General features: G+C 40.3%; 2 protein-coding genes across 2 annotated transcripts; one reads left to right on the forward strand and one right to left on the reverse strand.

Moving 5' to 3' along the window:
- Window positions 1-17,123: 17,123 nt before the first annotated feature.
- On the forward strand, window positions 17,124-56,946 carry CCDC158 (coiled-coil domain containing 158). Its single transcript, XM_074904441.1, has 22 exons — window positions 17,124-17,226; window positions 22,432-22,676; window positions 23,077-23,186; window positions 23,448-23,775; window positions 24,116-24,191; window positions 24,837-24,939; window positions 26,737-26,851; window positions 30,209-30,328; window positions 31,832-32,029; window positions 33,230-33,712; window positions 34,473-34,662; window positions 35,975-36,127; window positions 36,567-36,679; window positions 37,462-37,620; window positions 39,352-39,444; window positions 40,074-40,199; window positions 42,205-42,368; window positions 43,447-43,506; window positions 45,772-45,839; window positions 47,401-47,613; window positions 50,045-50,146; window positions 51,330-56,946. The coding sequence occupies exons 1-22, from the start codon at window positions 17,124-17,126 to the stop codon at window positions 51,425-51,427; spliced, it is 3,420 nt and encodes a 1,139-aa protein (XP_074760542.1). The 3' UTR covers window positions 51,428-56,946.
- Window positions 56,947-57,072: 126 nt separating this feature from the next.
- STBD1 (starch binding domain 1) lies at window positions 57,073-58,857 on the reverse strand. The gene is made up of 2 exons (XM_074905294.1): window positions 58,500-58,857; window positions 57,073-58,356 (listed from the first exon to the last, which is right to left on the reverse strand). The coding sequence occupies exons 1-2, from the start codon at window positions 58,786-58,788 to the stop codon at window positions 57,545-57,547; spliced, it is 1,101 nt and encodes a 366-aa protein (XP_074761395.1). The 5' UTR covers window positions 58,789-58,857; the 3' UTR covers window positions 57,073-57,544.
- Between the last annotated feature and the right edge of the window lie 13,232 nt (window positions 58,858-72,089).

Genomic DNA, 72,089 nt, shown 5'->3' on the forward strand with positions numbered 1-72,089 from the left:
ACCTGCTGGCACGACCATGATAGATAAAATAAATACTGATTACAGGCTGAACAGAAAACTAAGAAAAGTACTTTGGTATGACTATAGTTAACAGTCTTTATCAGGAAGTCAGTTGTTCTCTACAGGTGTTAGGAAATTTTCTGAAACATGTAGTGGACTGTATGCTCTTTCAGTTCTTCTGAAATAAACATCTCTTGCCACAACATGTGTCTTCTTAGGGATCCCAGACATCCTTCTGGCCTCCTTCTGCCCAATGAAACTGGTTCCACTTTTTGAAATAAATGTTTGCCATTTCTCTGGCAAATATTTTTGTAATATTTTTACCTCCATTTTTATGTGAGTTAACATTTTACATTTATCCATGCCTTTAAAAGGAAAAAGTCATGAAAACTTTATAAGTAATGTCAAATGTGAGGATTTGGCATATTTTCAAAAACTTGCCTTCAATATAAAAAGGTGAAAAACCTCTAGCAGTGCTAACAAAAACTGATCCTGTTGACAATACAAACCAATTCCCTGAAGACTTTAGCATCACAAATTGTACCTCTATATGTCAAGTCATGTTCAGAAAATGACCCACTACTGATAATGGCTATTAAAACCCGGTATCTCTTCTTTGTTGGCTGGTGTTTAAAACATTTTAACTGCTGATATGGACAGGACAAAACTGCTTACAGCATCATTGCAGAATGTGTGACTGAATCCCAGTAGAACATGGAGCTATGACATTTGTCAGCCAAACTCGTCATTCATCCGTGCATCGGAAAATCCCCATTCTTGAGTGAGAATAGGGAATGGCTTTCAGACTGCCAGATTATCTGGAGAGGTCTGTGGGAACTGCAAAACACTGCACCTGCCTCAAAAATGGCACCAACTCAGCACAAGACGTTTCCAGAGGGGAAAGTTAATATATGGGAGGAATGCACATAAATCCTGTTATTTCTTAATGGGATTTGGGAGCTTATTTCTCACCCCGTGCTTTGAAATGTATCCCACAGCCTATTCTATTAATGAATTTAAGCACAGTGATTTTCTTATCAGCAGGAATCATTCTTCACTGGGGTTTGAATTTTTCTTTGGTAGGATTTTTTAATGCAAGTGTGAAAAATTAATATTATGCTTGAATACCAGTTAGGATGTTAACATGCTGTGTCCTGGATAAGCTGGCCTTGTCTATTCCTATTGTCCTTTTCCTAATTTCAGTTGACCAAGAAACCTGGAATAATTTTTTTGTTTGAGTTTGGCAAAGTAACAAGAGTTGTGGAAACAAGTTTAGGCAGTGTCTGGCTCAAAATGGGAAGACCAGAACTCTATTTCCAGCTCAGCCATGTGAAAGAAGCTACACAAGCCCTCTTTTACTTAAAACAAACTTAAAACATTCAGGAAGATGTTTTTTCACTTGGAATACTAAGTGTGATACACAGACACAGATTGTATTTCCGCAGGGGAAAAATGCTTCCTGGCATTTCACGACTTCTGACCTGAGTCTCTTTAAAGAGCTAGTGTTCTGGCAAGTCCATCTGAAGTATACAGGCCAGATCTCCCTCAGAAACAAGGATCTAGTAAGTGAGACAAAGCTGAGGGTTTTAAGCAGACCTAGAAAGACGGCAGGAACCCTTTGGGTGAGACACAAACACACATATGGCAGCCTATGTAAGATGTGATCATAAGGAAAAGGAGAAACATATTTAGTGCCTTTCCTACACTTCCTAAATTATATTCATCTGACACACAGCAATGACCAATATCCTGCTCCAGCCAAAGCAAGATTTCAGAGAACCTCCAAATACCTAGCATCCCTTGCTCCATCACTGGTGTGTGATAGTTGAGGCTACCCACAGGTCTGACTTCCACATCTGACGTGCATTAAGCAGGCTTGGTCCTGTTCAGCACCCATGCTGGCAGGCATTCATAATGCAGACCACCCTGTTGACTTCAGAGAAAGAAATCCAAGACATGAGGTTGATGTGGCTGGGCGCTAGGCAGCTAGAGGATGCCAAATCTTCCTGCAGACAAGCTAGTCCTGATGCTGAAGTGTATTTTTCTATTGTTAACTGGATATCCCCGGTTCTATGCCTAAGGGCAGGTTTGTGTCCCAGGCAGGATCAGAAACGCAGCCTGGAGACTACAGAACGATGGCAGAATGCCCATCAGTTTCTGCTGCTCATGCTCAAAGGCAAAGTCTACTGTCTCTTAAGTGGGGGAGAGATTTGACTCCTGGGATGATGGCTACCAACGCATTTCAGGGTTTTCTGACACTGGTCTTGGATGCTCTCTGCTGCCACCAGATGGTGATCCACTCAAGTCTTTGGAAATACACAAGTAAGTGACAAAGATTTTGTGGTTTAGCAGTCTATTTTCAAAGGCTTCTGGACATTTTTCCTTTGACTACCAATGTTTCTTGGCAAGCAAATTATAGTTAATCTAATTTTCACTTTCAAAGATACCTCCCAAACTCATTAGTATTTCATGCACAATAGGTCCATGCTGTATTCATGCTCCACAGTTTTAAGCTTCATCAAAAGATCCTGAAGGCAAACTGATGAAATTTGAGCCGAGATTAGCTCAGCTCCAGCTCTATTATCGATGACATTTTTCCTCCTATGCCTTGGGCTCCCAAGAAGTGTGGGAAAGGTTGAAGGTAGTAAGAGCCTTTCACAAGAAATCACCTATTCTGCACAAACACCGATTTAAAGAGTGCGTTCTCTGGTTCTCATTCTAGGATCAGTGTAAATCTTAACGCTGGTTATACCTGCTACAGCCAAGTGAACAAGGATACATGGCATTTTTTTGTCTAATCTCTTTCATGTAAACTAAAGCCAGGGCACGATTTATGAAGGCTCCCCTTATTGACCATAAGGATTACATGTTGTATTTAATCACACAAGATTCCTTTCTGTCCGAGAACCTGAGAAGAAAATATTTCTTCTATTACACCTTTTTGTGACTTTGAAGGATATTACATTGCATGTGGTCCTCTATAACTCGTGTGATTGCAACGCAGTGGTGGAGGCCTTATCTTTCAGACCAGCCATCTCTGTGGATTTGAACTAAAACTTTGAAGCTTGGGTTGATCTCTGCTAAGGAGGTAACTCTAAAGCATGACTGGTCAACAGGACAGAGTCACCTGTCAGTCATCATGCCCACCCCTTGTCAGCACAAAGGTATGACTTTTTTCAAGGTAATTTCCTTCTACATGCACGTTCATAAAAGTTCCACCACTGAGTTGTCTCTGCACCTTGGGATTCATCTGTGCTGATCTTTGGTAATAAGGACAACCAAGGTATTCCTGACAGATGGGTTCATCACGATGCATGACAGACCAACTGGCATTACCCCTTCAGACAGCCTAGCTGCAGTCTGAAAAGCAGTGCCCAGCAAGCCACTGCTCATGTCAAGTCAGTCAGTTTGTCTGCAATTGCTAATTCAGTGCTGTGGAAGTGAACAGAAGTCTTTTTGTGCTACAGAACGATCAGCAGCCTAACGATCAGCAGCCTAATGGCGGGGGCTGACAATAGAAGCCTTTTCATCAAGCAACTCCCTAGCTTTAAGAAAAGGTAGACATCCTGTCCCTCGTGCTGGCATCAGCAGTCTTTCATGAGGCCCTCATCTGAGCCCTGAGAAACAAGGAAGAGTGTTGAGGAACTGCCCCTCTGCTTGCTGGAACAATTACAGCATCAGTTCCCTTCTGCTTCTCTGAAAGCAAAGGTGTGCACCATCCAGACTTCCTTGCTGCCTGGGATCAGGCATCTGCCTGGTGTGTTGCCACAGTCTAGCAACAAGAGTCAGATGTGCAGGCAGATAATTCTGCACAATGAACCCCTTAGCTCAGCAGACAGAGCACACCTTTCTGCAGTGTCAAACCTAAAAGAAGTAGAGGGGCAGGGAGAGAGGAAACAGTAAGAAATAATTTCTGTTGACCCAGCTGGTTTGGTCCTTGATCTTGTTATTACAATCCAGACAGGAGGCCAGTCAGTGCAGGCCTGTACTTCCTTTTGCTCACAGGATCACCTTTTCACCTGCCTTTAGACTGAGACCAATCAGAAGCAATTACATTATGGTTTAGTCCTAGACGAATTACTGCCCACTTACTGTTCATTTACTGCTTTCCCCAGTGAATACAAGAGGTGAAGGAATAACGAACATGTCAACACTTCATGCCCTGTCAGCTGATGCAGTTAAATAGTAAGAGATCAGCACTCCCGCAATTCTTATATACCATTCTTCTTCTGTTCTTACACAAGAAAAAACACATCTCTAAGGACCTGCCACATTATATACAACATCCACATCTACGGCCCTAAATGCATAACCAGTGCAGAAAATGCTCTGCAAGAAGGCATGAGCCGACAGTGACTTTGAAATGGAAACCCTCATCAACCCATCTGCAGTATATTGGAGGATAAATAGTGAAAAGGGATATTTTTTTAAACATTAACAACACAGAGGCCCCAAGCTATTCTTCAGCAGTGAGGAGAAAAATAAAGTCCATATCTAACCAGACATGAACAAGTGTGGAAACTTTCAAAGAAAAAATAATTAAAAAAAAATAATCACAGTACAAGTCACCATGCCTCTGGCTCAGTTCCATGTTCTCATGCCCAGGTCAGTAAGTCTATCATGACTCTGCCAAACTCATGTTTCTCTCATGTGAGCATTGCCTGTCTTTTGTGCTTGCAGCCCTACAAAAAGGTTAACAGTTTCTAGGCTGCCATTTGTCACACACAGGGATATGGGGAATGGATGCACAGAAACTTTGCTTGTCAGTGCATAACATAATTTAACTTTGTTTATGGGGACTCTGGGCATTTGAGTGGAGAAAGCAATGGGCCCCTGAGACTGACCTAATGGGAGAACACTGACTCCAAGTGTTTTGATCAGAGGCAGAGACAGGGATAAGTGGCCAGCTGGTGTCCAGAATGGCCTTTTGGGTTTTGTTTTGTCAAGAATAGTGAAACGATTTTCATTATATGTCACTAACCGCTCTATGAGCTCATTCAGGTGAGGTGAACAAGGCATTGTAACCAAAGAAGTAGCACAGGCATGGGAGCCTCATGGAAGACACCCTGATGCAGCTCCCATAAGCACCGATTGCTAAAGGGCTATTCATTTCATCAGAAGTTGGATCAGGCTCCTAACGAGGTTTAAACACCTTACAAGAATTGAGGATTACTTCTCAAGCTATTCCTATTATTATTAAACTTTTATTGCTTCCTACATCCCTGCTGAGAGGTAAACCTCAGAGTTCATGTCATGCTTCTGGCATGAGGTCCCTCTAAATGGCCTACCCTTTTGAGCTAAGGGAACCAATGAACTACAGCACAGCATGTGGAAAGCGTTCCTCCATAGCCACCACCCGAGAAAGAACGCTTTAGATGCTTTAATTCCTAGGCAAGAGAAACAACTCTTTTGTTAGTATCATCAACATGGAACTCAAAATGAAAGGATGTTTCAGAGGTGTACGACAGCTAAAACTGTTCCAAAGGTTTGTGTGTAGCAATGAGAATCAGACTGCAGAAATAGATCGCTTGGCTCCAAAACGGTTGAAACCGATTAACAATAATTAACTCAAATTAAAAATTCTTGCAGGAATTTGAGAGGGAATGAACACTTCTGTTAGCAGTTTGCCTTTATGGCCTAGAACAGCCAGGACTTTCATTTTTACAATATTGACCTTACAGCTCAGGATGAGCCAAAAAAGTAATATGGAAATGGAAATCTGTGTTTGCTTCTAGGTATTATCTAATTCTAGATTTTGGGGCCAAAGGAAATCAGATTCCAATTAAACATCTGGTATCCCCTGCAATCACATTTGCATTTCTTATGAAATTTCTAGTTCCAGGTGAAGAAATCACTTGTTTAATGAGATTTCCACTGTGAGCAAATCTCCCCAAATCTGGGCCAAAATTACATGGTTCTAAATTATTAAACTTGAACTATATAAACCAAGATCTGAAAACAGAGGCATGGAGGTCACTACAGGGGATTTGATTTCTACTGTTTCTGAAGTATTAGTGACACATTTATGATACCAGCTTACCTTTTAAACACTAACAGACAGAAGAGGAAAATTGTGATGTTTAAAAAAGGAAAGTATTAAAAAGCCTGAAAACCTTCTTGCCAAAGGATTATTTCATAACCATGAACAGAGTATTTTCTGGAGATGTAGGCTGGATTCTCTGAGGTCTATAAACTTACAAAGTTCTCTCAGCTGGGAAGAAATTAGCATAACATGCTCATTCTGCAGAGGTGCCTTATTACTGCCCCCAACCTCTTTTTCCTCTCCACCTCCACAAGACATTTATTTATGTGATAACATGGGGAGGAACCGTGAATAGTTCCAAATAAAGAATTTGATTGACAGCTATTCTCTAAGCTCAAATAAATGAGAAATTCTTCCCCAGGAAGAATGTTAAGACTATAGCTCCCTTTCAAACTCTCACCTACACTCTTCAGTGACAACATGTTTAATACCACAGAATCAATACAAAAGGGAAAATACATTTTGTTAATATGCAGCCTATGATTCATCTTTTTGGACACCGTCCCTTTGCTAATCAGTGACATTATGGTGCTAATTTTGGTACTGATTTTTGGCCGTTCCCTTAAGGTGCAGCGGAAAAAGGAACGTGCAACTGCAATTTGCCCCTTCTTCCATTTCTGTCCTTCTAATACAACAAAAATTAATATTAGGAAGATTCCACAAAGCTTGTTTCTGAGGCTCCCTCACAAGCTTGTGCTTAGGTGGTAGACCTTGCATAATCCTGAAGCACTGTAGCCCACCAGGGAGCTCCAGAAGACAAAGAGAACTTCCTTATGTTCCCAAGATGGCTAATTGTTGCTCTACGACAATCAACATCCTGAGTTTCCATTTTGCTGACACACTATTAGCATTTCCAAATTTCTTTTATTTGAAAATCAGTATGTTCTTTTAAATGTCCTATACAGCCATAATCATAACATACTATGATTCTACAGCCTTCATCTAGTGAGTTGTATGTTGTCAGTCCAGAAACAAGACAGAAAAAAGTTGATTAGAGGGAATGTCAAACAAGCTTCCTATGTGGAGAGGGGAAAATGTGTGTCGGATGTAATAAATTTGTTTTTTATGCCCTCGCCTCCAGCAAAATACATTACGAAGGGACCTGTGTTGAGGACTTTGGATTAGCTGTCAGGAAACTGCTTCAGTATAGGTTTGTCTTTTCACAGGGAAAAAAAAAGAACAGCGTTAGCATAAAAAGGTCATCTGTTTTAACTACCTAAATTCATGTTAGCTGCACAACCAACATTTCTGACAAGTTGATTTAGACTTGGTTGCATGATGTGCTGAGCATCATGGCTGATTCAGCAAAGCGTTTACTAGTGTGTTTAACTGTAAGTTTGCCTATCTGTGCACTCAACCACACACACACACTGAGAAATCAGCCTGTCTTGTTGTACAAAAGCACAGTGTTACATCTATACGGCAAAGGGACTTTAACTGGAAGGCAGTAGATAACCTGTTCTTATTCTGAAGGCGATACTAAAGCCGTGGTAATCAGATCTCTAAAACAGCACCTTCTTTCTACCAGCTGAGAATATAGGTCTAGTCTTCGCAATTTACACTCCCAACTGTTACTCCCATTGCTTTTAGGTAATTTCTTGGCATATTATTGGTGGAAAAATCTGGCTTTCCAAAGAACCACACAGGGCTGCGTGAACCAGTTTTCATGCATCCAGGCCTTTCGTAAATTTGCTCATCTTGGTTCTTAACTTCTATCACAGCCTTTGGTCTGAAGCTGAGATGGGCCAATACTTGTGGGTCCCAAATGAGCATCCATTCCTGATGGCTAGAAAAAATTTGCATTCAAACAGACTCGCTATCTGACTAGTATTCTATAACAATACATCAATGTTACTTTGATTGGTTTAAGTCATGTTGCAAGCTTTCATGGGTACCAGCTTAAATATTTGCTGAAATCTACATTTTTATTTACACTAAGGCCATTTAACACCACTCTGTCAATGCAAACAGACAATTAAGTGGACATAATGTATTTGCCAAAACAGAATAGGGAGCCTAAACACAAATAAACCACCTACCTTAATTATGAATAATGAGAAATGAAAAACTGACATCCACATTTTCAGATATTTAGAGGTAATATTATCTAGAACTATTACTAGATCATTTCTAGTGCATACCTGCATGAGTACTGTGATCTTTAATGGTCCCTTCCAACCCATAACCATTCTGATTCTGTAAGTACTCTTGTGCAGGTGCAGAATTTAACATATAACATCATTCAATTTATCTTTTCTCCACAGTTCCTCATTACTTCACAGAATAATCAGAAGAATACTGAATTAGATAAATAGTTAAAATGCAATTAATTCTGAAGAGTACATACTGAATGCAAACACGAGAGGAACTTCTCAGCTGAAAAGGGAAACCAGGAAACAGCTAGGTGCTGCATGAATTCCAGAAAGCACAGCTTTCATATGCAAGCCATTGTCCAGCTCTGTATCACTGATGCGTGAGCAAAACAATGAAATACTAACATTGATAGCACAAACCAAGCAGTAGCTACAAGAAAAAACAAAAAAAAAACAAAAAAAAAACCAACCAAAAAACCCCCCCCACATTTTTGCAGTGCTGTTTCACAGAAGGTAGGCACAAGTCATACAGCTCCCAGTGGCACTATGCACACTCCAAGCATGTTTGACATTAAGGGGCCTGGTTGTTGTGGAAACCAAATCCCATAGATTAATTAATGTTCAGCAGCCAGAGCCATCTCTCTTCCTCTCTGCCTCCCTGCCCCCAATTAAAAAAAAAAAAAAAAAAAAAAAGGAAGGTGGCGCTTTTTACATCACAGAAGAATGTCAAAGCAAAAAGAAACTTTTTCCTCACAAATGCGGAACACTACCAACAAAAGTGAAAAACCTGCCCAAAGTGTTAGTCCTTCATGTTTATAAAATGAAAGAATATAACAACATTTCAGGGAGGCTAGTTTTGCTTTATGAGGCTATGCCAAACTATATCTAAGGTCCTGGGAGAAAGATGATTATGTGAAATTTCTAAAATCTCTTTATGATGAAAGAACTTTTATGGAAGTCCCCGTTTTTTACTTTCAACATGTAGATGTACTAACTACAAATCATTTTTTTCATGTGAACTATTCAAGTGACCGATAGTCTTCATGGGAGTGTGTTTGCACAGTGAGTTGCAGGACTTGAATACCATTGATTCTGAGTATCAGCATTTTCTTTTAGCTGACATTGGTCCTGATCTTTTGAATTCCCCACATATATCCCAGTTTACAGGAGGAGGTAAGATTAGATGTAAGTACATACATTGACCTACCAGCTCACTGTATAAATGCATACTGTATACAAGCAGAATGCACCAGACAGATGACACAGAAGTATAGTTAAGAGCCACTACAGGTAAAAATCAAATTACCTAAATCCTATTTTCAAAATAGTTTGGGGGCTATAGGTCAAATATATTTTAGATATTCACAGATTCAATTTGATGCTTTTGAAAACCTGTTGTCCTAAGTATCTGCATCTTGAGGTACCTGTGTACATTTAATAGCCCAGTTCAGACAAGAATGATGAATTCTTTCTCCCATTTTTTCCCCTCAAAATACGCTTGAGAGCTATGTTACTAGTTGCCTGTTGACAATAATCATGAATAATTAAAATAATAAAAATCTTGAAGGCGTACCGTACTTAATAGACAGTAGTAAATAGAGCATACGTAGGGTGAGAAAACTGCTAATGTAGCATAATATATACACATATCAAATAGGTACAAGTATTTATTATTCTGTTTCCACGTACACACTGCTAATTAGCCAACATCACATCATGTGATTTAAAGCACTTACTTTCTTTTCAGAAGAGGTGGTGATGGATTACTGAACATGCTCCGATATGCTATGACTTCATGACATAAGATCACCTCATGAGAGTCCCCTACTCACTCCCATTCACAATACTGAAATAAATAGAACCAATTTGTGCAAGCTGAGATACTTCCTGTGGGACAAAAACTGCACTTCGATAGTTAAACAATGCCAAGAGCTCTCATGTGTTTCTCAATATGTAGCTCCTGAGCAAACCTACTGACTTGAATAGGTGCTCAACCAAGTTTTCAAACCCAGGCCAAATACAGTGTCAAATACAACATTTCAGTGTTATTTTACAACTCTTGCCCTTTAAATCGGGCACTACTCCTAACTTGTTTACATTTCATTTAAAATAAGAAAAATACCTTTGAGATGATTAATGGCTCCCCGTGCTCCAGTCCGCCTTTCAGTGTGAATCCCCATGGAGCACCTCCTTGAAGCAGTGCCTCCAGGTAGATATATCTTCCTTTATGGGTAATGCTGGACTCTGAAGATGATATGCTGGTGTTAATATTATCTAACATCCTCATTTGTCCTATCACATACTCAGTCAAATACAAAACCCACTCTGGCAATCACTGAACAATGAAGTTGGATATTAAACTCCCCAGAAGCCCACCACAAGTCATCCCTGAATATATGAAACAAGAAGATCCTGCGACAGAATATTTTTCTTCAGAGCTGGAGTCCAAGGTGATGGGTTAAAAACGTTTCCCATCAACATTTCAGCATGCTGTTCTTCAGAATTGCAATGTTTTACTGGTGTTTCAGCCCTGTGATTTCCCCATTCTTGGGTATTCTGGGCACGATATCTTTGTAAAGATTGCTCTTCCTGTCTTCAGTATATCAAACCTGTGCTTTTAAAGATGTGGGCAAAAAAAGAAAAAAAGTTTACAGATTTAAAAGTCCCTGGCCAGCAAATTGCCAAAATCCAAACGAATGCTTCATTTGTGATTGATTATCAGTCTTTTCTTCCTTTCTGCATGCGATTTACCATTACAATGGCCTTTTTGCCTCAGCCCACTGCACTAAAAGAATGGAAGCGTCTTCTCCCTCTCGTGCTCTCAGTTACTCTGTCCGCTTACTTCACAATTTTCTGACTTGTCAAAAAACAAAAAAAGGCTGGAGGAGGAGGAGAGAGAAAGTCCATTCCCAAAACTATTTAGAGGGGTTTAAAATGTGAAATAACTCCATACTTATTGTATATAAAAGTGCAAAAAAGTCTATCAGAAAAACTGAAGAAGCAAGTGAAATTAATCCTTTGGGAAAAATGTTAAGATGATAACTGAGCTCTTTTCATTTTCTGTGCTCTCCCCAATGATCTGCCAAAGCTGCAGCAGCTACTGCTGCTGTGAGGGAGAGTGAGGAAGTGAGAGAGTGAGCGAGAGATGGATTAAGGCAAGTAAGGCAGCGCTGCCCAATTGTGCACATCAAGCATGCAATTATAAAACGCAGTGTGCAAAAGCTGGGGCTCACCCTTTTATTATGCCCCCGGAAACCAACATCTTTCTATTGTACTTGCCAAGGAATTGTAACAATCCAAACCGCCAGTTGCTGAAAATACAATGGACCTCTTCCAAATCAGCACAGTGGAGCACTGCTCATCATTTTACTCTCATAAAGTGCTCTTCCTCTGCATGGAGCCTAACAGCTTCCCTGGGCATATTTCTTTACACCATCCATATTGCCATAAAAGGTCAATGCTTTCTCAATATATGGAATAAGAAATAACACTAAGAACTTCAGATACTTTTATTAATGTAGTCAGTCACCAATGTCTATTGTAGAACTTAGTGATGTGGGTCCATCTGTTCCTGCATATATCCATGTAGGCTTAGGCATCTGACTCATCACTTAACAGGTACTGACAGCATATTCCACTGAAGGCTTTCAAAAAGTGTTCTGGTTTTTATCAGCCCTTTAACAGGATGATAGAGAGGGTAGCCCAGAGACGTCTCTCTTTCCTGCTGGCATAGCTAAGTAAACAAATAGTAGTGCCCGTGCCTCTAAGGTGCCCACACTTTTGATCTTACAGTGCCTGGGATGTGCATTGCTTCTCCTTTGGGCTTTGAAAGCTGAGAAGATCTCGTGTTAACAAACCCATAATGAACTGTGGGGGGGAAAGCTTTGGAGCTGTGACTCTAAAACCAGAAATCTTTGCATTTGTTCTTGCCCTTCATGCCACCTCATTCCCATCCCTTTTAGGAGGTTACAGTTTCCCCAGAGCCTACTATTTGCCCCATGTGTCCCAGCTCTCACTTCCAATAGCCATGAAGAGGAATGCAGAAGAGGCCCCTCCCTTTATTATTCATGGTAGATGATCCTCAATCCTTGCTTATATTGAGCTTTGTTCCCTCTGCTTCCCTCCCAGGGGCTGAGTTTTCATTAGCTTCACATCCTGGTCAGGCTCAGAGTTTGCTTTTATCCAGAACTCACCCTTTAGCCTGACACAAATCAGATTTCTGTAGTTTTACACTCCTAGTGTTTCAGTGTAAAAAACCTCATTCCAAGTCACCACAAAGAGCAATTCATTTCTGTCCCTCCGCAGCCCTTCTAGAGACAGGCTAAGGCTCCAGGAGCTGTCTCTTGGGGTCATACATCCTCCTATCCATAGCCATCAGGACTACTTAAGACGTGTAAGAGCATGCCAGCCTGTTAACAAGCCAAGGTACTTCTTTGGACTGTATCGATTTCCAACACAAAACGTTGGTTACTACACCTAACGTCTGCAGACACCAGAATTCCAATAAGCTCTGTATCTCACGGTGCCTATAGTAGGTGATGATTTTCCACATAATTTCTGAGGTACAGTTTTTCTTCTACTCCAGCACTGCAACTCATTTTAGGTGCTGAATCCAACATCATTTTTGCCAGTAACTCCATCAAATTTGTCACAATTGCAAGCACATAATTTTCTCCCCCTACTACCTCCAGATTTGTTAGTCCTTTATACAGTTAATCCAGCTCTAAAATGGTCACATACAGGTGCTTGCATATATCAGAGACTCATGACCAGCTAAGGAAAAAGGTTTAATCTCTCACCCAAAAAGGGCTGCCAGATACTCTGCTGCTTTCTCGTCAGGCTCATTAATCCATACAGGAGCTAGATATCTGTCAGGTTCTTGTACAACCCAGTTCACATATCTGTTACTCACATATATCTCATCAGGAAAACTGGCTGGGCCATCCTCACAGTGCTAACCTCTTGGCGATGCCCAAAGAAACCAAGGGATTTTTGGAACACTGGAGATAGCAGCAACTCCAGCACACACACATGGGATTTAACTTCCTGCCAGATGCAATGCAAACAAAAACAGTGCAAAATAACTTAATAACATACAGCAACTATTGATGAAGAAAGTGGGATTGACTACATGGAGTTGAGCATTGCTGTGCTTTAGCTGAAAACTAATTCTTCTTAGAAATAGATTTTGGTGCTGAATACAATTAAAGCAACATTCACCATTCACCTATATATAACACTTCAAAGTATTAAATTCAAACCTTTTTTTCTCATCTTGCCTCTGGCAAGAACCTCAAATAGCACAATTATCTTAGCACTGTTTGCTGCAAGAAAGGAATTTTTATGAGGATATTCTATGAGGAGTTCCTCTCAGGACTGAGCTGAGATACTTCCTGCTGGAGTGCAACAGAAGAGACCTGGGTTCAGAAAAGTGCTGTCCACACAGAATAATATATTTGGGTTAAAATTTTGCACAGTTTCAGTGTAAGAGAAAAAAAATTTAGTCATGTCAGAACCTTTTCCCTCAAATGTCAAGTACTACACCACTAAAGCAGGAGAAATTACCATTGATTTAGTTTTTCAGAGTCCACAATCAAGCCCTATGTTCATCATCAGTAAAGGCACTGCCTCCTTGCTGGCGGCTGCTCTGACTTTTCCTAAATTGCTTTAAATATTCCAAGTTTCTTTTGCAAATCAATTTCATCAGAGCAATACTGCCCCCACCTGCTGGCCGTATCGGTTGTCACAATCTAAGTTTACTTGATTTAAATGCAAACATTTCACAATTCAGTTAATAGGCATTTGCTATGCTTTTCCTTTTCAGAAAGGAAGCAGAATCTTTACTAAATATTCAGAGTGGTGTTTATTGATCTTACCTGAGTCCCTGAGGTGGCAAGTCATTGGGTCAGATTAAAGGTAAACCTAGAAATCAAAGAAAGGAAATTCAGCTCCTAAGTTTTGTACACATCTGTTACTGGGTTTTTAGCTGGGGAATTAAATACTATGCTTAGTATTATCTACCTGCTGTTTGGTTATATCCTATAAGTTCAAAGGAAGCAGATTCACAACTTACCTCTAAAGAGCAGCTTTACAAAATAAAGCAGCCCTCATCTCTACTGAAGGACTTCTGAGGAGTAACATACCAAAATGGCTCAGAGTTGGACATCAGAAGAGCAGAGTGTAACTGATTACCCGGTATGTTTTGTTTGTCAGAAAACTGTCATCACAATTAGGTCGACAAAAAGTTCAGGATGAGAAGAACACCGATCATCTCACATTTGCTCCTGCTTTCTCAGTCTTTTCTATTTCTAGTTGTGTGCAAACTGCTTCTGAGAGAGGACAAGGCTTGCAATAGCCCTGTTTGAAAGAATTTATATTTTAAACTGTCAAGGTGAACAAAAGGGGATAGAAATGTGGGTCTTCGTACCTTTCACAGATAGAGAGGGAATGGGTGACTTGCTCATGGTCATACATGAAGCATGAGAGGCTGAGAAATCAAAGTGGTGCTTCTTTTTCCTAGCTAATTGGTTTTATCACAGAGCAACTTCTCTTTTTCTTCCAGACAGGTCTCTATAAGCTGAAGAGCTTCAGGAATTTTAAATAATAGTCAGCCTTCAAGCACCAGTGGCCACAGCTTCTTCCTCCCCCCCCCAAGTCCTGAAGCTATTCACGTAAATCTGCAGTAGAACAGAACAAAATATGTGTCAAAAGACACAATGCTCCTGAATCAGCCCAGCATCCCTTAAGAAGTGAATTATTCCTTCTTGGGGTTACAATTTCCCTGAAGGTTTATTGTATATATAAAAAAGAAACAAGTAAATAGGAAATACAGCTTTTCTATACTTAGCTACAAACAGCTTGAGCTGACTGTAACATATCGATCCACTTGACTCAGTAAAATGTCAGTCTTGCATCTGAAAGAAGAAATTACAGAAAAGGACACATATGTATGGCCTCAAGGGGATTGCAATCAACTACCAATGTTCAAAATTTGTTTCTAGAGAGACATTCCTAGGGCTACACAGGGAAGCTCTGCTCAGATTCCAGGTTGGATTTGAGATCATCTTCCTTCCAGGACACAGAATAAGCCTGCTTTTCTGGACAGGCCTCAGGTAAAATATGAAAAATCAGATAGAGAAAGGGAAAGTCAGAGATCTGAGAATGAAAGGAAAGAACAAAGCTGAGAAACGTAAGTAAGCTGCAAACCCCATGAATCCTTTTTGTGTTGGAAAAGGCACTGGTCTTTGAAGTCTGAAAACAAAGAATTTTCTTTGGTGAACATAAAAAAGCCTTTCCATATAATATTGCCTCTGGCACAAAATAGGTCTGAGTCCCTCAGTTACTCAAAGCAAACTGAAAAGCAACACGCCAAGGTGAGGAATAGATCCATCCCTCTAAGGAAAGCACAAGTGCTGTCATAATTGAAGGAGGTGAATTCAGGGTATCTGAATTCAGAACTGCAGATTTTCTCTCTACATCTGAATTTTCACTTATCTGATGCTATGGACAGAGCATCACCCTGCTGAAACAATAGTTCGAATCAAAACAGAGTCATCACAGTCAAAACCTTACAACATGTAGGCTGTTGTTGTCATACAAGCATTATAACTGTAACAACACTGAGGCCACTTCAGCAGTACTAGTCTCTGATTTTCTATGTATTTCAGAGAAACAGGCCATTTTGCACTCTGAATGGACTAAATTAACAAGATGCACAAAAACAGGGACATCAAAGATAAGTCCTCATTCTAACACTAAATTAATAAAAGATTGCATGATTACATGGAATTATCAAGTATTACTATGCTAAAGGGGTTTCCTTGTTGAGACTCAGACACTTCAGAAAAAGAAGCACAAAATACCCAGGGCAGCTATCACCTCATTTAATTGAACAGCTGTGTAATATTTATCTTTATCTTAGTGCGCTGTATAGATGATTGGACAGCTTTTAGATATACCCATCTGCTGAGATCAGAGATTTCTGTGCCAAGATATTGCTTGCAATTGTTTCTTGCAAGATGGATTACAGCTAAAGTCACATGAGGCACCACGGCCAGGTGCTCTTATTGTTAAGCCAGACAACGCAGCAAGCTGTGATAACCAGCCCTGTGTCTGAGTTCATCTTGTAAAGAGCAGGCCAAATTCTGCAAACATTTATGTTTGATATGTGGCATATGAAGAAGCACAGGAGGTTCAGACAGATTAACTGGGATGGGGGAAGGGTGGGCTGGTGGGAGGTGTGTTTCTCCCCCAAAATAAGATTATTATTTAACAATTAAACCCATTATTAATGCATTTAACCAAGTCCGAAATGACTGGTGGGTGCGGCCCAGGTATTTTAGAATGCCTCTGCTGGCATAAATTACTCCATTACCTTCCTCTGAAGCTCTAGCTCCCCTGCACAGCTCATAGTCCTCTCTGTGGGAGTAATGGATTAAACACAAGAAGTTTATATTTGCATCTTGCTGGCAAACTCGTGGTGTTCTTAGATTTTTTTCTTCTCAGAGATACTCCACAAATAGGAGAAAAGTTATTCAGGAATTACATCCTAAAAGAGTTATTCTGTCCCCAGGTTATAACTGCTGTTTCAGGAGTGGTAGAGGGAAGCAGCTAAGAGGCTGGGGTGCTCAAGAGCCGGTCTCTAACGAAACACTAGACAAAAAAAGCACCTGCCGCCAGGAGAGGTAATGCTCTGCAGAAAGCACCCCGCCAGGGCCCCAATCAAGGGGAAAAGCTATCAAGTTTCCCGCTGAAGCCGGACTTTGAATGCCACTTTGCAGAGAAAACAAGCACTGGATGAGGCGTTTATTGGTTCCCCCTCTTGCACATGATCAGCTCCAGAGGAGGAGTTTGTTCCCAAGACTACCGAGTCGGGCAAAGGGGCTAGGGTAAGGGGCAAATGGCTCCCAACCGCTCCAGTGGTTCAGGAGGGGTTTGGGAGCTGGATGTACAGCCCGCAACACGGCAAAAGCCGGAGCAAATGCGAGATGATCAGTGCCCCCCTCTTTTCCAAGCCCCACAGCAAGGCGGAAAACCTCAGTGCACCGTCCAAAATAAAAGAGAACCAAACCTCACCGGTGTCTGTCAGAGGTAGGTGCGGGCCGCCTCCCGGATGAGTTTTCATGCTTTGTTAACACCTGTGACTGAGCATTGAAATCTGGCTTCAGGATGTTGTATAGCGTACTTAACCTATAAATTCCTTTGCTTCTTTTCTCCATGGATAGAAGAAAAACGTATCTTTTCAGTGCTGCCTCTTTTTCTGGGTTGTGCAATAGAAAATCCTTCTTGTTTCGAGTTGTTTTCCATCTTCTGCTTGCATTTTTTGCTGCTGGTGCACTCATAACTCTGGAGCGTGGTTGCAGCTAGGTGAGTGGAGACCAGAGGTCTGTTTTCAGCTGTCTAGTTCTTAACATTTCTTAGCTCAGTCTGAAGTAGTCCATGTAAAACCACATTTCTTCCTTTGTCTTTAGGTTTGTCTTTTAGCACTAGGTGACTGGCTTTCTTTTCTTGCAAATTAAAATGGTGTGTTCTCCGTTGAGGAATAGTTATGTGGTTTTAGTCAGGTATTTAAGTATATAAACATACATGTCTGTCTCCAAAGTTTGCTCCGACTTAAATTCTTCAGCTCTCTGATGATTTTGTTTTGGGCCCAGTTCACACACATGTTCCTGGAAACTTGTAATGTGGTGTGTCAGCCTGTTGACATCTGCATCGTCACTCCTGAAAGCAAGATAAAATGGGACAGTCAGCCACATAATTTTCACTGGTGAAGTGATCATCTCTTCATTCTGCACCCACTCTCACTGAGAATTGAAAATACCAGTCGGGCAATCACCTTTGGGAATTCGAAAACATTTCATCTCTGAAGAGTTTGGTGTAAAACTAAAAATATTTTAATTTTTATTTTCAAACTGGATTTCTGGGAAGATGCTTTTGGCCCTCTGGCCTTTTCTCCGGTGGGAAGGAGTCTCCTCACCCCAATTTCTGCTGTCAGTCATCCTCTGAAATGTGCTACCTTGCTAGCCAAATGCCATGAGGAAGATGACCCAGGCCCTCCCCTATGCCTGTATAAGAGGATTTTTATTGCCAGTCTTAAGTACGGCATAATTAAATCACCTGCCATCACAATCCAGCCACCATGAGGGCACCTTAACTCCTGTGCCTACAGCCTAAGGGGGACATACATGAGAAGCCATTTTGGGGCTGAGGGGCTGAGCGCTGTCGTGGGAAGGGAGTGGGGATGGTGCCTGGGTTTCATGGCCACTGGCTTCCACGTCACAGCTTCCCTGAGGCCATGCTGAGATGAAGCAGGCAACTCCCAAGAGGATCGGGTCACAGCCCGCAGCAGGGCCCCTTCCCAGGGAGGAGGCTGGAGAAAGGGGTGAGATAGCTCACCGTGAGGGAGCAGCCTCTCAGGGGAGCCAGTAACGGGTGCACACCCTGATGAGGTAAAAAGCCCCTTGGAGCAGAGGTATGGAGGGTTTAGAGAGGGTAGAGGGACTTTGGGACGGACCCACACAGGCGGGAGAGGCTGGTCAGGGCGCTCAGGGCCCTCCTCATTTCCCGCCATGGAAAGGCAGGTGGTCTCATGTGGCAGACATTCTGTCCCCGCTGGGCTGGACCTGCACCACTGTCACCACCAGGGAGATCCATCTGCTACAGCCCCTGCCGCCCTCGCCCTCCGCCACGAAGGAAACGCAGGCAGAGAGGGGGCAGTGGTAGGGTCTGTCCAGGTTTAGGAGAAATGGTCCTGTTGTCAAGGCGCAGTTGAACTTTCAGGGGCTGCTATGTGAGGGTTGGAGGCAGTGTTTTCATGTAAAGGAAGCACTTCTGGTATTTTGGATTGGGGGTTGGGATAAAGGGCTCCACTTTCCTCCATTATGTGTCCTTAGGAAGCACCCATGATGGTCTTTTTCAGTCAAATGGGTATGTTGAAGGTGTCAAATTATCCATGGTATGGAAACTGATACTGCAGCTACCTCTTGACTTATAGTGTAGTCCCATGTCTCCCAGAGGACCAGACACCCAGGAAAATCCAAATAATTCAAATAAAACTCCATCAAATACCACCTGGCTCAAGCTACCCCCAAGTAATAAATTTTTCTTAATTTTTTCCTTTTTTTTTTCCCCTCTTCCCCCTGAGGAAAAGGTTCACAGACTTGTCCCACAAGGGCAATATGTTAAAAGCAATCATGCTTTCAAAACTCAAAACATACAAGTCTAGACTTGCCCACATTGGGCTCGCTCCGGACTTCAGTTTTTCTTTTGGGCATACTTCAAAAAGCACTTTTGTGAGAAAAAAGTCCGTTTGGCTTTAATTAAGCAGATTGGAATAAGCAACGTTTGTAAATGAGATCAAGGCAGTTGTTTATAGAAGTCTCATCTTCAGTGTTTCTTGCAGAGAATATCTGGAAACAGCATAGCAAGTGGTAGTGTATATGGTTTGCCACTTAACTGTTGTTGCAAAACTTAACAGGTGATGCTAATGGGCACTTATAACGTTCATCCTGACAAAACAAAGCATAAGACTTTAAAACGGAGAGAAACTATCTCCATCAATATCCTTTCATTCTTCCTGCAAAAGATGTGCAATCAGATGTGCAAAATTCATTTTTATTACATAAAATTGATTGTTAATATATTAGAACATAAAGACACATGTTTTTCTTCACAGGTGCTGTTACAATGAGCAAGAATATCCAGGCATTAAGGTACTACACAGGTTTTGTTTCTTATTAGATAAATTCCTGTACCTGCTATCTGTCATTACAATAAACAGCAGACTCACTGAAAATGGAAGCTAACAGATTCCTAATGTGTAGTCTGTCATACTAAAGTGACAGGAAAGACGTGAACACAAAATTTCAGGTTATGGTGCCCAAGGCACTCTAATGTGAAGGCTGAATTACACTGATCATTGTAATTTGTGTACCAGGATAACTGTGGATAATTTTTATCCACAGTAGAATGAGTTCTTCCTGTTGGCAATAGGATTTCTGCACAAATAGCAGGATATAGTACTGCCTTTTGATAATGAATTTGCAGGGGTCCAGGCTTCTTCCTACTATTAGATTCAGAATCATTCAGCATTAGACAAGTGAAATTCAATTATTTTATTGGTTTGGGTAATTTTAATTTTTTTGTCCCCCTAGAAGATGGTGGTTGGATTTAGTGATTTTTAAATACTGTTGTGTATCTAATATTTGAAAGTTTCTCCCAAAGAAGGATCATTAATGAGTTTGAAAATTAATGGCCAGCTGAGAACAATGGTAGTGGTATTTTTCTTTCTAAAGCTTTGATATACTGCTTCATTCAGTCTCTGATGGATCAAACCGAAGTGTCATCTCACTACTGTGCTTAGTGCACCAGTGTGTAGTAGTTGATGCATAGAAAAAAGGGAAAAAATATGGTTTTGCTTAGTATATCTCAGTGTCCAGGGAATTAGAATGTAAAGACCTACTGAATCTGAATGTCTGTCGCAACTATCAAATTTATTAGTCCTGGGGATTTGTCTAGTCATTCTTTTAACCTGTTTATGTGTTTAGGTTATACCCCACAGTAACAGGGCAGTGTTGATAGAACTTCTGCCCTTGCCTGTAGCTGATGCCTCTTCTTTCCACCTTCAGGGTAACAGACTCCTCAGGATTTTTTCCCACCTGCTCTGCACCTCTGCTTGCATCTGTGTCCTCTAATATTTTTTATCAGTAATGTTATAGAATGAAAATTCAGGTTTATCAGGATGTGTTAATACAAATGCAGAGGTGGCATAGCAAGTGCAGTGCACAGACACAGGGACTTGTTGCATTGTGAAAAAAAAGTGCTGCGTGGGCAGAAATCAACTGTGCATGTTGTAATTGGGTCATTTGTGAATGTCACAGTCCTGCTATGTAGACACAACACTACTAACACTAAGAAACAAGGAGCTGCTCTCCTTGCTGATCTCATGTTCCTCCCTCACTTGTAGGCTTGCCACTTAAAATTTTTTCCATAATTTCAGATTCCTCTTTGGCCCTCAACAATTTTTTCTTTGTGTTTCCTCTTAGCTTTCTTCTATTTACAGCTTGTAGGTGAACTGCCAAAACTTACCTATTATTCTCACTTAGACTGGGTTTCTTTCTCTTTTGGTCAGAAAAATTCATTTTTCTCTCTTTTTTTTTTTTTTTTTTTAATCTTATCTGTCTACTTTCTTTGCAGACACTCATTCCTCCAGGAATGTAGCAAAAGATCTGTTGTCTGAACAATTCCAGTAACATAAGATGGTGTGAATCAGCACAGGTTTCCTTTCTTCTGTGCTTGAGGTTTTATATAACCAAACACTTCTTCTATTCTACAAGTTCTCCAAGATGTTTCTTATTATGCTTGCAGTGAAGTATTTCACAGATTTCTGTAGATTTGACTGACCAAACAGTAACAGTTTTGTGTCAGTAAGGTTGCATTTTATTGATCAGCTCGGAGAAAAAATGTGGAAATAAAAGGAATTCAGAAGATAAACCAGTTTAGATCTGTTTATTTGATGAAGTGTTATTTTACTTGTTTGGACTTTTATATATTACGCCTGCTAGTGGCAAAACATGATAGTTCAGTTGAATACACTGAAGTTGCAGCAGGTGAAGATGTGGCACTGTGTCACCAAATATAAGTGCAAACCAGGAAATCACAACGTTACCAAATAAATTCTTTGGTTTAACTTCTCTTTTCAGTTACTCATTTCAGGTTGCTTTTGTGACACACTGCAATTGGATACTCTTCTGCATTCAGTCCTGCCTTTTCAGCATATGTTTCTATGTGCTGTTCTGCAGGGAGGCTCTGGAAAGACAAACAAAAGAGGCTCTGAAACTCCATGAAGAAATCACCAAATTCCCAGTGGAATCAACAATACATTATTTGAGTCATGAGGAATCTTTACCAAGTGGCAGTAGGCCTTCCATGGGCAAGTATTAAACAGATTTCAGAACAAAATTTTGGAGTAAATCACTATAAACACTGCAGACTATTATGTGATCTAGAAAGGTGCTCATAAGTTCATGTTTTGAATCCTCTTTAGGCCCTGTATCTTGAACAGCTCTTGTTGACACAAGCCCAAGGTAAAGGCAGAGCAGTTTTGAAGTGTTCTCCTTTGAACACTGTGGCATTCCCCACCCAGTGTGCAACCCTAGAATAGACTGGGTTTGTTGTTCCTACGTTTGACTGTTGACAGATAGTCGCTGAGAGGCACTAATGCCCAGTTTCTACAGATGATGGTTTATTCTCGTATAACAACTCTTGTTTCAACAGTTAAATTTATCTGCCTTTCAGGTGCTGCTAGCCCATTTCTCAGCAATCAGAATGTTTTAGCTTCTCCCATTCTCAGCACAGTGGTGGAAAACTCAGCCTCTTCTAATACTGGTAGCAGTCCACATGATAGTGTCTTCTGTTCCAAATATGAAATACATACTGATTCTGAGGAGAAAACTCTAAATGATGCTGGTGAAGAACACATGGAAAACATTCTGGAAGAATACTCATGGAAAGGTAGACATGTGCAGAAGAGGCTGAATGAAGTGAGTTGCAAATTTGGGTCAGCTCCTTAAGTACAGATGAGCTTTTGTTGTTTTTGTCATCGCTGAGTCTTTGAACAGTTTTGCCAGTGCTATTTTGAGCAGTGTCTTGGCTGCTGTAAATTATACTTGGCCATCATGATTCCCACATACCATTTGACAGACAGAAATAGGCAATGAGCAGTAATGTTGTTGGCACAATCCTCGTAACAGTGTTCCATGCATAGTCAGTCTACTGCAGCGCAATGTGACTAGCTGGTTAACTAAGAAATATTTAAAAATTTAAAATTTTAAAAATCTCTTCATTCCTATACCCATGCTGCTTTCAGCCTCATTTTTTTAGGTTATGTATTTGAGTATTTTGGTTGGTTCAGTTTGGCTGGTTATTTTTTTTCTCCTTTAGACCACTGAGCTCCATGAGCAACAGAAAATCAATTTAAGACTGATCATTGCTGATTTGCAGACCAAACTGATGGAAGTGCAGTTGGAAAGAGATGCACTTCAGGATACTAGGTATGCAGACCAAGAGACATGTATTATGGAGAGTGTATGTATTGGCTTTGAGAGGCACACTAGATCTCCTAGGTGAGAAGTTTACCCTCAGGAATGAAGACAAATGAGACTGTGGCTGGTACCTTGGTTTAGAAAATGGCTTAATATGTACTTGTAAAAAAACAGCAGTTAATCAACATAAGTATTATACCTATTAGTCAAGATAAAAATCCATGTTGTGAATCCTGTTTTCTAAATTTTTTTTTTGGCTTCCAAATTCAGACAAAAGGAATCCCAGAGCCAGGAGAATGTAAAAATACAGCTAAAAAAGACTATTCAAGAGCTGGAAGATGCCAACCAGCTGCTGGAGGAGATGCTGAGGGAGGCTGACAGCCAAACTGAGCATCTGAAAAAGATGGTCCACAGCCATGAGGAAGTACTTCTGGAACTACGTGGCATCCTAAGGGACTACGAAGACAGCACAGGCAAGAAAATCTATGAGCGTGAGAATATTACTAGCCTATACATCCAGAACCTGAGCACAACCTTTGCTGACATCCTGCAAGATTTAGACTCAGAGGTGTCATACCTCAAAGAAAAGGTTGTCCTGGTATGTGAAGAATGTGCTACTGTTCCTTCCAACACAATGTGTTCTGTTTTTTAGAAAATATTTTTGAAAACTCCATGAGCTCCATCTAAACTGCCCTAAGGAAAATGGTTATGGCATAAAGAGGTACAAATGCTACTTTGCAGTTAAGATGGCAGGTGCTGGTATGCCAGCCTTTTACACTGTTCCCAACTTGAGATTGCATTTATTGCTGGAATTTAACCTTTACTGTACATATTTTCACAGTTCCAAGGTAGAAGCAAAATGAAGGAAATTATACTTTGCAAACTACGTTTAGACTGTGTTTTCTTTAGGGGTTAGCATTGTCATCTGTTTACATTAGGTCAAAGAAGAACTTGAATTATTGAAAAAAGATTCACAGACCCAAAAACAACTTCTGCTTCAGCAACATCAAAATAGGTACCTGTTCTCCATTTATTTATTGATAAAACATAAATAGACATGTTTTCCCATGCTCCATATTTCTTTTCTGATGCTGATGATATAGGGGGTGGGGAGTAGCAAGGGCACAGAAGCAATATTTTGGAGGACTTAGTAATTGTTCCGTTCCAGATGTTTATTTGCTCTTGACTTTCTGCTGTTTTTTCCTTCCATGCTGACAATTTCCTGTTTTATTCACAGCATCAAAAAATATTTTGGAAGAATCTCTACACCTTATTTTTGTAATTGTGATTGGTCATTTAGGTGGAAATCTAGAATTTGTTGGGAGATTCATTCCACTGTTAAAAGAAAAGGTTGAAAGTAATCACTTTGGTGGTTACATCAGCTTAATAATTTCTCGAAAAGCTTTATCCTTCCTTGTTCAAGAAGTCCTAATTTCTCCAGCTATCCACCTGAATTATACAGTAACCAAATCAAATTTGGTATAATAAATTATACAGTAATCAAAATAAAAGGGTCAGTGACTGGATACAGAATATCTCATTCGCAGTGGAACATCAAAATTATTACATTTCTGACTACTGAAAAGTATCATTACCTCTTCAGTGGAGAAGTCAGTTTGCCAAGACTAAAATGATAACCAGTATTTTCTTTTTGAAATGGAATTGAGCAGCTAATAAGTGAGCATGAACAGGAGGTGGCAGCACTAACTGATAAAGCTAACAGTGTACACAGCTATGAAAATAACCAGATGGAGATCATTCAGTATATTTTTTGATTATAGTGTAAAAAATGTTAAGACTAACCTTGAGAGAAAGCTTATGCTGCTAGTATACTCTACTCTGCCCTACACTTTTGGTTTCTTGGTGGTTTCTTGGTGTCTTTCTTTGAAGAGTTAAGCAGCCCTTGCGTAAATTATGGAATGATGAAAAAATGGAAAAACCGAAAAAAACATGAAACCATGCTATATAGAGTGTTATAGTTGAATTAAATTACTAGAGTCCGAAATAAATTCACTAAACATTTATTAAGGTAGGAAAGGAAAAAACAGCGCGCTGGGCGGCCGGGGGAGTCGCAGCTCTACCCAAGGCTCGCAAATTCCGACAAGTAACACAGACTTTTTATCCTCACGGAGGTCGGTTTCGACATCTTCGGCACGCCTCTCAGCTTCTTTTTGTTATTATAACGTCTTTAAGACTGGCGCTAGCTTCAAGGTCGGTTTGTAGGTTTGAGCAAATAGTTAGGCTTTCAGTCACATAACAGTGGGGGTTGTGCATTTGTTAACAAGGAGCTGTGAAGTTGTAAATTACAAAACTAATCTCTTTTACACTAAGGTCTAAACTAAACAAAGACAAAAGTTCAGCAGTTGTCATGGTAATATAAGATTGCAGTTTAACAGTTGCCTTGAGACAGTACATCTTGCAACCTCGCACCTAAGTCCTTTCTCCCTTGCCAGACAGACAGGACGTTCTCAGATCAGTTGCAACAAGATCATTCCTTTTATTAAAACCCCCGTTTGATCTGCAAATTACCCTTGATCACTTATCACATAGAGGAGAGACAGAATGGCCATGCATTAGGCAGACTGTGAGAATCGAGAAACTCAGGCTGGTTCTCGACTGAGAATCAGGAAACTCAGGTTCTCTTCTCAGGCTGCTGTGGTTGAGGAGAAGAATAAGGCCAGCAAAGTCAGTGGAAATACAAACTGGCTCAAGCTGTCAGATCTGTTCTTGCCACCAGCTTTTGGAATGATGAATCTCTTCTCTGAGTTGTGAACATTTTCTGCAGAGTACATGGGTACAGTCAATGAATGAAAGAGTATGTAAGCTAAGAGCTGTGGCTGCATAGCACCATCACCTTTGCCTTCTAAATGTTGTATGGATTCAGATACAAAATTAATTTCCAGCAGCATTATCAGTTGAATCACATCCAAGAATGAATAAACAGTTGGGACTATTTGCATACATGTACAAATAGTAATGAATGGTAATTTTAAAGAAAGGGTAATTTTCATTTGGGATAAGTAGGTATGTTGTTACCATTGACTTTGGTAACAATTGCGTGAGAATAAAAAGACACTAATTCTCACTGGCCACTTGATGACTCAGAAATCAGGGCTCAGTATATCAGTTAAATGAGGACATCCTATGCAGTGTTGCAAACTATGGATGAGATTTAAATATCTTTATACATTAATACCTGACTTAAATCGTTGAGACTGAACAGCTGATAACAAAATGCTTCTCAGTTCTGCTTATAAAATAGTTGGGGTGCATTTGAAAGCACACTTAGCTTTCTTAGAACTTTCTTGAGAATAAATGAGTTATCATCAGTAATAAAAAGTATTAAGATTACAGTTTATGTAATTTTATGTTATTGATGTCAGGGAGCAAAAAGTACTAACTAGTAAGAAGGTGTAATTTTTGTGTGATCTCACTGTGAATGATAATTGTACTTCTAGGCAGTAAGTGGTCATACTGATTGCAGTGAAAACAACCACAAATGTTTCATGATTTGATGGTTCTTACAGTTTCTAATTTCTCCACCTAAAACTTTTCTTAGAGAACAAACAAGAAACCAAAATTCAGTGCATGCACATCAAGTCAGTCACCTGGAGTCTACAGTTTCTCAGCTGTGTTCTGAATTAGGAGAAGCTAAGAGGATGTATGAAGACAAGGTGTGTATGGATTTGTGTGTTAGCATTAGTGACAATGCAACTGGGTATGTGGATATCTGAAATGTTCTGGATACATAAGGAAGGTCTTTTGATAAGAGATTGCTTCAGGAAAGCTTTGTGGACAATAAGATAAATTACATTATCCTTAACTCTGTTTGTATTATTTTTAAGAACACGGTATCTTTCTCTAACACAAAATAGCTTTGCAAAACTTGTTAAATACAAACTAGTTTTGCTGAATGTATTGAGAGCATACTATAAATGATGCCTTCTGGAAATACATAAAATGATTCTGCACCACGGACATCACTTGCACATGCAGGACAAGAACGTTGTTCCACTATACCACTAGACAGTATCTCAGAAAAAACAGGCAATAAAAATAGCTTCTTATTTAAGTTGTATTGCCCAGAAAATTTCTTTGCTAACTTTTTCTTGGTAAGTGCAAGGATGGGAGAACATAGAGATTACAGCAGCGTCTAAGAAGCATTTAGGTTCCCAGAGATGCCCCATTGTGAATTAAGAATCTTTAACATTCATTGAAATCCAAAGGCTTCTTATTAGCAGGCTATAATACAGGCAAAAAGGAGAGGCTGGCCAGCACCTGTGTATTCAAACTGTTTCTTAATCCCATTAGAAAACATTAGTTTTGACAAATGTTTTTTTAACCACGTTTATCCCTGAACACCAACTTTCTTTCGGGTAGTAGAGCAGGCAGTCACTGCTGACAAATGGAGAGAACTTCTTGCAGTGCCACCACAGAATCTCCGCCATGTCACTAACTGCAGCATTTTATATCCCCTTTCCATATCACATCTGCTGTATCTTTCACTTATTTCACTGCTTTGGATTCCAGTTTTATAAATAATTTGACTGTCTTTAAATTCTTTCTTATTTTTGGTGAAAGATAATTCATGTTTTCCTTAGAAAATTACCTGAAAACAGTTGCTTTCCACTCTCTTTAAAAATTAGTGGAGCTGACCCATGCAGAAATGGTTGATGGATCCAAATCAAGCTTAGATTACAAGACATGAGGATTTAGGCATCCTTCTCCTACATAGTACTGGAAATGGAAGGCTCAGGTCACAGGAGTGCTGTGAAGTTTGGCAGAGCTGATAGTCTCTGATCCAAAAAGGTCTGAGAATGGAATGGCGGGGATGTGCAGATCAAGCCTGTGGAGCCATGGTGTGTGTGTATTTGCACTATAAAGCAGAGCAGGAAGGACATTGTGATTTATAATTTCTGTAGGTTTCCCCTTCTATCAATCCCCTTAATTAACACATACCAAAACTCAAACTAGTCGGTTCTGAAAGTGACTTCTCACAGCATCATAACTGAACCATGGAGAATTTGTAAATTAATCTCCATTACTGTACTTCACCCTCAAGAAAGAGTACAGTATACGGTATGCTTTTTATGTTAGGTCTGTTTACCTGAATTCTTTTGATTTAAATCATGCAGTGCACAGCATAAGGTCATATCACATATATAGCTATAACTGGTGTGTGTATTCCTTAGGCATGTACCCTTTCATAATGTTTACCTCATAACAGGTGTAAAATTGGAAACTGGGAATCAGTTTAAGGCTGTTTTTCACGCTCTACCAACTCCAGAAGATGTTGGGTTTGTATATCTATAAAAGATTACACTACTTGGTCCAATAAAAATTGCTTTTGACTAGGAAGTATATTACACTGAATTGCTAAGGTAGACTTTAGTGAGAGACAAGTTGATAGCTGAAATCACTTGATCTCAGGCTGTTATGTGGAGTCATTCCTGGGAAGCTGTGAGAGAGAATCTAACTAAAGCCTTTACAACTGTATGTCTCTCTTACAATAAGCATTTCTCCACAGCTTATCTGGTAGGAGAAGACCTTAGCAACTAAAATTTTCAAGGGAGTGTGTAAAAACCGAAGCTAGTGTAAGTTGTTGATACCAGACAGTTTCAGCAGTCAGAAAATCTGGTACTTAGTGGATATAAATGTAAATGCGTAAGTGTTCTGTTTGGATATGCCTATGTTAATATCTTTATTAAAAAATGTTGTAGACTGGACCATCATCTCATATGCCTACATCCTGTCAGAGAAAGTGACTACTACTGTTTGTCTGCACGTTTCTTAATGTATTCATAGTGAAGGAGTATACCTCCCTGCCTTAGCTCCATCAAACCTGCTGTTAGGCCTAGTCCATCTGAAGAGCTTCACTGTATCGTTAAACACAAAGTGAATATGGCTGAATATATGCTTGGGACCAAATTCTCCCTAAATCAGCTTAATTGTACAGGAGAGGCCCTGTGTGAGGACAGCTCTTTCTGTCACTGTATGCAAAAGCCCTGTTGATAATGTACATTGTCACTGAGCTCTGTAGAAGTTGTACTTCAGGCTTAGATTTTCTGTGGAAATATGGAGTAGTTGTGTAAGGAGGGTTTCAGGGAGAAGTAACCTAGGATTTACTGAGATTTCTCCTGATGGAGGGCTCCACGAGATGAGGAAAAACCCCTTTCAAAAAGGACTCAGGCAATTACAGGACAAAATGACCCTGATAACGTCCTACTGCTTAGGCATTGGAGCTCTAGAAAGAGAAGATTACTGATTTTATCCGATTTTGGGGAAGAAAAACTTAATTAAAAAATCTTCAAAACTTTTTTTGACAACATCCTCTCATATCATCCTGATGTTCCCAGCCCCTGTTTGGTGAAGGACATGAGGTTTTGGGACTAGCCCTCCATAAATGGTCCATTACTAATTGGAAAGAGTTATGTCATCATTCTAATTGTATGCATTAAAGAGGGGGTGGGGGGCAGAAGAGGAAGGGAAGGTATTATCTCTTGTCACAAGCTGATAAAACATTTTTAAGGAAGTAGAAAGGAAATGCCCAGATTTTGGTATTAGCCAAATGAGAGATTGCAGATCCTAAAGTGTTTATTAGAAGAGCACTGTAGGAAATTTCATGGATTTTATAATTGAATGATTCCATGTAAATTGTGTTTTATTCATAGTTGTGTTATATTGGCTTTGCTAACTGGTAGTACTGCAAATCAAGCAAGGAAGGAGGTTGAATGGTTTTCCCATTCCATTCAGTGTTCATGGTGTAGGTAAGGAATTTTTGAAGAGCTGTGGATCAGGATGGAACCAGTTCATTCTCAGGAATTTCAGTTAACTCTGCAATGAAATTGAGCTTCATCACTAAAAGAAGACAACACAATTCTGAATACACCTAGGGAATAACTGCTGAGCCAAAAGATGATATTTGGACTTCTTTTGAGTAGAACCTAGAAGAAAATTAGAAGAAATCCAATGTACTATTTCAAATAGAAAACATTAAGCTAAATCTTAATGAATATTTGTCTTTATTCTAGGTTGAAGATCTTGAGAAGCAGTTGCACCTAGCTCATTCTGAGATAGCAGAAGCCCAGACAGAACAGAATCAGCATGGCCAAGAATTTGGAAGTCTGAATGGCCAGATTCATCAATTGTTGGTAAAAACAAGTGATGGTGTTGAAAAAAATCTTGCTTTCTAAAAGTGTTTCCTTACTGCCGGTGTTCAGATTTGCACATTGCTTGTTTGGAAGTGCACCAGTCCCCTTATAATTAAGTTTGAGGATTACTTTTTACTAGAAATTTGAATTAGCTGTGAAGAAAGTTTCCCAAAGGCCTTTTACCATTAGCGATGCAGGACATTCAGAATTAAGATTAACTTTAAGATTAATTCAAAACCCTTGAATCCTATGCAAATTATATGAAAGTTGCTGAGCCATCTTCACTTTAACCTCACAGTTTAAATCCCTCTGTTAAGGAACCGTGGTTCCTAACACATATTTTGCAAGACATATCCAGGATTTTCCTAACAGTACTAAACATTCCTTTGTAACTGATTGAGAATATTCACAAATTGAACATACAGTTTAAAAAAATTTTCCCACATAGGCTTGGTTTCATCACAGCTGGCTTCATGTACTGTAATTAGCCTTGCTTTTCTTCTTACATAAGATTATTCCTTAATTACTGAATTTTGAGATATTAGTTCATGTGGTTTCATTAGGTTTGTTTGTCCGGTTAGTGTCACTGCTTCTGAAGGAGGTGCTGAAATTATTTCATTCCATATAAGAAGATGTTAGTGTAAATCTTTTCCTACAGATTGTATGTAACTATAGAGAAGACTGAAGTCAGAATAATCATTGCATAATTGAAGATTAGGGATCTAATTTTAGGATTCCTTTTGTTCGTGTGTCTTCAGCTCATGTTTTCATTCTGCAACACTCTGAGCTTCCTACTTAGTTCTCTACTTCACCTTTAACAATATGCTGACAGTTAACAGTAGCAAAAGTTATCATTAGCAGAAAAGCCTATTGATAATTCAGTTTGGGCACATCTTAAATTCTTTTTTTTTTAAATTAGTAGCTCTAAAATGTGTATGTCAGTATTTTTAATAGTATTTCAATTTTAAATTATTATTTATAATTTTAGTTATGTACTGTTGGGATTATGTCAAAGGGAGAGAAGATTTAAGCTCTGGAAAACATGTGGCAGATTACTGCATGAAATGAAGCAAGCAGTGAACAATTCTAGCTTGTGATAAAGATGGGTGTTTATTAAGAGCAGCCTTCCTTGGCATGTAATGTAGTGCTTCACTGTTTTTCATTTTATGTTGACACAATATAATCTTTTTTCATTTTGTAGCTTATACTGATTTTGAGCTAGATATAAATGACATGAAAGACTTCAGTGTTGAGGTTTTACATGCTTCAAAATAATTATAGCACTAATATACAAAGTTGAAAGTTACTGCTTTGTTGGAAGAAAACATGTAGGAGGTGTCAGACTGGTTTAGCCAATATTTGTGTCTTCTGCTAAGTATAAATCCATGCAGGGGTCCCTATTCAGGTATGGAATCGTGTAATTGAATGTTGCTAATGTTAAGAGAAAGAACACAAAAATCCTAAATGTGATTCAGGGAGGGAGATGACTTTAATTTCTTGTAGACTGAACTTCATAAAAAAGAGATAGAACTAAGTCTAGAAAAAGAGCAGAACAAGCTGTTTTGGGATTGGAACACAGACAACGGCATCACCATTGACCATCTAAGGAGAGAACTAGACAACAAAAACATGCAATTGCAGCTCATGGAAAACACAGTGAAGGAAATGCGGACTGAATGTCACAGAAAAATGGAGCGCCAGGTTGGTGAGCAATGCAGTGTGAGAGTGTTCAGGGTAGAAAGTGCACTGACTGGGGACTGTACTTCAGAGAGCAATACTGTAACTCTGGTTATCATGGTGGGGAGGCCTCTGGAGCTCATGTACCAAAGTTTTCCTTCCAAAGATGCAGATACATGACAATCAGAATTTGCAATTTTTTTTTTCCTATTAATCTGACCTGTCCAGCCTTCATGTCATTTACTGTTGAGGAAGTAGAAGCATAATTTTTAATTTTTATTTTTGACATACAAACCTTGGGAGAAGATGAATGTTCTGCTGATAATGTGTTTGATTTTTTCTGTAAACCTCCAAAACAACATTTTGTAAATTGCCAGATGTAACAAACAGATTATTGAGGATAGTATTTTCAGTAGTGAGTGCTTCTGTAAGATGCTTTACTTTATGTAGTACTTAATGAAGTTTGTGTTTATAGCCCTAAGCTGAATGCAGTGCTATGTCAGAAAGAATTACTTCTGACAGAGTAGATTCCTAGACACTGACTTGTAGTAAGTACATTCCCCTTTCTTCAAGCCTTCAGCCCCTCAAAAACGAGCTGTAATTAGGTAACCCACTTTGCATTATGAATAAAGATCAAGTTAATTCCTTTTTTTTCCACCAAACCACAGACTTGTGCTACCTCACAGGTTGTTCTACATTTTCTCAATCCATTCTTTTTCCTTTAAAATCCTCCCACCAGGAAGTTCATTATTTTCTTCAGTTTCTATTTTGTACTAGTAGCAGTTCCCAAATCACAGTACTTTGTGCTTTAAATGGTGCACATTGCTGCCTGCAGGAATAAATTTGGAAATAAATTATTCATGTAAGTATTTTTTTCCCATCTTACAGTGCAGTCAGTCAAGTTTTAACACTTGAAAGTTCTTTAGCCTAAATTTTATACTAACATTTCTGGTTTATTCATTTTTTTACATTATTTTAACATTTTTTCATTTTATATGGTTAAAAATCTCATATTCTAAACAATACTTCGTTTATTAAAATGGATAAAGGGGAAGGAAAACCAGAAGAATCACACAGTCATTGTAGACCAGACCATACTGACTTAATTTTTCTGTAAAACTCAGATGTTTAAGATGAACTATAGTAAACCAGAAATGTGACAGGAAATTCTAAAGGTAGAAATAAACATTTCTCTTGGTTGATCCTTATATTGCTGTTATTCAGATGGCTGCAATTAGAGAAAAAAATGAAAGCATTAGAAGAATCTCGTCTTTGACTGTCCAACTGGAGTCAACCAAGGAAACACTTTGTAAAGTTAAGGAAGATCTTACAGCCAAACAGATTGATGTGGAGACTGCTGAGAAGACAGTGTCAAATCTGACAGCCTGTCTGCAGGAGAAAGAGAGAACCCTTGAGATTACCAATAAGGAAATCAAGAAACTACATTCGCAACTTGGCGATAGGATGCAGGAGCTCCAGGATCTAAAGAATGAAGAGGACCGTTTACATAGTGTGCAGTCAACATGTGAAACACTAAAACTACAGATGTTAGAGAGGGAAAGAATTGTTGAGATTTTCCAAAAACAAATCGATAACATGACCCAGATTGTGGGTCAGCACAATCAAACTGCTGGAGCAATGGAAGCTGAGAAATCTCAGCTTATAAAAGAAATAAATGACTGGAAATTCAAAGTAGAAGAATTTAAGGTGTGCAAATGATACTCTATATATGTCTCTTAAGACAGTAAATGCTTTCTGGTTTTAAGTCTGTATCTTAATGTGCTCACACTGTGGTTTTAAAGCAGGTCAGACAATGCACCTTGAAGCCTAACAGCACTAGAAGAGTTAGTGGGCAGAGCAGAATAATATTATCACATTACTGCCAAAAATGAATAATTCACAAGTGAAAAGCCATTGCCAAAAGGCTTATGAAAGTTAGAATATAACATGCTGACCTCGATGATACAATTGTCTACACCAGTAACAGAACCAGAAATACAATGTGTTACTGGAAAATAACAGACAGTGAGCACTCAGAATTCCAAACTGAGAACACTGTTTAAAACTGGGTATTTCTCAGACAAGAATTACAGGATATGGTAGTCTTATGCAGGTCAGCATCTTCAGTAAAAAGATACTCCAGGTGGGAAATTTCATCCTCTTCACTTGACCATTAGAACTGAATATGGAGGTAGTGCTACAAGAGGATGGAAATAATTTTCATGTTGTATGGTTGGTAAGATTAAACATGCTGTAAAGCCATCAGGTCAGATTTTATTATGCCCTTTTTGCCTGGATTAGCAATTTTCACAAAAGTAATTTGTCTGCTTTACTCTTTTTCTTTCTTGCCCCAAACTGTTCTCTGACAATTGAGATTTAAAGTGATGATGATAACTGCACATCTTTGTGGTTATTTATTATAATTATATATATTACACATTGTTACTGTTGTTTTTTATGTAAGTAGATTGCAAAGGATGAGAAAGAAGCCAGAATACATGAAATGGAGGCCAGACTGAGTGAGCTGGAACTGGAAAAGGTTAAACTGGTTAACACATGCACTGAGAGGCTCCATGCACTTAATGATATGAAACTGGAAAAAGATAAGCTAATGAATGAACTTCAAGCCAGTCAGAGTGAGCTAGCTGGCCTTGCAGGTAGGGATCCTCAACTTAGCTCAGCTCCAAGAGCTGCTAAATTGGGCTGATGTTAAAAATAAAAGAGCAGCTTGCTTGCTGAATCCAAATATGGCTGCTGGTACACAAGAAGGTTCCCTGCCAGCATGGGATGGTCAGATTGCTTCAGAGACCTATATCATGGTTTGGGATTCTGACACAGAATGATAGGAATGCAGTCTTTATGGCAGTCTCTCACTACCTGGAGCAAAAATACTTAAGCCGCTTCACTCTGGAGATCAGAGAAACAGATTTAGTAAATCACAGAATAGAAACTTGACCACTTTTTCCTCTGTTAATTAAGAGCCCTAGTATATCCCATTAACCATCTATGGTCAAATTACAGTGGAACGTTGTTTCTGTTTTGGAGTAGTTTTGCTACAGTGTTATTTAAAAGTTTATGTTCTAACTCCTGCGTTTTCACAACTGTTGTGTGGGGAGGCTGATCAAGGTAATATTTCAAAAAATTAGGGGCTGGACCCAAGGCAACTACCAGAATTCAGGGAGTTCTGCTCTTAAATCTGCACTGAAGCCAGATGATACTGTTCACATGCTTTGCTCTCTACACACCCCTGTACTCTTATAAAATACCCATGGGTAACATTATTTCTTCACAACTTGGCTATACTTTTAAACTCATTAAATGTTGTAAGGATTGAACAGATACTGTGATTTTACGTGAAAGGTCTGCCTTAGGTTTCTATAGTACTGTCAGGGTGAATGAGCTTTAGGAAAGGCTTATTGGAGTGAAAAAACATAGAGGAATTAGGGCCAAGCTGTTGATAGAGTCTGAGCACAGAGCTGGCTTGCAGTGGTATGGCTGACATGAGGGGTTGAAGAGAGAGATAAGAAACAGAGCTGAGAAGTAGAGTTGCAGTGGAATGCTTGACAAATTAGGTCAGTTCAGACCCAAGTGGTTATAAGTGTGGCTGGAGAGAAAAATTAACAGGGCAAAATGCTGTCTCTCACTAATACCCTTAACTTTTCCAATATGCAGTTGGTTCTAGCAACACAAACTCAGCAGTGGGGATTTATATCACTTTCTTGAACTCTTGCTTTGGCAAGTGACCAAAGAACACATTTATTTTGGGTGAAACGGCTTTTGCTGCCATGCAGGACAATGAACTACTAGTTGTGCATTTGTCAGCAGTGGATGTTACTTGCCTTATGTCTTAGTTATCTGCATATCTAATATTCCTTTAAAGAGGGTAGGTGAGAGATCAGTAATTTTAGTCTAGAAGAATGATAATTTTTTGACACTATAATTTCAATCTTTACCTACTTTATTTACCAGAGGGATTTGAAGATTTGAAGAGAGGTTACCAGGATAAAGTCAAGGAGATGGAAAATACTGCAAACAGACTGAAAATGCAGTTGAAATCTACCCAAGCTGAACTGGAACAGACCAGGACTGCTCTAAAGAATATGGAGGGATTGGATGGTAATTGTTGTTACGGATTGCATTTCCCCAAAATCACACGTTTGTCTTTTTAACAAGAGGATTTTGAAAGTATTGATCCCTCAGTAGATGCTATAAAAATATTCCAGCAACTTTGTGAAATAAAGTATTGCAGATGCCAACATTTTCATTTTACCGTTTATTACATACTGTAAAACTTTTGAATTTTCTCAGGTGATCTTTATGCATATTTCCAAGGAATGCTCTCTTAATTGTCTTCTGTGTGTGATGGGTCTGGTGCCACTACCTTGGACAAATCTCCAGCTGATTCTAATGGGTGGCTTGCACACATAAGTGACTAGGGAATCCTGGTTCAATTTACATATTCTAACATATTGCTGATATTAATAACTGACTTCCAGAGTCTTTTATCAGAACTCAGAATGCATAATCGATGTTCATTGAGAATTAACCTTGTCTTTTACAGCCATGAAAGTTGCAGGGGGAATGCAGAAGCAGATCACAGCCAAGAGAGAACAGATAGACGCATTACAGAGCAAGATTAAATTCTTGGAAGAGGCAATGACAAATGCAGCTAAGGTCACAAGAGCTCCCTGTAAAAGTATTTAACTGTATTCAGAGAAATTTTTCTTTGGAGGAATGCATGGCCAAAAGCACAATTGGCCCAGGAAGGATGAAAAATAATTTTATTTGATGTAATGGGCACCCTCCCTGTCCTCCCCCTAGCATATATCAGAGAATATCTCCACCAAATAAATTAGCCTCTATGTAAAGACAGGTTTTAGTTTATATTTGTTCCCCATGATAGAACAGTACTAGTTTCAGTGAGAATCAGGCTCTTACATACCAGCTCTTTTTAAAAATGTCAACTAAATTCTGTATGCTTCTAAATTTGGCCCACATTGCTTCCCCTCTTTGTTTTCTGAGGTGGTTCTTTGCAGCTGTGGTTGTAAACTCTCTATGTCAGAGTCTGTCTAGCATATTGAGGTCTTTCTAGCATTTTCTGTGACAAAGAAATTACTCAGTTACCAATAGCTGGAGTTTACTGAATGATCACTATAACCCGTCCTCCTTCTTTATTGGCTTTGGAACCTATGGATCTGGAAGCTTAAAATTCTAGTTTCAAAATGGATCTAAAATCTAAGATGTTATTTCATCAGACCTGTCCAATTGTACTTTCTTTATAATACCTGTCGTCTTGTTGCAAAACCTCATCTTTCTGAAGGATGCAATAGCTAAGCTTCTGAAAGGGTTAATTCAGATCTTTCAAAGAAAAAAAATAACTGCAGAAAACCAGCATGTGTAATGTAGGTAGTTATAAGTTTTTGACTTGTACTTTGTTGTCCTCATCTTAAATTCAGGAGAAGCATTATCTCAAAGAAGAAAATAATAAACTAAGTCAAGACTTGAGCTGTATTACAGCAGAAAATACCAAGATTGCTGGGGAACTGGAGATCCTGAGATCACAAGACAAACGTCTGAAAGAAAAAATATCGAAGATGGAGACTGCCCTTGATAAGGTAATTTGAGGTAGCTTTCAGTTCACTGAAACTTCTGGGATGCTTTCCTCTGCAATCACTTGGGAAGACAAAATGTATGACCTTTTACCTAGGTTGTATTTAGTGTAGCCTATTCGCATGTACTCTGAGATACTTACCTGAAGAGATACCTATAGTTAAGACTGTTTTCTGGTTTTTTAATGGTAAAAAGCTTTGATTTTCATTAAGAGAATTCTTGATTTACTCCTTACTAGCTCAGGGAAATACAAACTGCAGGGAATTTAAAGCAGATTGATCTTCCTAACAGTAGATTGACCTTCCATACCTTCCACTAGCTCTTGGCACTGCTCCTTTCTCTGGTGAGAAAGACTATTATTCAATATAACAGGGACTCCAGTGGAACCAAGTGTTGGCACACACTGACTCCACACATTTGTCCATGCTCAGCCCTTTCTGGGGCCCTAGAGCTGTAGGTCCCTCAGGGTGAGGGAAATTTTTAAAAACATCATGTTGTTTCGTTTGCCTTTCTTAGTTGCTGTTTCTGTTGCTGACATACCTGACTCTTAAGGCTAGGTTCTACATGTTGATCTTGCTAGCACATAAATCCCAGGTGCTCTACAGGTAAGCTGCTGGTCTTCCAGAAGAAAGAGTTCTTTTAACCCTTCTCAGAATTGTAGCTTTTCAGGATGTAAATTTCCATGTAAGGTGTCATTCTCAAATTGCTTTATTACTTTAAAAAATAATAGAAGTAATTGTGATGCCTCCTCGTGAGTGTGTCATTTCTTAATTTAAATGCTTGACACTGGAAACTTAACTTTCTTTGTCGTATATGTCATTGTGCACAGTACTAACCAACTGGCAGAGAAGCTGAGACACAGTGGAGGCAGGTGCTAACTGAAAACTAGCACATATGGTACACAGAGTAACAATTCTTAGAAATTAGTAAATGTTGTACTGGGTCATTTGACTGGATGCTCATATATACCATTGCAAAGCATCCATTGTATAAACATCATAAAGTGTAATTGACCATCTTGCTTGACATTAATGATTTAAAATTAAATGTTCAAAAAGTTGCTGCTTGTAATGATACAGCCACAGCACCTCAGGGACCCTGCCTGTGCCTCAGTGGCAGTCATAAAGAAGCACAGACAGAGTCAGGTTTTATTTTAAAACCAAAGAGGGAAGTCTGCTAGTGAGAAAAGCAGCCTGGTTCATAAAGGTCTCTGTCTCTCTTTTTCTGCTTTGGACTAGAGCTTCCTTTCTTCTTCTTGCTATCCTGACAAGCACTCAATGAAAAATAGCTATGTTAATGAATGGATCTTCTCACACCTTTTCAGAGTAAACTTTTAAAAGAATGAGTATATAATAATTTAACAAAGACAGATCATCAAAGTTATCAGCCATCCATTTTAAAACACTGAGTATAGTTTTACCTCATTAGCACAGTTGAAGGTTCTAATCCCAGAAGTGTTCAGTAGGTCTAGGACTGTCCCTGACAGTATTAGCTCCCTTCTGTGATATTATGGTGTGCATGTTATGGCTACTAGGGTCATATAACTGGTCAGTTGCTTTTGTAAGCCTATCAAGAAAGGTATCTGGTCATATTGCAGTGTTTCTACACTAAGAGCAATAGAGAAATACAGCATCTCTATGTGTACCTTGTTTCTTTATCAGAAAGAAAACAGGAAAAACTATAATCAACAGAAAGTTAACAAAATTAATTTATGTCCCTTATATCCTCTCTTACAGGCATCCATGCAATTTGCAGAATGTCAGTGCATAATCCAGTGTCAGGAACAAGAAGCTATGCGTGTCAGACTGCAGCATACTTTAGATGTAAAAGTAAGTATGTTACGGAGAAACATGAGTATAAAGTTAGATGCATTTACTTTGTGTCCTAACTTTAGGTGTAACCCTATTTACTGCCAAGTACTGTGTTCTGAAACCTTTTTTTACAATGGGCTACCTCATTGCTGCACAAGTCATATCCATAATTTTGGTCACATTGAAGTGCTTTTTTACTGTAAGGGCAAGAAAAAAATTAAACAGCTACAGGAATACTGGACCATATGCTTCAGCTGCTAAGCTTTGATTTCACTGGCACTTCAGCATTTTCTTGTGGCCACCACAAGAAAAATTCCCCACCTAAGTGGGGAAAAAAAAGCTACAAGAACTGTGGGACAGCTTAATTTTGTGGTGACCTTGAGATGTCCTCCACTTGAATGGTTCCAGAATATACATTAAAATTCTGAAAATAAACGAAAGTGCTGCTCTTGCACCCAGTTCAGTCACTAAAAGGATTATGTCTGAGCACATTTAATAATACAAGGAAGTGTTTGGAGAATTGAGTGCTGCATGTTATAAAAGATCTAACTAAAAGAGATGCCCTGCTACAGAGAGTGTGCTGTCTGTGCCCATTAATTCTGCTTAGCCATACTTGCTTATTCTGCTTGACTAATGTTTTTCTGCAGGAGCTGCAGGGCCCAGGCTACTCATCAGCTTCTGCTTCAGGAAAGCTTCAGCGTGTAGTACCCCTCTCCCACCTGCACTCTGCTATTGTGCCACCTTCCGTGAACTTGGCCAGCTGTGCCCCTCATGTGAGTACCTGCCTCAAAATGGGAGACTGCACAAGAAATGGGGATGTTCCAAAGAGTAAAAATAACATGGAATTTCTAAATGGGAGAGCATCTGGTAGGAGTGTCCAAGAGTGAATTCTTTACACCAAAGATGAAATAATTTTCTGTAACTTCTTTTATGTTATGGCCTTTCAGATTTTCTTTTTTTCTGTTTGCAAAATACATGTAAAAAACAACAACAACAAAAAAATCTATAGATTGCAATAGGAATCTTACTTCTATCACCAATAACATTTATAAACTATTATAATTGAAGGTACTGATCTGTTTTCACTTTTTTTTTTTGCTAGCACTTTACTTGCTGTAAATCACTTACATTTGACAGTGAAAATAGACTTGTACATAGTTCCTGATAAATTTCAACATCTGATTGAGCTGTAGTAGCTTTCAATACTTAAATCTTTCTCCAAGCTAGTCTTCACTAATTTTGATGAATTTTGTCCTGAAAGACACATCATTGTCCTTCCTTCCTTTTGTTTTTGTACATCTACATTTGGATTTAAAGTAGATGCTAGTGTTGTTCTAATTTTTCATTACAGAAAACATTAACTCAAATTTCTCATGCAAAAAAAAAAATCCTTTGGTATTTTCTATACAGATATTTTATAATTCTCCAGAAGGGATCTGATGCATCTCCCACAGAAATTGGTAGAGGTTTTTTCATTAATTTTTACCTCAAAATCTGCAGGATATTACAAGTTAGTGAAGATATTTTTCAGTAATTTTTTCTGTTTTTCTGATGTTGTGACAAACATTTACATCAAGGAACAAAGGGTAATTCTGTGAAATACTTGCAGCATCAGGCACTCCTTTTCTCTTTGAGTTTATTTATACTTTTGAGGATAAGGAAAGAAAAAGGACCGATTTTTAATGTAGTACCGTGATGAGGACCTAACAGGTTGTAGGAGAACTTGATTCAAGGTCTACCTGAATCTTCTTTGTTCCTGCATGATTAGTTATTGTACAAAATGAAGCATCTCCAACACTTGAGACAGAGACCTAACCTGGTCGATAGACTGGTTTCTTAGCTGGAATGTGGGAAAGAAGGATTTGTCTGATGCAGTATCACATTGACCCATTATGAAGCTGAGGATTTGTTCTCTGTATAAGCTTTGCTGACACTAGTATGTTCCCATTGGAAATGACTTTTTTTTTTTTTTCAATTAAAACATGTTAGCAAAATGTTTCTAGCCAGTTCCATCCACAGATGAAGCGTAAGTCAGTGAAAGAGATGCTTTGAACATGTAAAGTGCTGAGTAATCTGAAAAGTCCAGTTCTTCACAGAAAGAAAATGTTCTTTGAAGTAGGCCTTTGCCTCAAGTCCTGATCAGTAAAATGAGAATAATATTGCACTTCATTGCAGAGTGTGGCTATGACAATAAAGTGGTGGGTATTTGCAGACAACTCAGATGATACAGAAATGAGTGCCTAGAAAACACCCTGATATACTAGTATTTCTGTCTTCAGAGCTGTGTTTGTCTTCTGTACAGTAATACCTGGGATCACAGGTTAAAAAGGAGAAAATGGAGTTCTCACATAAGCAAAGATTATTGGTTCTGAGAACTGAAAAAGGTAATGGTTGTATTGTGGGGGAAGAAGCTTTCATAATTAAAGGCTTATTTTAATGTTTTTGACCTTGAAACCATAGTTGTAACTTTTTTTACAACATTTATTCAAAATGCAGATGTTAGTTGTCTTTTCTTTAAGTCATATTTAGTTGCTCTACATATTTCTGTCAGATAGCTTTCCAGATAAGAGTGCTATCATATTCAGAGGTTATTTTGACATTCTTCAAGTTATCATGAGCTATCTTCCGACACTTCTTAACTAAAATTACAAGAAATCCACCCTGTTTCTAACTGGTAAGACAAGAGCAGAGGGGGGAAAACATTTGACTTTGAGTATAGATAAGAATTAAAAAAGAGAATGCCTTTATAATACTTTGTAACTGCTTATCTTATTTCAGATGCCTTCCAAGCCAGGCATTTTGAAGGAAAAAACATTGCAGGGTCTAAAGAGGGTTCCTCAAGAAATAAAAAGTTCAGACTGTGACATTCCTTCTGTGGATCTTGGTAAAGATGACAGAAATGGTGGGAGGAAATCACCTTTAGCAACCATGAGGAAAAAAGTGTAAGAGTAATATACTGTTACTTTTTGTTGTGTGCTGTGTACTTGTATTGCCTTCTAAAACTAGTATCTGGCTATTCGTGTGCTTCAGGAGCAGTATAGGATGCCTTTTTGCAAGAAAGTTGGGTTTACGAGTAAGCTTGAGATAATCTGAAAGCTTCCAAAGCTGCTGTTGCTTGCCAGGTTCCTTAAATGCTTTAGGTGCTAGGGAAATAGAAGGTGACTACACCATTTGCCTTTATTGTTTGATTTTTCTGTTTCTGCTTTTATTTTCATTTAGAACTCCTTTCTTTTTCTGCTTTATGTAAATATCCCTTCTCTCATTGTTGAAGAAGGCAATTATTTTTTTACCCAGCAAATGATAATGACAGTGGTACATGAAGTTGAAAAATCAATACAGCACAAATTCTGATGTTTCTAATCCAGAACATAAGGATACTTCATAAAGGAAAATATAATTAATGGACTTTGATTAGGATCAAATTTATTTAAACCATGACAGTTTTCCCATAGTACATTCTGGTAGAACAAAATCACATCAGTCCCAATAGCCTGTGTCTTCTGGCTTTCTCTGCTTTTCCCAGGTATTTTTACTGAACAAAAGATCTGCCTGTTACCAACTTGAACATTTTTGACGGCTTAAATATAGAAGCTTCTGTTGTCACAACCATGCACAGAAGTTGGCCGGTCTGTCTGATTTTTTTAAGTAGTAAATGTACAACCTCTTCCTGCCTTGACTTTGCCTATCATAGATGGATTCCTGACATAGAGCATGACAATCAACAGTGTCCTTTGCCAGCCTGTACTATATGATTATTGCCTATGTTCTCTGTTTATGGTAGCAGTGGGAGAAGCTGTTATTTTCTACATATGATTGGAAGCTTTTATGGTTCAGACCATTTGGATTTCCTGAGAATTTTTCTCCCTTGCAACAGTGTTCTCTTACAGAGCTGAAATGAGGATGGGAGAATCCTGCACCTAATCATCCCTCAGTATACAAAGCCATCTGTTTGTACATGACTATCTCAGTGCTGTTGGTAGTGCTAGTCCTGATGTTGTCTTTCTATGTCTTTCTACACAGAGATGGTGCAAGTAGAGGATGTGCTGCTGCCTTCAGCCTACGATCAAATCCTTGCAAGAGGTAAGGAATCACCTTTCTGAAAAGGTCACAGACAACACAGATACAGATGTTGATTGAGTGAATACAGTAGGACGATACAGACAATATTTTGAGAAATAAAAAGAGAGTTGTTGTACAAAATGGATTTAACAGTTGGGAAGGAAATAGTTGTTTATATTCTAGTAAAGACTAGAAGCTCCTTGTAGATCAAAATCCTGAGATAGCTCAGTGAAGTAGTGATGTGTAAGATTCATGACCAGGCTTGTGTCCTTTATCACCAAAGCTCCTGTTCCTGTGTACCACAGTTGAAAAACAAGTGAGTAATTAAACAATCGAGAAGTAGTTCAGCAAGTGACAGTAACAATAGTTAAACAAGTGAGAAGGATTACCAAAAGGCATTTGTCACCTTGTCATTTTCTGTAAAGGAAAAGGTGGTAATAACTTCCACGGGACATTGCTGAAGTCCATAGAAGTTAGTTAATTTCCTTTTAAATAGATACTTTATTAATTAATAGAGGACCTTTACCAAAAGATACACAAGTGGTATATGGAAAGGGAAAGCTGGAACAAGATGTTTCTTGGTAGCTTCAGCAGAGCTAAGATTTAGTTGATTGTCTCTGAGGTGAAGCTCAAGTATTATTTTTTTCTTTTCTTCCTAGTGCCTTAGTTAAAAGTTGTGCTGTATCCAAAGTTACTACATCAGAATATAAGATGCCAGATGGCAAGTACCATTTGCTATAAAATCTTAACTTGATTTTTTTTTTGTCTGTTCCAAAGCTGAGGTTGTTACAAAAAGCTTTACAATAGAGCAACAAAGTTTTGTATGATTAAGAAAGACAGCACTTTGTATGCTTCAAGGATGCTTAGCAAATGGATTTTGTGTAGATACAGATGGAATAGCAGAGCTTCTGGTGGAAATGGAGCACTTCTACAAAAGCTTGTCAATAAATTCAGCAAGATTTTACTTCTCTGGAACACTTCCAAGTGTTTCTTAATGCTCATACTTAAAATGTGTCTAGCTGTTCTTTAGAAATTAATCAGTGAACCATTTCCATTCTCTTATCAAATACCACTGTGCTCTAAGAATTTACAGTGTCTGAGAAAAAACATAGGTCCAAACCTGGAAAAGGCAGAAATTTATGTTATGGTAGCCATCTGATGCTATTAGGTGAAATAATGGGCTAAAAAGCATCTAATAACTGGAAGCTGGTCTGAAGAAGCTAAATAGAGGCACTGTTATGTGAGTAACCAGATGGAAGATTGCAATGGCATTATTTGTCCAAAGCAGAAGTTTATTGTCTTTTTTCCATCTTTATGACTACCCAGTATTCATAATGAATTTAGTCCTTATTTCCCAAAGATATCCACAAAATCAGTAATCTAAATTTGCTCCAACTCTAACAAACTTCTTTTAGTGAACTTGTAGAACAATTTTACAATGCCTTTTCTTCACTATTAGAATGTGGCTGCCATTGCACTCTGCTTGAAAAACAAGCTTATCTTCTACAAACATGAAATATAGCAATCCTACTGGCACAGCTTTTGCTGTGATTTTCACAGTGATATGTTGTTGTGGTAAGGCATTAGCTGTCTTTTTCTATCTGCTAAGCCACAGAAATGCGGCATTTAGATCACAGCTAACCCCTGCAGGAGGTTAAAACCTTCACGGGAACAAAAGCACAAATGCCAATATGGTGGCTGCTATTTGTTCGGTTTATTAACTGCGCAATTGCTTTATATACGCCTTTCTGTACATCGCGAGATCTTTAGTTCCCTGTTCTTTCTGTGCATCGCGAGATCTTTTCATGTGCCTCTATTTTTCCCGTACATCGCGAGATCTTCCGAGCGCCTCTCCCTACAATATGTTTTTCCATGTAGGGAGACTGCAGCTAGAGACTCTGCTACTGAAAGCATTGTGGAAAAGGGTCCTTTCGGACCATGAGAAGTGCTTTCACTTAGCTGAGTAACCTGCTTCTTAAAGTACTCATTTGAGATTCACTTTCTAAGGCTTTTTTAATATAGCATCAGTCCTGAGTGTGTTTGTATTGTTTTATTCATAATGCTAAAAGCTTCCTGGGATTTACAAAACAAAGCTGTGATGTTGCTTTCATCCCCCTAAGAGCGAGCTCTGGAACTTATTTACATTGTTTGCTTTCAATTTACATGTATAAGATCTGGAGATTACATATGAGAGTTTCACATTCTCACTGTGGAGGCTAGTTAGCATTACCAAAACTCAAGCATAATACTTCCAGAATGCAAGTTTTGCCATCATTTTGCTTGCAGGGATCCTTCATGCTTACATACTGCAGATCTTCAATCCCAAGACATTATCCTGCCCTTTACATCCCTTGGTAAGTTTTCACTGGCCACATTTGAGGATGAATATGCCGTATCAATGTCAAACTGGAACTTTACAGAATACTGCAAAAAATACACTCCAAATACAGTATATTTTCTTAGGTCATTTACTCAAATACCTCTTTGCAGGTGCTATTATAAAGTCGCTGTTGCACTTACTGAAAAATCTGTATCTTGTTGCAAACCATCTCCATGGAGGCTGATGCCAGCACACCCAAAATGGGTATCTTCCATGGCAGTTATTCATGAGGAGCAATAGTCTTGTGTAATTAGCACGGATAACATTGTCACATTTTGGGGACCTAAATTTAGGCTCTTGAATTCTGTATTCATGTATCTAAATATGGATGTGCATTTGAGAGGCATCAGGTCATTGCAGATTCCATTGATGTTCTCCCAAGTACTGGGTGATCAGTACCTTTTAAACTGTGGTGAAATGAGTTTAGTAACCTAAACAGAAATATAAGGCTATGACTTTGACCCATCAGGGTTTGAAGATACTAGTCTTAGCTGACTCCTGTTTTCTTGTCCATAGATTATCCATTCTGTGAATTTTCTGTGAAAATTGACTGCAGATGCTGATGTATTTAATTGTTCTCTTTTAGTATTTAAGCCACTGTGCTTCAGAGGTAGGCTAGAACTCCTCTTTGTCCTGAGGAATAATTACTATGGGTCCTCTTTTTGTATTTCTGAGTATTAAAGAAAATCTCCTGAGTAGTTACTGTAAGCCTTCTAGCTGACAGCTACTGCAACAGCCAGGGATTTTTCCCGGTTTCCAAAATAGCTGCAAGTAGTGTTTTTTACATAGAAGACCTGAGAAGTAGTAGAAAACCCCTGAATTATTTTTGAGATGTCCCAGGAGGGGTGTTAGGAGTAAGGAAACAGACTATGGGAAGAAAAAGAGAAGAATTGTAGTAAATCTTCCCCCCATTAGTGGCATGCAACCTTTTTTTTTTTTTTTTTTTTTAATGCACACGCTGTGTGCCATACACATGAAAATACATACATACTCTGATGATAATACATTACATACTCTGTTGACTGCATACTTCTGTGCATATTTTGTCTCTTTTCCTTATGACTGTCTTTCTGCCAGGAATTCAAAGCATATCAATCAGTTATTGGAGAGGAGTGAACTGGCAGACCTCTGTAAGCAACATTGGGGTTTTTTTCTGCTTCTTATACCCAAGTAATGAGATCCAAGTCAGCCCAGCAGTAACGTATGGGGACTCTCAGCTTGTGAGTAGCTATGATAACCCCATCAGGCTGTTTTGGAAGTAAATATGAAGTGAGTAGCCAGCAGAAAAAAGCAGGCCCTACTTTTTTCCTAGGCAGGTTTTTTGGCCATTGTTCACATGACAACCACTTTTAACAGCAACAGTCACATTTTGCAGAGGCTATCATCTCCTGCCACCTGGGCTACTAATGAGGAATGGAAAGGATGAGAGTGCAATAAAGGGAATCCAACCTTGTAACTGTTAGATAACATCAAAGCTAGTATGGGTGTTTCTCTTTAGGTGTATGCTCACTGCTCTTTGCTTGGATATCTCCTAGGAGGTCCATCCATCTTCTCAGCATCTCCTTGTTCTGTATCCTCCCCCAAGAAGGTCTCTCAGGAGGATAGATACAGAGAAAGGTCTCCAGTACACTTGCTATTAACTGCTCCACCTGATGACCTTGCAGCTGGCCCCCGTGCCTTACCAGAGCACAGGCTGTCCACAAGGAAGGTTGGCTCTCCAGAGGGTGCAGCTGTGGGCCCCCAGATAAGTAAGTCTGGTCCTATTTACTGATCCAAAGAGCTTGGCTGGGTTTCTTTCCAGCCAGTACAGCAAGAGAGTTAGATACTGTAGGTTAAATTCAGCCATTTGGCAATTCTGTAGAAAATAACGGAGTCCCAACTATCATTCACTGATAGAGTCTTTTACAGTTAATGATTGTGGTATCTGTACTTCATACTGTATTTATTTTTATGTACCTTTGTAAGACATCGCTTACGGAATCAATTCACATTGCTGAATGTAAACACTAGTAGATTCTCCAATGTAGAGGGTTGACGTGGATTGATCTTCCACTTGTGGTTCCAGCAAGTGCAATTACAGTGTGCAAACTTACTGAAACGTAATTAATGATGGTTCATTTCAAAGCGCTGCTTTAGTGGTTCTGGTCCACTTAGCAAAAAGTGACCTGTTCTTGCTTTGATCAGACTGCCTTTGCCCTGTCACAGTTTTGTTCAAGTAGAAGGCTTTTACTGTGATAAATAATTGTGAGTAAAATGTAACAGCTAATTAATGTATTATACAAAGAGAAGAGAAGATAAATTCCATACATTGCTAAATTTATGAACTGGTAAATTGCTTTATTCATGTAGACTGTAGGGATGCTTAACATCAATATCTGCAGTAACAGGCAACCCAGTTGCCTCTTACCAATATTTGTAACAGTTGTTGTGGTTCCTATATGATGTTTAGAAAAGTTCTGAGGTTTACTGGAAATACTGATGTAAAGCTGTGTGTGTAGCTCTTAAAAAAAAGCTTTCCTGTGTCACAAAATATGTGTGATCTTGATGAACATTCTCAAGGTAGTCTATTAATTACTTGCCAGTGAATCAGGGCTGCTTTATTACATTCAAGTGACAGACAGATCCCAAAATGAGTAGATGCAACAGGAAAAACAGGTAAGCCACTAAATTTTCAAATAATTCTTACTGAATACCATTTTTAAACACCACATTTCTCTATTTGCAAGGTCTGAAAATAGCATTTCTCTTAATGTGCACATAAGCACTGCAGTTAGTATGGAGATGCTGCACACCTAGCTCTAAGCTAGTTCTGGTACAGGCAAAAATCTAACCATAGTTCCAAGGAGCTCAAAAGGAATAATGTTGCCTGCTTCTCAGTGGGAATTTTTTTTGTAGTTTCAACCTAACTTTAGCATGTCTGTATTGTGTTGTTATTTTATTAACGCAGTCTTCTCCTCAGACACTTTATCTTTTGTATTTTAGAAATATCAGGATCTCATCTTTATGCAGAGTGGTATCTAAACCAGCTGGGCTGAGCACTCATCCTGACGAACATTAACAGTGTTGCTCATTGACCTTTGCTTCCGCCAGCTGTCTGGCTGTGCAAAGACTAAATGCATATTTGTTAGCTAATCTGTATTTTTAATGCATTTTTAAGAACTAAGAAATGCCTGTTCAGAAGCAGAGCACAAATGTACGTGGCATCTCCCCATCAAAGCACTGAATTGGCTATGTGAGTGACTACGTGCAAATTTCTGTACCTGTGGAGCAATTCAACGATCCCCGCAATGAGCTTCAGTTCTGGTTTGCATCTGTTTTAGGAAACATGCAGGCTTTGTGGCGTGGCTATCTCTGCAATGGGACATAAACCCCAAATCGTTTCCATGTAGACCACAGGAGATCTAGCAGGTCACAACTGTAGTCTTCAGTCAATTGCCAATCGTTGCTCAGTTCAAAGTGGCATCACTCATTTTTTGTTCTGTTTTGGTTTTTTTGTTTTGTCTTGTTTATCTGGTCAGCCAGTTACCTCCATCACTGGCTCCTTGTAATTTTTTTGTTGCCTCTTTTTATTTGAGAATTGATGACTGTAGCAAAAATGAAACAGTCCAAGTTCTGGTCAGAAGAGGCTCCAGGGCGGGAAACTGTGGTTGTTCATAAGGTACTGGTGTGACCGTGTCAATGTTCAGTCAGACAGGCACAGTGCCTGTTGAATTCTGCACTGGTCTGGATCTTCAAAGACTTGGAATTTCTGGTTTTATTCCTGGCTTTAGTAAGTTCCATCTTTCTGTACCTTCGTTTTCCATCCATAAAATGCAACTGACACTACTGCTTTCCTTTGTACAACCCTTGCAGTTTTACTGGCAAAGAGGGACTTAGAAGTTGTGGGCATAAATACTACTTGAGTAACATAAAGCACTTTTTCTCCATTCCCCAAATGAGGAAATTTATAGGCAAAACAGAAATGTGGTTGTGTTTTCACTTAAACAGAAATACCACTGAGTAAAAATTTCTGCTAATAACCTTGTCTTCTTACTCATTTTCTTTGCTACTGGAAGTTTCATTGTTTGAAATTTTATTTTCTAAGAACTTTACTTTAGATGGAATGTTTCAATAATTTATAATGACCTTTATTTTTTTTTTAATCTGTGGTAACATATTGATGAATAATTTTCTCACTAGCTTATCAGCTCATGGAAACTAGTGAGACTACACCTAGGAGGCTACAGAACAAGATGGAAAGCCTGCAAAACCTGATGGAATCATTACAGATAAAAAAACAAGGTGCCAGGATTTACCAAAAATATTTCTATTTTATTCAAAATACCCACACTTTCCAGAAACAGTTCTTGTTACCTGCCAAAGCACTACCTGTGTTTTTGCATGAGGTCAGTTTAGATGTGCCTGTTTTACTAGCAGTACCCACTTCTACATTATCCTGCTCCTAGGAGAGTAATTAGATTAACTCCACAATGCACTGTTGCTCAGCCCCTTAACTCTAATAAGCTTCAAGATCCTTAACATTTCAAACATGGCAGCTGGTCAGGGGTGCCCTCATGTGCTGTCATGTCCAATTAAATGAAATTTTTAACAAGCTGGTGACTCTGAAAGATACTCTGAGAGCCCCATACTTGAAAAATGTAGTTTCCCAGCAGCGGCCCTAGAAGTATATCCTTTCCTCCTCAACTTTTTAAAAAATCTGAGATGACCACAGTGACGATGGAGAACTTTTCAGGTTCTCTTCTTGCTCCCACTGAAGTCACTGGTTAAAAGTACATGAACTCTTGTGATGGCAGGATGCCAAGTGAGATGGAATTTCTTTGCACTTTTTCTTATTGCACAGTCCAGTTGCTTCCCCTTTTCCCCTTTAAGTCTCACTGCATAGATTTGGGAAATTATTATTTCCCCACATCATGCAGTGCACACAGGGACATACAAGTGACCTGATTTAGGTAAAACTAATCAAATTATTTAAAGTATAAGGTAAATGTTCTCATATATATTCTTTGACATCTATTAACATCTTCATTTTGCCTGTTTTCTGTATCTACATAAAAACATATATTCATATCTGTAATGTATCGAGAATTAACCTATAAAGGGGGGGTGGGGAAGCCTTTTACGTACACACTAAGTAAACCTGTTTTCATGAGTGTTGGACCAAAGGTATTAATTTCACACCATCCCATAAGAGACATTCTGAAATCAATAGCTTTTTGCCACTACTCCAGTGTTTGGTGCTTTGGCTTCACAAAGCAGATGAGGTGATGCCTATTTATAACTGGGTTTATCTGTTCTGTGTCCTGCATATAAAGAATTGCAAACTAAAGTTGCATTTATAAGGGCTTGATAAGTATGATGTAACATGTGAGAGGATATTACAAAGCTTCAGGTGTCTGCATCTGAGGCCTCAATCATTTTAGCATAAGGCGGTGTTCAGATAATCTGTTCTTGCTGCTATTTTCAGCCATATCATCAGTGAACAGAACTCAGGACATGAAGACAGGGAAAGCAAAGGAAAAGGAGAAAAAGCTATCAAAGGGAAGACGCAGTATACTTTATTGATTACTTTCACGTGTGTATATTGTGTTTAAAATACATTGTATTTTTTAAAATTAACAATAAAAGTTCAGTTTTGTAATTCTTGCCTGGAACCATGACACTCTTTAGAGTTTTTACCTTTAAATGAGTGGGAAATACAGAGGAGTAATACATCTAAATACAGACTCTCTCGCACGTATTTTCAGTAGCTGTGTGCTGTGGGGAACACTGGCCACGGGGCACTGCTGACTGCTTCAAGTGCCAGTATCTCTTCCATGTGTTCTGGATCTTGCATGCCATTTCAGATCCTGGTTTTTAGAAAACTAGTTTTGAGATGGTTTGTTGGGCATTTTTTTTTCATTATAAAATAAATTGGTTTTCCCTCCCTCCATACTTCATGGTATTACTTCAATAAATTCCGATTCATCTGGATGTTCCAGAACTGCCAAGTATTTCCAATAAAAGCAGGAAACCTGCCCGTGGGTCCTGTTACTGTTGAGATAATGTGTTGAACCACATACCTACTGTTCAAGACTGCACAGATTTCACCCTAGACCATGATTCCTTTAAGCAGAATGGACTCATCAAGTGTTATTTTTAATGCCATTTTCACTACTTGTTGGGATATTTGGCTTGACTCATAGTACAGAGTCCAGTCTGTCTTGGGATTAGCTTTATAATCATAGGACTCATACGTTGACTTACAGCTGAGGGTATGTTCCTAGTTTGGTACTTTTTTGCCCTTCTTCAATCCATATCCCTCTGTAAAATCTAAAATAGGTGAAGTTTAGGCAGAAAAAAATGCATTTTGAATCTATACTGACTTTTTTTCTTGTAACAGTCTAGTATGACTTAAATTCCAGGCTCCACCACCCATATTAACAAGTTTGCTAAAATAGCTGGGCATGTTACTTTCAGTTGGTCTCCAAAATGCTCTTTGGTTGAGTTACCAGTACTTCCTTCCCTTAATACGACTGCCTAAGAGTAATATTTTCAAAGGTCATTCCTAGTGTAAGATTTAGATTACTTTATTAAAACAGGAAGGCTTTTGAGCACACCTGGCATACATGAATTTATTTTAAAACCTCCTATGTCTTCAGACATCTGAGGATTTTGAACCAGTGGGCAAATGATTTACTGCACTTAAAAGACTATCCAATGCTAAAAACAATTACAAAGTAATAAGATGAACAGGATCATTAAAGTATCAGATTGATGTTTAAAGCTTCATTAGTGTTTGACAATATCTCAGGGAACAAGATAGCTGTTGAAGAAAGTACAGGGGAAGAAGAACTTTGTACTCGTCCCAAATTGAGTACTTTCCAGAATTTGCCATTTGATTTTTGTCTGGGGACTGTTGGTGAAGAGCAGCTTAATAGTGCTGCACCTTCAGAGTCTAGCAAGGCTGTCTGAGAAGTTGGTCATGGAAGCTGCTGGCCTGGTAGCAGGGGAGTCCTTGCTATAAACAGTACTAACAAAACAAGGGGCAAGATGTCCCTCTGAAATAAATGGGTACCCAAGCACAGAAAAGTACCCCAGGGTCAGCAGGAGGTGACAGTGAAGCAGCTTCACTAGCATTAGTGTTTTTCCCCAATATCTGCTTTCTGAAAAGCAATTATGGCCTTGGATTTGTGGCAGTGTGGAATGCCATGCTTGAATTCAACGGGCTTACCCAGTGTTTTTGCCCAAACCAAATGATTTGTAGCTACAGCTCATCACAAGCAGCTTCATGAGCACAAGCCATGCAGATATAAGCTTGGTTTTGTTGACTTTAAAGCTACAGAACTATATTCAGAGTAGATCCAATCTCTGAGGGTTTTTTTGTTTGAGGTCATCTTGTGTGGGAAGAAGAGATCAGTGAGTTGTTCCTAAGTTGTCCTCAGTTATTGTCAACAGTGTTTTGATCTAATTCAGGTGATTTTCTATATTTCCTAATAATTTTTTTCCATTGATTCTGTCATTTTTTCCAACAGTGTTGCAAGCTTAGCCAAAATGTTAATAAAGGCACCTCCCCTTTGCTAGGAATTGGTTGGACTGAAAAGGGAAACGATCATTTTAGATGGCTTATCACAGTTTGGACTTGTTTTACATATTTGACAGACCTGCCACAGTTTTTTGTAAGAAAAGGGTGAGGTGTAGAGAGAGAGAGCATGTCTTCACCCCATAGCCCAGCAGGTTGGAAAAGGTTAATGAAAAGTGCACTCTTAGTTGTGTTCAAGGAGCCAAGCTAAAAAGAGTTTCAAAAGACTGCAGCCCTGTGAGAACAGAAGGGAGCAGGTGGAGAGGTACAAATAGTCAAGACAGAAGGGAGATCTGCCAAGCCAAAAGGCAGCTTAACATCCTCGTGCTGGAATCCAGCAGAGTTGGCAACAGGTCTGGGCTTCTTCCCTGCCACCAGCAGAAGGCAAAAGGGGAAGGGGAGGCGAAAGGGTCGTAGACTCGTGGGCCCTCAAGCAGCAATATATACCCTGGACTTGGCAGCACAAACAGCACTTTGTTATTCCATGACATACAGGTGGATGTCGGAGGACTGTTAAGCAAATCTTGACCACAGCAGGACACCGCAGATGGCAGCCATGCCCCTAAGAGAGAAAACCTAATACTAGTCTAATATTTTTGAGTGGATCATGTGGAGAGACTCCAAACAGTAAGTTTAACTCCCAGAGAGAATGTGGGATGGGCATGGTTTTTGCAAAGGCACCTGCAAAGTGAATAGGAAACAAATGAGTTGCAATGCAAGCTTCTGCATGTGACTTTAAACTGGTTTATGTCCAGTACCCATCCCAGCCTTAGGCTGTCTGCTCAGCTCACTAACCAAGTGCAGCATTTAGCATTTGTACACCAAACTGCTTCACAAGTAGGAGTAGATTGCAGTTCATCTAAAAGTAATCAAATTATCTAATTTGTCAGAAGTTTGTTGGTGGCAGTATGAGCAGGTGAACTTAAATGGTAGATCTTTGGTTGCAGTCATTCTGGCTTTGCCAAGCTGTGTGAGACAGTTTATTATTTGCTTTTAGATATCCTGAGCCACTGGTTGAAAGGCTGTTAGAACCACGTAGGAATGTCAACAAGAACTTGTTTCTCGCATGTAGCTTCACTAGTCTCACAGACAGGACATTGTATTAGACAGCTATCAGCCCATTCTAGCATAATGGTTTTTATGCAGCAAGGCAACTTTGTTTAAATCTACCTTCACGCTTGAGTGAATAGATTGTTCAATAATGAGAAATAACCTCTGTAAACTTGGGGAAAATACTAATCGGCTCCTTCAGTAATACAAAAATCCAGAGTTCTTTCACCATTCAAATAACATTTAATTTACATAGCACAGGCCCTGCTTTGCAGGCAGCGATGTGAATGGCATAATAATTTAGAGGTTACAACAAAAGTGCAGTGCATGTCGTTGTAGAAACCTTGCTTGATCAGTCAGCAAGATGATGCAATCATGACAACTATATGGATTGTCTGTGGGATCAAAGTGCAGGGTGTTTAATTAAAAAGAAAATTGTTCTCAATCAGAGAGACTTCTCAGGGTTAGTCTGTTTGAAACATGTTCATCACTGCATTAGAGAATCTATTCTAGTGTAGGTTAAGTGGCTTGCTAGTGAATATCTTAATCTGATACCACAGTTAATCTTCTCAGACAAGCCTCTGATGTCTGTATAAATACACTCAAATAGCAGTGGCTGTTGGACAACTGCTTTTTAAGTTGACAGTATCTCACTATTTGAGGAGCTTGCATTAATGGGGAAAAAAAAATGTAAACAGCTTGAAATATCATGTTTTGCTTTGACTTCAGTGTTTTTTCAAGATCAACTTATTTTTCAACCATCCCTCTGTATATTAGGGATATTGTTCACTTAAATTTATAGTTAGAAGAGCTAAGTGCAAAAAATGTAATCAAGGTACCAAGGCATTAGTTCCATCACAGTTTTGCCTACTCAGTTAAATCTAAGTTACTGATTAAACCCACACAAACGTTTGTGTACTCAGTGGTGGTGCACATGGACAGAATTTAAGAGCTTTCTCTTTATATACAGTAAGCATAACTAAACAGTAAAAATTTTTGTTACAGTAAAGCTGTAGCCCCTAAAATGAAATGAGCTTCATGTTAATACTTATTTTTCAACCCAGGGCATGCTAACTATGCCCTATTTTCCTTTTAAGTTCATGTAGTAAGTACCTTAAGTCCCATATTAGTTTCCTGTTAAGAAAGTTGAGGACTAGTGTGTGCATATGCACATGTGTTTAAGACCACTGAAGCAGCATCAACCACCAGCTGAATTGTCAGCTCCATCCTCTCCCTTTTGAATCAGTTGCCAGAAATTATACTACATTCCTTCCAGACCTGCAGTACTTCTCATGCAGTAGTTACAGAGGTACTTTTCGTCTTGAACAAGCAGTTACCAACAAGCTTACAGTCAGTCTTGAGTTCAGCTCCCACCCACATTTCCTACCTTGTTCTCTTCTATAAAAGGTCTCTTGAAGGAAATGAAATTTATTCATCTGGATCTGCAGGTTGCTTGAGACAACCAGAGCAACAGCTGGGAGGGGCTTGTTTTACATGAGAACATGAAAACTCCAACTTGCCAATGTAGTTGTTCATTTGCATTAGTCTCTCTCCCTCTTCACCCTCCCCCCTCAACACCCCCCAAGATTTTCTGTAGCTGTTTTGTGGCTATGCCTGCATGAGCAGGCAGACCAGCCCACTCTCAATGGATTTCTTTCATGAAACAGCTGGTACTGAAGTCCCAGTAACATTTCAGACACTTGTTCTTCACAGCAGCTCTCATATTGTCCCACCAACTGGATGTCCATTAAGCATTAGATGCAGGCGGTAAGTGTCTGAAGCTCATCTGCCAGTCTATCACCCAAATCCATTCTATTTCACATATTCAGACTGTCCCACCATGCAAAGCAGGAAAGAATTAGAGGCAATTAGATCAACAATGTGATATTGAAGTAAATGTTCTAAACCAAAGTGCTAATTTATGCCCTTCCAGAACTCCTACAGAACTATGCTCTTCAGACCACAGGGAAGTGATATTTGAAAGCTAGAGCTAGGTTCCTCATGGAACAAAGAGCTTGCTCAAGTGGCATCATGTATTTGTAAACAAAAATACAAAACGCAGGTAAGCAGAGCAGCTTGGTGCTTCTGTCATATAAAAAATATCAACTGGTTAAAGCTAGAAGTACTTTACCTGGTTTACTATAAGGCCACAACTTCAAATAAATTTGTGTTGAAAAGCATAGTATTGAAAAAAGCATACAAGTTTAAGCTAAGTAGTTGCTAGCAATACTGTGGTATTGTTCCTAGGTAGGCAGTATATGCCACCTAACTATTTCAGAAAGAATCCTATTCCCTAGCCATCACAGCAGTCCAGGTTTTTTTAAAAGCCTGCTCCCGCCCTGACAAAGTAATTCATTAAGCCCAGTCAGTCCTTTCTGACCTTTGCTCTCCTCTCAGCAGGATGATCTGACTATAAGGAACTTATCTGCCAAGCTTCCACTTGAGCTGAGGTGCTTCCTGAAGAGTAGGGAGTAGAGAATGAAGTACCTTGGGGTTAAACCTTTGTTACTCCAGAGTGTCAGCCACTTGTCAGGAATTCTTTAGCACTAAGATTTCAGGTCACTTCTACCAAAGTTATTAAAATTAATAAGTTCACTGGTCAAGTTGTAACAGACTATAGTCTGGAAGTGTTTATTCTTTATTCAATATGCGACATAAGTTAAAACACTGAAGTCCCTATTACAGTGTCGGTAACCACACTTCCTAGTATGCTTCAAAAGCCCTAAGCAGTGGTACAAAGATGCATCCCACAGCCCCAGTCAAAGCAACACGAACTCAAACCCAGGGTCCAGATTTACCTGGACAGGCAGCTGCTCAGAACGCTGCTCAAGCCCTCACAGCCTACCCCACACATCTTCAGAACGCATTTGAGGTTGATTTTGCAGGTTGACAAATTATTTCCTGATGGGGATGGCATAGATCTGCTGCTCAGGCCGTTTAACCAGGTTTGATACAGGATTTACAGACCTCTGCACTTGAGAAGGTCTCCTACTGAAGCAGGGGTAGAGTTTAGGGGCTCTGTGATTAATCTAAGCAGGTTTGCCATTAGATAAGCAGCTTCCAAAATCCCATTAATGATATCCCCACCACTGATGAACAATTTGATCTTCATGTTCACTCACTAGGGTCCTGTTACTGCATTCTTCCCAACGTCTGACCTTCCCATTCTCCACCAAGATAAATTTCCACTCTACTTTGGTGTCTACTGGCAGACTAATGGATTCAGACCAGAAGCCATCCTTGTCATGCTTGAGGGGAACGTAGCTGTGCCACTGGCCGAGACACTCATGGTCACCAGTAACACCAATCAGCTGAGCGTCAGAGTGCGTGATGTAATGCACACGGAAAGTCACATGGATATTCTGAAACATGGGGGGCACGGCCGCAACTCTCTTTGCTTTCAGGTCCCCATCAGGGCAGTCTCCGTGTTCCCATTCCTTGCTGCTGGAGTCTTCCACGCTGCCATTATTGCCAGCCTCCCCCCAGGCCAGGTGCTCAGAAACAACTTCCCACTCTCCGTGGTCCAAGTCCCTACTCTCAGCCGGCTGACCCGGCTGCTCCTCGCTTCTGTCCTTACAGACATCATCTGAGGCTCCTGCCCCGTTCATCGCGCCCCGTCCATCACTTGCCTGTCCCATCTGGGGTCTCGCTTCGCCTGCCTGGCCGCCGTGTGCATGGGCTGGACGGTCCCTGGAGCCGGTGGCTCCCTGCTTCAGGAGCAGCTGCTCCACCTCCAGAGGTTCGTCTGAAACTCCACCACTTGGAACGTGGTTAAGCTCTTTCCTCGGTACAGCCGCCAGACCGTCTCCTGGCTTCCGAGGGCCGGGCAGGGCACCGGCCTTGACCTCCTGCAGCGCTTGCTCCCCGCTCGCCAGAACATCCTCTAAAAACGACATTTAAAACAAGACTGGCTTAAGCAACGCTCTTAAGCTTAGCGGCCGCAAACCCCCGTCCTCGCCGGCAGCCTTGGGCAGACTGCGACACACCGAGCATCGTCTCCCCCCGCCACCAGACCCCGGCCGGTACCTGTGGCCGCCGCCGCCGCCCGGCCTCTGGCCCGCCGGGGCCCCTCGCCGCCGCCCGGCAGCCGGGCCGCCGCTCCGCCGCCCTCCGCGCCTCGCCCGTCACCGCCGCCGTACCAGAGCCAGGCGAGAAGGGCGGCCAGCAGCCCCACCGCCAGCGCCGGCCACAGCCCCGCTCCCAGGCAGCCCCAGCCCCAGCCCTCGGCGGGGAGGGCGGCGGCGGAGAGGGGGGGCGGCAGGTGCGGCGCGGCGCCGGGCTGCCGCAGGACGGGCGGGCCGCGGTCGCGGGCCATTACCGGGCGCTGGCAGCGGGGCCACCGCCACCCCCCACCCCCCGACGCCGCTTTAAACCGGGCCCCGGCGCCGGGGAGGAGCTCGGCCGCGGGGCGGGATCGGATCCCCTTGCGCCTGGCGGGGCCGTCGGGCCGCCCCCGGGGCGGGCGCGGGCGGCTGGAGGCAGGGAGAGGGCAGGTTGGAATAAAAAAGTCAGAAGTGAGGTGAGAAAAAGTTGAAAGTCTCACTTTCTCCTCTTTTCCAACCCTCCTCCCTTGTCTGCCATCCCTCTTTTCATTCTCTTTCCTCATTTTGTCGTGCTGCAAGTGTTGTAAACCACAGATAAAAATGAAGGGAGATGACACGCAAAAGTTGAGGACCGAATGCTTGAGTTTCTTATTTTTGCATAAAAGCAAGCATTGGAGCTATAGTAACTGCAGAAGGCTGCAAAACTTAATTCTAGCAGCACTGGTGGCCTTAGATTTATATGCTCTAGCGGGGGCGCACTGAGGGTGACTGATTTGCTTGTACTTTAATTTTTGTATTGAAGAAAATCCAGGCTTTCTCTGGTATCCCTGAGTAGTGAGATGAATTCACTACTAAATTTATAACTTCTGCATCATGTTCTAATTACTACAATTGGATTTCTTAACATTGTCCTGCTCTCCTGTCTTCCATATTATGCTCAGGAAGCTTTTTTTGACTACCAGGACTTCAGAGTCCATTAATGCAGAAGATATTTGACATTTATTTTAACTTAACCTTCATTTTACTAAGCAGTTTCCCTCTTGAAGTCATGATGTCAAATTTTATTTCAAAATTAAAAGGTTATACAGATAAAGCTTACTAAGAACCCAAGAAATGTAGTAAATGCAACTTACGACTTTCTATTTTCAGCTGATAATTCTGGAGTGACAAACTGTAAAAATGTTTATCAGTGTAGACTGTTAACAGCAAAGATTAACACCAGAGAAGGAGTTAGGGGAGGCAGTTTCATTCAGTTTTGACTGCTGCCTTTTAAAAATCCATTCTCTTTATCTGAACAAAGATATTTTCATTACTTGATTTCTAAAGCCCACTGATGAGATTTTATCCACTGTCTCATTAGAAAAAAGACTGGCTAAGTGGATGTCCCAACAAGTCTATTTCCAGTGTGTGAACTTCTTAATCTTTCAGTGTCATTTAGAACAGCGCTACCTCAGCTTAACAGGACAGTAAATGTCATATGAATTTATAGAAGCACAAGTGTGCAGTCTTCGTGGTGACGTTCTCTGGCTGATATGGAATATGGTGGCCTGTGTGAATACACAGAATTCATGACCTAAATGTTTTTCCTTTCTCTGCTCACCACAGTAGCCAAGACACCTTCTCTGAAGCCCTCCTCCAACAAAGTGCTGAGCTTATGCTTAAGTAAAAATATCTATTTTGGTACTTTGATGTGTGGGATGCGTTCTGGCATGTGCTAAACATGCACTGCTCAGATCTGCTCAATAATAGAGTGAAAGAAAAGAACTGAGAAGCTAGAACCTGCCTGGGCACTTTCTCAGGGAATGTGGTTTTGGGTGCACTCTCTTTTACCACTGTTGATGCTTCAAGGTGCAGCTTAGCCTTGCCACTTAAAACAGACACTTGACTGTAATGAGTTGTACTAACTACTGAAACTCTTTGTGTAGTAGGTGATATTTTCACAGTTTACTTATATTTCTTTTTTCTAGCCTTCAAAACATATAGTCCCATGCTCTGTATTTGTACGCCACCTTGCTCAGCTGGGATTATCAGGTAGGGCACCTACATACTACTGTTCTTTAGGTAGCATGTGTGTACTGCAATTTAAAATTCCTAGTCATGTCCCTGAAACAGAGCAGACAAAAATCATTAATTATTGTACCATTACACTAACAGAGCACCCTCAGCACAGATGAAGAGGTAGTGTTTGGAGCTGCTAACCCCGGTATTTCTTTTCTTAAATATATTTGATGAAACAGCTTAGGAAGGAAGAGATACCAAACTAACACAGCTTAGAAGTGACTCTTAGAAAAACCCTTAAGGAACAGTTTATCTTGAAGACACAAAAATGCACATGATGAAAGACACGGTACTGCTTTAACGAGCAAGAATAGAGCAAAGGTATCCTTTGGTTCTATTCATCTTTCATGCTCATACAAGTCTCTTCAGTTTTCAGACTCTTTTCCACCCAGTATCTGTAGAAGAAACTAAAGCAAAACACCGAGATTGCTTTGAGTGCTCAGAGAGTAACTGTTGTCACTAGAAATGCATTTGAATGATTACGAAAAGAGGGAGTCACAGAGCACCCAGGTGCCATCAGGGACAAGCTTGCAGCACAACAAGGCAGGGAAGGACAGTTCTAGAACCTAGATCCCAGATTCCCACGTAAATCCTACTTATTCCCCAGAGAGCACATGCAATTTTTTTCCCAGTCGCTTCCAGGTGCTAGCAGCATCCACTGATGCAAATGCACTTTGAGTGCTGTGGCCTCCTAGACCAGGGCCATCCTTGTAATCTGCTGTGGAATGGCTACAGTTCAGAAGTGAGGGAGGTTTTTTGTGAGCAAGGGATGCAGTTTTATCAACTATTACTTGTCTGCAGCAGTTGCAGTGGGTGGCAGGACCTGAAAAGGCTTCATAATTTGCAAACCTCCTGGTAGGATTGCACTTTAGTCCAGCATAAATCCACACTGTTCCAAAGAAGAGTTGCCTGACCCTTTGGCTCCCCTGTCCTCACTGCCTGTTTTGTGCAGGCCTTTGCTTTCATGTGACCATTGAAGTGGGTCAGATTAGGCAACTGATCCATCAGAAAATTAAAAAAAAATATATTTCTTTTAATACACACAAATACTTGTGCCAACAGAGGGGAGAAAACAAGAATGGGTGGCCAAAGGAAAGGCAGACCTTTCCCTTTCAGAGGCAGTGTGGATTTATGCGGGATATAACTAGTTTTAAGAGGTTCAGTCGTGGTTGTAACAATGATACCTTGTCCAGGTAGCAATGAATTTGTGCTTTAGAACTCTTCTTAGGAAGTCTATAATTTATTTTGCATTTCCTTTTTTTAAAAACAAGGTTCTTGGTGAAATCTGAGGCTGAAATTCCTGAGTCACTGATCACTTATCACGTGTTAGAAGCAGAGATGCTGGACAGAAGAGAAGTGAGAAGAGTCACGGCCCAAGAGCTCATTGGGTGCTGAGGACTGAGGCTCCTGTTCTGAAGCAAACACACAGATAGTTGCAGGGGTAATTTACCCCTGGGTTTTGGTAGCCTTTCCTCTCTAGGAATTCTTGAAATGCTCACATGCCATAAAACGTGGAGACCTCTGCCTCCTAAGAGAATTTCCAAAGCAGATTAACAGAAGTGCTCAAAAATGTATCTTGTATTTTTTTTTCAAACTTTAATTGGAACCAAACAAAGCAGTACAATAAAGGGTCAAGAAGCCAGTTTCTCAAAGTCTCGGAGACACAATTCTGCTTCTAATTAATTCAGGATTTTAGTTTATTCATGCAATCATTTGTGATGTGGCTTTAGTTTGGACGTTAGCATTCTGTGAACGCTGAGCCTTCACTGCACCATTGTTTATTCAGTAAATGTGATAGCAGTTGCTGGACCGTGTTTTGAAAAGCTACATGTGACTTTGCAGAATTACCAGCCACCTGACTGGCCTAAGATCAGAATCCTCAAACTTGCCACCTTTTCACATTTTAGAAACAAAACAGTAGGGCAGGTACTTACTATCACAATTCTATAAGCAACTCTAGAGCCATAGCTGTTATTAGGAAGTCCTGGCCCATGTGCAGTGTCTCAGATTAATTTTCTGAATTTTATTCTGTAAACTCTGCCATCTAGTGTGGTGACAGGAAATCTCAGCTGAAATTTAAGAGCAAGTGAGAAATGCCTGGGCTGCATCAGATGAGTGCATCTATCCCACTATTCTGTCTCTGAGGGTGGCAGGAGGGGATGCTATTTAGGGAGCGTGTTTGAACCTGGCCCATGGTATCCACAGTTGCTGTATAAAGGGTGTTGGAGAGTACTTCTCTTGAACAGGCCTTGTGTGTGTACAGTGCTTCTTCCAGTTTTATAATAGAACAAAATGGAAACATGAATAAGGATGAAGAAAATACAAATTAAGGAACCCTGTTATTCACTGTGGTTGTATTATCTGGAAGTTCCACAGACAACTCAAGAATGAGAGTTTGTCAGGGGAAGCTTTATGGAGATTTGCAGAGTCCTTATCCTGTCCTATGCATTTCCTGAGCATAAGGAAAAAACAGTGGTGCTTTTGCAAAGCTCTGTTGAGGAGGGAAAGGAGAACAGGCCACAGGTGAGGTTGAAAGCCGGTAGCAACTTTCTGATAATAAGAGATTTCAGTGTTTGCTCATTGCCAGGCCTTACACAGTGGATTCTCACTGTCACAGAGTGAAAACCAAAGCAGTCATTGTCACCAGCTAGGTGAATAGTAAGAAACATTATGCCTCTTATTCTTGCTGCAAGTGGTACACAGGCATGTTCCCATAACCTACATGCCCTGTAGTCATTAACTCTGGGGGACTCAGTGTCAGTGGTACACAGTGCTTATGGTACCTCCTTAACAAGGAGTGGTGTAAAACTGCAAAGACCATTGCCTTTTTCTTTTGGATCCACTAAAGGTTCGCCCACATTTTGCCTTTTCCATGTTTTAGGTCAATGTACTAGGTGTCATATCTGCTCTCAACAACTTTGGGCTGGCTTGATTCCTAACAAATATAGAACAACGTGTAGTAACTCTCTTAATCATATTTCCTATTGATAGAGCAGATACCAAGTACTGGTGCTGCATAATTGTGCTTTGGTAGTTACCCTTTGCAGTAGCTGTAAGGTATAATCATGTTGAGCACTGTTAGTTCTTTTAGTGTGAGGAATACTAGGCAGAAGACCGTAGTGGTTTAGGCCCTGCGGGAACCCGAGACCACGTTGCCATTGTCCCTCCCCACCCTCGGACTGGATGGGGCAGGGAGTGAGATACAAACCCCGGGGTTGAGATAAGGAAAAATTTAATACAACAGTGTAACAAATAATAAACCGAACAACAATAGCAATAACGAAAACAATAAACAGTAATAACAATGAAAAGGACAAGAGATATACAGAGATATACCGCAAGGATACAGCAGCAGAAGGGTAGCGATGACGAACAAAAGCTGTCCCCGCTCTTCTCGAACTTGGGCGCCCGGACCTGATGTCAGCGTGGTACTGAATAACCCAGCTAGAGCTCCCTCCCCACTGCTGGGGAAACTTAACCCTATCCAAGCTGAACCAGGACAAAGACTTATGTCCAGTCTACTATTCTTGTTAAGTTTTCTAACCTAGCCATTTGCTAGTGAGTTGGTTTTAGTTTGTAGCCAAAGGAGTAGACAGTTTAACTGGAAATGGTCAGATTCACTTGGGAATATACCTCTGTAGTAGAAGAGGAGGCACAGAAGAGTGGAGGAAGGCAAGGAGGGGATATAGTGAGAAGGGAGAAGCACAGATGGAGCTGTGGAAGCAAGTATTTCTAGAAGTAAGGTATTTTGTTCATCTCTTCCTTCTGTCCCCAGTGAGAAGATGTGCCCAACAGCAGAGCTAAAAGGAGATGGGAGAAGGAAAATCATCATCTCATGGATATCTTAACCATAGCTCACAAAGCTTAGTCTAAAGTAGCTTTCCCTAGAAGCCAGTTTAAAATCTAAAATGCAAGACTTTGCTGCCATGGAGGTTTTTGTGGTAGTTGCTTGACACTTTCTGCATTGGGGCCCCACCCAACCAACTAGGTAGACAAATAGGAAGGGCAAAGTATTCATATACTTTGGATCTGCATCACACTCTGGGAAGAAACTGTAACCCTGATTGTCTGTCTGTACCATCTTTTTCCCAAATTAATTGTGAATATCTCAGCTATGAACACTGGATGCTCTTCTCTGTGCAACATTTCACAGTAGGCAGCAGGTGGCACATGCGGAGTATGTCTGACAGTAAAAGCTATTCATTTCCAGACAATGAAGAGACGTTTCTCTCAGTTGCTATTAGCTTTTGAAAAGCAATGTTTCCTATCCCTTCTGTCCTAGATTGCTGACCGAAAAGTTGCAGAAGAATGTTAAGAAGAGCAGAGAAGCAGGCAGATGAGAACTGGTGGGAGTGCTGTCCTCACAACTGGCCTTCAGAGGGGTTAGTAATGAGGATACCCCAGATCCAGACTTACTTTACATTATCAGCCATTAAAGTCTGGAAGGCAGCCAGTGAAGAGGAGGGAAAGGCTGTTTCTCCTAATGAATCAGCATGTGTGTCTATAATGCTTACAATCATGGTGAAGGAAAGCCAGGCACCACCAGAACCTTTCCTTGTGTCCAAAGGCTGAAAGGGACCTCAGGAGTCCAGTTTAGGGCTGGTGTCTGCAGGCTGCTGATGGCCTGGAGGTCGTCCATGAATGTATTTATTTTTAACACCCCCGCCTTCAACATTCCAATGGATGGCAAATATGTTTCTGCCTGTCTGCAGGCAGAGGTTCCCAACTACTGACACTTAAAAATGTGAATGTTCATAATTCTAATAGCAAAATCAAAGTACTGCAAGATAGTAAAGCTTAGCTATATCTTAAGGACTTTGCTCTTCGTAGCCACCAAAATAATGGTAAAATACAAAAGCGTCCATGTATTGTCTTCAAAAAACCTTTTTATTTTAACAATCAAGAAGTGCTGGTCTGTTTTACTCTTCTGCCATCATCATCAACCTGCCAATGATTATGTAAGCTGATCTTGAAAGAGGGGTAAACCAGAGCCTTCAGGATGATGTATTTCATTATTTAACTGTCCTTTCTGTTAGAAAATCATTGTCAATTTTTAACCTAAATCTGTCTGCTCCCCCTGAGCTCACTTACCCTGTCCCAAAATAACATGGGAAGCAAAGTACTTCCAGTTTCTTTTTATCACCCTTGTACTTAGTTGGAGCTTCTAATGCATGTTCTCCATTAGCTCTTATCTGTATTAGAAATTCAGTTTACTCCCTCCTGGCATGTTGGTCACAGGTGTATAATCACTCCTGTAGCTCTTTTCTTTTGAATTTGTTTACATCCTTCTTAAAGAACAGTAACCAAACCTGGACACAGACGTCACCCCCAGAGGTGGTCTTTTACCCAAGCTGAGAAGAGCAGAGGGTTATTTCTTGCTCATCTTTGTTCTCATGATAGGACTCTACCTTTTATCTGCACAACCAAGACGTTGCTGACATTTACAATCTACCAAAATCCCCGTATCCTTCCCTTGCTGAACTCCTGCCTAGCCAGCTGTTCCTCACTTGGTATTTGAAGAAGTTCTGCTTGGGAGAGGTCATTCAACCCTGGTTTTGCACTCCTTTATTTTCCAGATTTTGTCCAACGTCAGGAACATTTTGAATCTATTTGAAGCCCTTCAACACCTTTGTAGTGTTTTCTAACCAGGTGTCATCTGCAGATTGAATGGATTCTTTGTCAGTGCACTGGTTTTCCATGAATTTTCAGGGAAAGAACTTGTGATTCTGAATTTGTTCTACTATTTTCCATATTATAATGTAATTCATCCTCACTTAGCTGACTCAAAACATCTAACAGGTCTAATGTCATTCTTTCCTACTTACCCATAGTAATCTGACTTGGAATTCCTTCTTGGGTTTGAGGTAGAGCTTATTGCTTGCCCAGGCCAGTCTCTTATTGCATTTCCTGTGCTTTCTCTGAACTTGTGTACTGTGCCAGTAATATCAAGGAATGACCACTTTCCCTAAATCCCTTTTCCTCATAGGTTTGTTTCCCACAAGCCATTATTTGCAAGCTTTTTCAGTTTATTAGTCACTCTCTTTGCAAGTCATACTTACTATTTTGTTCACCATTCTCTGTTTCCCTAGCTGCTATAGTTGCCTTTCATATGCCATTTCATGATGGGTTACCCATGCTTTCTTCTCCTTCCTAGGTTAGAATCAAATCCCTTCTAAGGATTTGAAGGAGGAGGGAGAAAATACAAGACACTGCAAGGCAGAGAAAAAGAAACATTGAACCAGTGAAATTCTCCTCTTGGAGCCCAGTAGAAAAGGATTAAAGTTGCAGATCTACAGATGTTGCTCAGTTAAGTATTTCCCTGCGCACAGTATTTTAATCTCGGTGCTCTTTAGAGACATAATGAGATATGCCCAAACAAATGCCTTTATTCTTCAGTGGAAGTTCTGCATGTAGCAGAGTGGAAGGGTAAGTATACTGTACAGGAACAGACTGAAACAATAGTAAGACATTATTCTGTTATTTTGCCAGTGATGGAGAGCAGCAGAGACCCCAAAGCATAAAACATAGTATAAAATATTTGGCTAAATTCTGTGAATGTTAAGTGTCTCAAGCTCATCTCTGGGTTCACTGAAGTTGTGGTACCCAGGAGCTCTTAGAAACTGAGTAATAAATAAAAGATTCCAGCAAATACATGCTGATGGATAGACTCTCATGCTTGTCTAACATCCTAAAGACATTATGCTGAGACTTCCATGTAGATTCTTTATATAGTCAGGCCCATAGAAAAATGCAGCATAAAAGACATCCAAATATTTATTTTCAAACAACTTTTGACACAGAAATTTATCAAAGTCCAAAGTCTGAAGAGCACTGAGAAAACAAATACAAGCTTGACTTTTGTGATAAAATAAAAAGGACATCTATGTTTGTAGCTGACAGGTATAATCTTCTAAGCTGGAGAGGATAGAAAACAGTTGATTCTGAAAAAATACCAGAAATGTGGTTTTAGCTCCTGGGAAAGAACAGCTTCTGAGCGGACACTGAGCAGGGAGCTGATGTAGAGTGTGGTTATCTTTTTACACTCCTTCTTAGAGCATGTTACTCATGTCGGCAAGCTTTACAGGGAAATGTCTTTTTTAGCTGGAACATCCCATATGTATTCTGTGAGCCCACCTGTGCTGTTTATTTACTGTGAAATGAAGCTTTTTGGGATATAAATAGGACAGCAACAGGAATCTTTCATGTGCTTCAAAATACACTTTTGCTGACATCAAATCTGTATGCCCTGTTCTGAAACTGTTCCCACAAGTTCCTCTTTCCTGAGTTAAATGTTTGAAGGAGGATGTCATTGGTCACTTAGTCATGTGCTGCTTTGGTCTGATGACAGGAGAAAGCATAAAGTCCTTTCACACCCAGTCATGCTAGAGGAAGAGGCAAGATATGAGCCAGTAATTAGTGCTTAACAAGCCACCACTTGATGCTGTAACTCCATCCTAAGACCCAGGTCACATGCTAGAACCAATGAGGTGTGTGATTTTTTTTTCTTCCCCAAAGTGTTTCCTGCTTTGCTCTGGCTGCAGTGGCAAGGGATACATCTAAGCTACACAAGGTATTGCAGACTGCAGTGAAGGTCTGGCTTAATGGTTCCCATCCTATGGACCAGCACTGCTTTTGGCCACAAGATATTAAATAGTCAAAATTGAGGCTGGTAGGCACCACAAAGTGCAACATTGCTCTGGGGCTGGTGCCAATGGTCTGATAAGTAATAAGGACAGATGAGCTAGAATCTGCAAGATGCATGGGCCCAGGTGTGCTGGATTGTTTGCCTTCCTGAGGAAGGTGGAGGTGGACAGGCAGTGCAGTAGGTTCACAGGCAGCATTCACCCTCCCCTTCCCCTCCTCAATATTTTTTTCCTAGTGCCACTTTTGTGTTGAAAAAATGGTGCAAGTAATTGAATGTAACATTGCCTTCAACAGCTGTGAACAGTTGTACTCCTAGAGGGAGGCTGGCGACCTGCCCATCCAAACAGCTGGTGAACTTTGTTTACTGTACTAGAATAAAATACTGCTAAATGCGGGTGCTCATCACATCGTGGTGCCAAAGCTCTACATTCATCAGGCAGACTGAGGGGCAGTGATTCTGAGCCACTGACCTTCTGCAGCATGTCTCTGTACCTCCTCAGGTGGGGCTGTGAGATGGACTATATCCACTGAAGGGAACAGTTTGTTCTGAAGGAAAGAGATACCATAGGCTTCCTACCAGGATTAAGTCCCTAGGAGCCCCCTTGTTTCTTTAACCCCCGGGTCTGGGCTCTTTGAACATTGCTTCCTCCATCCTTCTCTTGCACTGGTCACTTCAGGCCTCTGCCATCTGGCACATTTCCAGGGAAGCCAGTGCCTATCACATCTTTAGCTAGTGTTGCCCTGCCCTGGGACTGTCACACACACAGTCTCATTGTGTAAGCTGGTAGACACGAGCTATTTGTATCAAGGCTAATATATAAAGCATTTGTTTAGTAACGGCTGCCACTGGTAGCCGGGATTAGGGCTAGGGAGTAAGAATGACTCATTCCGGCCTTATTTCTGGGCCTACGAAGTGTTCATTTAAGTGCAATAGACATTGGGAGTGAGGAAAAGACTCCCAATGTGAACCATTTTGGTCCTTTTCCTCATTGGTGCCAATAAGTTTGGTATACTTAAAGACTGAGACTGCAGGATTTGTATGTGGTAAGACTCCAGAGAGCTCCGCTATGCTGCTCTCGTTCCACTGATACTGTCTGCTAAAATATACTTACATTTCAGAATTTTAATTAGAGTTAGTTGATCGCCTGAGTAAATAATAATGTACTGCAGGCTAGCAAAATCATCTAATTGCAGCCTTCAGTACCTATGTTTATTTCAGGAACAAGGGAGGGTATCAGCCTGTAACATGACAGGCTCAAAACAAAGCAGACACTGTAGATCTGCAGCCTTGCTTAAATGCAGATAGTGAACTGCAGTTTTATGCAGACTATCTGCATAAAAATCCCCTGCTTACTATGAAAGACCTCCACTTTTCCTCAGTAAAATAGTACATAGAGGTAGTGTAAATCTAGGTTTTAATGCAGCAGCATACATTTTAAGCTCCTGAATCTGCTCTTAAATTTTTCACATCAATAAGAAGTTGATCATAGGCTACAAAAGCAAAAAAATGAGACTCCTAGAGGACTGCAGTGGGTTTTTCAGAATTACTGAGTCACCTGGTCCCTCAGAAAGTTTGTCTTTGACTTCAAAAGAAGAATGATGTGGCGCACTGAGCACAGATGTAGCAACAACACATTTCAAATATGCTTCCCCAGAGTCTGTCCTATCATATTCCAGCAGAACATCCTTCACCTTTGTAATGACGGAGTGGCATTCATGTGAAACATGATTCACAGGTCAGGGAAACATGTGCCACTGGTTTGCTAATTTTAAAGGTGCCCTCTGTAGTACAGTTCACTTAAAACTAGGTATGGATTGTTGAAACTGCGTCAGTGAAGCTGAATCCAAAATGAGGCAAATAAACATAATGGGTCTCTGTCCCTTCACACCAGCAAATGCTGAAGTAAACAGATGCACTTGGCAGCACTGTAGAATAAACCGACTTGTGATTTGCTCTGCACTTTGGCACTCACTGTGTACAAAGCTCCTGTTAAATGAGAGGGCTTGGGTCAGGGGCCAGAGTTTTCATCCACTGCTGTGGGATCTAGGCCCTGAAGTCCTACTGACAGTTGTAAACTGTAATCCTCACTTTTTTAGGAGGCATATATGTCATAATATAGGAAAAAGTATATGATCACCATTTATTCTGAGGGATTCTTTAGTATTTCTGGCATGTTCAGGGTTATCACAAGATGTTTTCAAGGCAGGAGGGTAAAGCCTCTTCTACCCCCTGTCTTATATTGATGGGAAAGTGTGGGGCTGGCTCAGTAACTGACCTGTGTGACTAATCTGACCATGTTAGCAAGGCGTCTCAGAAACCTGCCAGCTCCTTATAGCTTTCCCTATAATAAGATCAGAGATATATTTTTATTATGATTCAGGCTTTGTTGTCTTCCTGTTTGTAAGTAATAATGAGGGGCAGGGGGTTTATAAGGCAAGAGGGAACACAATCTTGGACTGGTTTTGCATTTCAGGTGCTGGATGGATGCTCACTTCAAGGAAGAATAGCAACAACTGTATCAACTTTACCTCTGGAAAGATGTTGTCTTTCAAAAGAGAGTGAAACAACTGAGTGTGGTGGTTTAGGATGCGGTCCATCTCCTTCGTGAAATCCTTCCCGGCTTCCTGCTTTGACCTGAGCTTGCAGCTGGGTTTAGCAGATATTTCCCATGGCTTTTGTTGAGCCAGGTGGGATCTACTCTGTAGCAGGATGAAGGGAAGCCCCTTTGGGCTAAGAATGATGATGTTAGCCCAGGGAGGAGGGAAGCCATTTCTGAAATCATCCAGACCACTTTTTAAGAACCACCAGCGCTGTCCATTAAGTGTATCTGAGAATCCCTGTTGGGTGCTGCATGCTGGCAAGCATCTTGATGACAGCTTTTCCGTGTACCTGAAACCAAAAAACCTCTAGTTAGTGCAGGAAATACTGGCTTTATAAAGAAGTGTGTTTTAAGACTTTGTTTGCATTAAGAAAGCAGGAATAAAAGGCTCACCACATCTGGCCTGTGCTGTGACAGTTTAGCTCCACTCTTTGCCCTCTGTGAAACCAGCACGTGGCAGGGGAGTTACTGGTTGGTGTCAAAGCTGAGAACCAAACATGCAGGACCACTCAGGCTCCAAGGGCTCAGGGTGTGAGAAAGGAGCTGTGCTAGATGCTGACATTCAGAAGCCAGGCAGGGGACTAGGTTACGAGTCAGGGCCTGGGAAAAGTGATTTGCTTGTTTTGCCTATTTTCCCATTAACACATTTAAGAGGGAAAACCTCAGGTCCAAACTCTGCTAACTCTGATGGGTGTGGGTCTACTCCAGCTGGAGCTTCAAAAGGGATGAGTGAACATGCCAGATTCAGAGGCAGATGAATGAAGGAGTATGAGGTCTTCACCAGACCTCCCTGACTCTCTTGCTCCTGCTCACCACAGAGCTGCACTCATCCTGACAGCTCCACTCTACAAGGCCCTGGCTGTCCGTGCAGCAGAGCCAAGAGAGGCTCTCAGTCGTGTAACTCATCCCCAAACTCTCTCTGTTTTCTCTGCCCTTTCCTTGGGACACGTGCCCCACACGCTCCTCTTGCTTGTCTCCATGCTCGCCAGGTCTGCCAGGAGCACTGCCAGGTGGCACAATGCCTTTGCTGCTGTTGCAGATAAGAAAGCTGAGCTGAATTATGGCTAGCCTCTTCCTGTGTCAGCACAGCCACATTCTCCTTTGCTCTACTGCTGTGAACAGCGTGGGCACATCTTAGCTGAGCTCTTGGTTCTTCCCTGGGTGCTCTTGCTCTTGTGCTTGTCCCTTGGCATGCAGAAGGTGTTCCCAGTAGTGCAGGGCTGTTTGCAGTGCTCATCAGCAACAAAACAAGCAAACCTGTTTGGTCCTGG

This window comes from Athene noctua, chromosome 4 (assembly GCF_965140245.1).
Source record: "Athene noctua chromosome 4, bAthNoc1.hap1.1, whole genome shotgun sequence".
In the NCBI taxonomy this organism is placed as follows: Eukaryota; Metazoa; Chordata; class Aves; order Strigiformes; family Strigidae; genus Athene; species Athene noctua.

Coding starts and splice junctions, on each gene's coding strand:
- CCDC158 (XM_074904441.1), top strand. CDS start 17,124: ATGATCAGTGCCCCCCTCTTTTCCAAGCCCCACAGCAAGGCGGAAAAC. Junction 32,030..33,229: donor ACAGAAAAATGGAGCGCCAG/GTTGGTGAGCAA, acceptor GCTGTTATTCAG/ATGGCTGCAATTAGAGAAAA. Junction 42,369..43,446: donor GCAACCATGAGGAAAAAAGT/GTAAGAGTAATA, acceptor CTTTCTACACAG/AGATGGTGCAAGTAGAGGAT.
- STBD1 (XM_074905294.1), bottom strand. CDS start 58,788: ATGGCCCGCGACCGCGGCCCGCCCGTCCTGCGGCAGCCCGGCGCCGCG. Junction 58,357..58,499: donor GGCGGCGGCGGCGGCCACAG/GTACCGGCCGGG, acceptor TGTCGTTTTTAG/AGGATGTTCTGGCGAGCGGG.